The 72,089-nt window shown below is 32.2% G+C and overlaps 6 protein-coding genes and 2 long non-coding RNA genes across 11 annotated transcripts in view; 4 read left to right on the forward strand and 4 right to left on the reverse strand.

Annotated features, from left to right (window-relative positions):
- Window positions 1–6,060: 6,060 nt before the first annotated feature.
- Window positions 6,061–7,442, reverse strand: LOC125196918 (uncharacterized). The gene is made up of 3 exons (XR_007171961.2): window positions 7,167–7,442; window positions 6,913–7,073; window positions 6,061–6,240 (listed from the first exon to the last, which is right to left on the reverse strand). It is a non-coding gene; the product is annotated as an uncharacterized LOC125196918 (long non-coding RNA).
- Window positions 6,564–8,722, forward strand: LOC148929378 (uncharacterized). The gene is made up of 2 exons (XR_016128782.1): window positions 6,564–6,667; window positions 8,500–8,722. It is a non-coding gene; the product is annotated as an uncharacterized LOC148929378 (long non-coding RNA).
- A 2,576-nt stretch (window positions 8,723–11,298) lies between these two features.
- LOC125196288 (protein ZINC INDUCED FACILITATOR 1-like) lies at window positions 11,299–15,371 on the forward strand. Of its 2 annotated transcripts, none has more exons than XR_016128812.1 (17): window positions 11,299–11,489; window positions 11,768–11,808; window positions 11,929–11,989; window positions 12,066–12,168; window positions 12,252–12,354; window positions 12,448–12,501; window positions 12,654–12,716; window positions 13,067–13,116; window positions 13,209–13,284; window positions 13,392–13,592; window positions 13,662–13,749; window positions 14,032–14,117; window positions 14,203–14,310; window positions 14,572–14,616; window positions 14,713–14,855; window positions 14,953–14,996; window positions 15,087–15,171. XR_016128812.1 is itself a non-coding variant. In XM_048094741.2 (17 exons), the coding sequence occupies exons 1-17, from the start codon at window positions 11,348–11,350 to the stop codon at window positions 15,179–15,181; spliced, it is 1,449 nt and encodes a 482-aa protein (XP_047950698.1). In that variant the 5' UTR covers window positions 11,299–11,347; the 3' UTR covers window positions 15,182–15,371. The 2 variants fall into 2 exon arrangements, 1 of the variants encoding a protein (XP_047950698.1); XM_048094741.2 differs by having other exon boundaries at window positions 14,713–14,801; window positions 15,087–15,371.
- Window positions 15,372–34,325: 18,954 nt separating this feature from the next.
- Window positions 34,326–38,599, forward strand: LOC125196137 (protein ZINC INDUCED FACILITATOR-LIKE 1-like). Of its 2 annotated transcripts, none has more exons than XM_048094521.2 (16): window positions 34,326–34,512; window positions 34,810–34,850; window positions 35,062–35,122; window positions 35,191–35,293; window positions 35,379–35,481; window positions 35,578–35,631; window positions 35,759–35,821; window positions 36,252–36,301; window positions 36,401–36,476; window positions 36,752–36,952; window positions 37,034–37,121; window positions 37,392–37,477; window positions 37,565–37,672; window positions 37,883–37,930; window positions 38,022–38,110; window positions 38,262–38,599. In XM_048094521.2, the coding sequence occupies exons 1-16, from the start codon at window positions 34,362–34,364 to the stop codon at window positions 38,398–38,400; spliced, it is 1,461 nt and encodes a 486-aa protein (XP_047950478.1). In that variant the 5' UTR covers window positions 34,326–34,361; the 3' UTR covers window positions 38,401–38,599. The 2 variants fall into 2 exon arrangements, with proteins under 2 accessions (XP_047950478.1, XP_047950479.1); XM_048094522.2 differs by having other exon boundaries at window positions 34,327–34,512; window positions 37,886–37,930.
- Window positions 38,600–41,077: 2,478 nt separating this feature from the next.
- On the forward strand, window positions 41,078–47,614 carry LOC125196720 (Ankyrin repeat family protein with DHHC zinc finger domain-containing protein). The gene is made up of 13 exons (XM_048095332.2): window positions 41,078–41,467; window positions 41,551–41,691; window positions 42,240–42,352; window positions 42,489–42,568; window positions 43,580–43,743; window positions 44,281–44,419; window positions 44,504–44,603; window positions 45,195–45,246; window positions 45,360–45,431; window positions 45,563–45,661; window positions 45,930–46,008; window positions 46,620–46,768; window positions 47,271–47,614. The coding sequence occupies exons 1-13, from the start codon at window positions 41,222–41,224 to the stop codon at window positions 47,457–47,459; spliced, it is 1,623 nt and encodes a 540-aa protein (XP_047951289.1). The 5' UTR covers window positions 41,078–41,221; the 3' UTR covers window positions 47,460–47,614.
- Window positions 47,615–48,180: 566 nt separating this feature from the next.
- Window positions 48,181–53,910, reverse strand: LOC125192899 (inositol-pentakisphosphate 2-kinase-like). 2 transcript variants are annotated; one of them, XM_048090573.2, is made up of 9 exons: window positions 53,590–53,910; window positions 53,106–53,252; window positions 52,163–52,366; window positions 51,574–51,721; window positions 51,076–51,122; window positions 50,841–50,951; window positions 50,082–50,681; window positions 49,463–49,634; window positions 48,181–48,573 (listed from the first exon to the last, which is right to left on the reverse strand). In XM_048090573.2, the coding sequence occupies exons 2-9, from the start codon at window positions 53,205–53,207 to the stop codon at window positions 48,560–48,562; spliced, it is 1,398 nt and encodes a 465-aa protein (XP_047946530.1). In that variant the 5' UTR covers window positions 53,208–53,252; window positions 53,590–53,910; the 3' UTR covers window positions 48,181–48,559. The 2 variants fall into 2 exon arrangements, with proteins under 2 accessions (XP_047946530.1, XP_047946531.1); XM_048090574.2 differs by having other exon boundaries at window positions 53,106–53,265.
- A 1,050-nt stretch (window positions 53,911–54,960) lies between these two features.
- On the reverse strand, window positions 54,961–55,731 carry LOC125195344 (uncharacterized). The gene has a single exon (XM_048093505.1). The coding sequence runs from the start codon at window positions 55,729–55,731 to the stop codon at window positions 54,961–54,963; it is 771 nt and encodes a 256-aa protein (XP_047949462.1).
- A 15,422-nt stretch (window positions 55,732–71,153) lies between these two features.
- LOC125194318 (cytochrome P450 98A2-like) overlaps window positions 71,154–72,089 on the reverse strand; it is a 2,418-nt gene continuing 1,482 nt past the window's right edge. The window contains exon 3 of the mRNA XM_048092478.2: window positions 71,154–72,064. Within this exon, the coding sequence (XP_047948435.1) occupies window positions 71,420–72,064 (645 nt within the window). The 3' untranslated portion in view covers window positions 71,154–71,419. The remainder of the gene's footprint in view (window positions 72,065–72,089) is intronic.

Below are 72,089 nucleotides of genomic sequence, written 5' to 3' on the forward strand. Positions count from 1 at the left end.
ATATTCTATATGAAATATAAAATATTAACTATATATATTTAAAATATTAAATAGAAGAGTTAAGAACATGTGCTTCTCGCATTTTCAAAAATTATATTTTCTTTTTACCATCCATCATAATAAAATACTAATTTTTAATAATTATTCAATATATCATACTATTAGTTCAATAGATTATTTTAAATATCAATAACTATACCTACAATTAATTACCTAAAATTCATTGTATAGTTGTAACATCTTCTAAAAAGCTTCTCTATTGGTCATTGATTTACAAACAATCAAATATAATAAAAAATCCAAAAGTTAGAATGACCCCACCACCTTCCAAGCTTTGACCAATAGTTAAAAATTATCTATTGGTGGGATCATTAACTATTGGTAATTAAAAATGATGCTATTATCTAATTTTTTATTATATTTGATTGTTTGTAAATCAATCACCCAATCAAGATTTTATTTTAGGTTATTATTCAATATAACTATTGGTCATTTTAACTATTGGTCAAAGCTTTGAAATCGAGTTTTCCCTAAAAAAAGGGTGGGTTTTCCCCCCCAAAAAAAGAGAGGGTTTTCCCCCCAATGAAAAGGGCGGTTTTCCCACCTTCATAATAGAAACTTCTCTATAAATAACAGTTGTCATTGCAAACAATACTCTTGCTGCAGATTCTTATTTCTCTCTCTATTCCCTTATTGTTGCTTTTATATGTCTTTTATTCTTCTTATTTTCTTTTAATCCGAATAACGCTGTTTGTTTAACTATTTCTTATGTTGCAGATAGTAAAGGTAATATCTGTGTGTTTTCACGTTTTTGTTTTAGTGTTTTCTTATTTCGTTTTAATGCTTCCTTAAATGCTGATGATTTTTTGTTTTGCAGATTATAGAGGTGGAATCTTTCTTGTTTCATTGTTTCTGTTTTAGTATTGTTTCGTTTTTATTTTTTTTCATTAGTTCATTAATTTCTGATGGTTTCTTATTTTGCAGATTGTAAAGGTGAAATATTTGTTGTTTCATCGTTTGGGTTTTAGTGTTTTGATTAGTTCATTTTACGCTGATGATATTTTGTTTTGCAGATTATAAAGTTGAGATCTTTGTTGTTCCATTGTCTGTATTTTATTATTGTCTCCTCTTCGTTTTTTTCAAGAATTTTATTTTATTGTTTTAACAATATCTTCACTTCTTTTGCAGTAATCGTCTTCAAGTTTTAGGCAGTTGTTCGCTATTTTTTCAGTGTGGTTTTTGTATGAAGAGCTGAGAACGATTTTGATGGAGAGACAATTTGAAGAGTGAAGGTGGAGATGGTTGGAGATGGAGATGGAGATGGTTGATGGAAATGGTTTAACATTCCGAAAACGTAGTTTGAGTTTGGAAGATGTCTCTGACAGTTGATTAACTGTGTAAAGTCGTTACATTGTGTATATAGGGCAGATAGATAGTGAAATATTGAGTAACAGTTGTACAGTTTTTCGAATGTTAAATAATTATTTGAAGTTAAGATAATAAAATAACATTGTTTTTGTCATGCATATTATTTTATTTTATTATTGAGTGATTAGTATCTGTGTCTTTGTGTAATAAAGCATTTGTATAATATGTGAAATGTTGAATAATCAGTGGATGTTCAAATAATAATATTCGAGTAACATAGAAATTGTTATGCATATTTGTGTTTGTTAATACACACAAAACTCTGCGGTTTAGTAGTCCTTGATTGTAGTGTGTAGCATCTACTTATTGGTATGAGTTATAATCTTAGGATAGTGTTCACTAATTGATCCGAGTTAAATCCTTCCCCTAAGGGTTTAGTAATCCATTGGGCTAGGGTCTATCACCTAATTAGCGAATTTTGTTTACAGTTTTATACATTATTTTTTTGTATGTAATTTTATGCGTAAAATACTACATTAACTAATACTTATAATTCAAATGTTATCAAACTTTATTTTGATTGTAGTTATTAGGTTTTTGCGTCGATTTTTTTATAGTGTTTAATGTTGATTGTTTAGAGGTATTTGTATGTATTAAATTTAAATTTCCACAAAACTGTATGGTTTTTTGAGATTATTTATGTAGTGAAATTAGTCATCAAGTTATTTATTTTGGATTTTTGTAATTTTTTATGTTTTACCTTATTGGTATGAGTTATAACCTTATGATAGTGTTCACTAATTGATCGAAGTTAAATCCTTCCCCTAAGGGTTTAGTAATCCATAGGGCTAGGGTCTAGCACCTAATTAGCTAATGTTGTTTGACGTGGTTTCATTTGTTGTTGATTGACGTGTTTTTCAAGATTTTTGCTTAATTTAAAATTTATGATAAAATGTTTAGATGTGTATATGCATCCATTAGTTTATATGCATTGGTTAAACTTGTAATAATTATATTTGCTCAGAAAGTTGATATTGTCAAGATTTTGCATAGATTATCTAAATCACTGTTTTTGAGGTGGATTCATTTATTGTTGATTGACATGTTGTTCGAGATTTGCTTAATTTAAAATATATGATAGAATGTTTATATGTGTGTATGTATACATTAGTTTATATGTGTATGTTAAATTTGTAATAATTATCTTTGCGCAGAAATGTTGATAATTGCCAATTAATGCAAAACTGATATTATTTGCAGTAATTGGTACTGCATTTATTGCTGATTGACATAAATTAAAAATTTTACTGATTGTGAGTATTGGATAGATTTTGTTATTTAGATTATGAGTATTAATTTTCGTTGTTTGTTTTAATAGATTCAGAAGTCATGTTTTTAAGTAGATAGTATTAGTATGTTGTTGAACTGTTGATAGTTTATTTGTGTGTATCTATTGAGTTGGTTGTTGATAGTGTGTTTGTATATATTTATTGATTTAGTTGTTGATAGTGTATGCAAAATTTTGATTTAGTTGTTGATAGTGTATTTTCCTTTTTGCATTGATTTAGTTGTTGATAGTGGATTTTTATATATTTTAGGTTCTATTTTTAAACAAATTGTGTTATTATTTTTTTATAGTTATATGTATTTATGAGTGAGGTGTTTATACTGTATTTCTTCCTTTTTCTATTGAGTCAGTTGTGTTGTTTGAATAATTTCTTATAATGTAACGTATTTCATGATATCATGTTGATGTTAGACATTTAATTCCAGTATTTATTGTAGTTTAAATTCCATGATATATTGATTACATAATGTATTGAACATTATGGTCTATTATGTATATTTTGGATTTTGGTAGTTTCGATGTAAAAATTGGAATTGTCAATCGTTAGTTGTCTAATAATGATTCGAATATTTGTCATTAATATTTGTTGATTCGTTTTATATTTTGTTATGTTTTCAATGTGGTGCAGTTGTTTTATTTTATATATGTATATTTTTGTACGCATTGGTTGTTATGAAAAAAAGTTTATTCTTGCCTACCAAATATCAATTGTTGCTTGATTCTTGAAACAATTGATTTTAGATATGAAAAAAACTGATTTTCTGAAACGGTGAGGTGCAGATGGATTGGATGTGAATGTCAATAGTGTTATTTGTTGATCTGATGGTTCCGTCATCTTCTGTTCAAGGTTTTTTAATAGAATACATAATTATTTTTTATAGTATACATAATTATTCTTTAAGATATTTTTATAGTTTTCTTTATCATTTTGAACAGTAGTTGTTATTATTATTTTTGTTGTTCGTTTTAGATTATCAATACAGTACATACAACCATACGTTATAAACGGTGAAAGCTTAAACAAAAAAAAACTGAGAAAAACGGTGAAAAATAAATAAATAAAAACTGAGATAACCTGATTAAAATATTCCAATGCAGAAAGCTTAACACCTATATATCAACAGCATTGAAATATAGATATCATCGCATCATATAAAAATAAACAAATAAAATTCAGCCCTAGATAACAAAAAAAAAAAGAAAAAGGATTACCATTAACCACAATAGCATCATTAGACGCCATTGTAAAATTCAATGTTGAAGAATGTGAAACAGTAGAATGTGAAGTTGAAGTGTCGTCCATTTCTTGGCCTATTGAATTTATAAATGAGTAATTAAAGCATGGTGTGTTAAAAATTTTGTTGACAAAGTTAAAAATTTAATGTTATTGTTGGTATACTTTAGCACGTCCTGATTCATCAAATATTCTCACAAAGAAGAAATTGCTTGTGATCAAATGAAAAGTCAAGAAATCTGCATAATTTAACCTCTGATCGTTCAGGAATTGTTTCCATCATTCATCCAAGCACATTCTTCCATTTGGATGTAATCCTATCTTTCTTGAATTCTAATGTAGTAAAAAAATATTTATAATAATAATGTTTAATGAATAACTAACTTTTGTGGAGAAAATTATAAATTAAATTTACACATTCATAATGATGGCACTTCATATGCTGAGGAATATTTTCAGCTTTTTCAGTTTGAATTATGGTGAGGAATCTTGTCAGGTCTGTTCATGGTTTTTCAAAAGCCTAAATAATGAGATGACTCACATTCTTTGGAATACATAAATTAAATGAAAAATTGTTATATTTTTTGAGAAGGTTGCTTATTTAATGAGCCATGCGTATGTGGTGAGGAGTGAGGACACCCAAAAATACAATTTCTTTAGTGTTGTCTCTCTTCTTCTATTGTAATAAATATTGAATCGACTCACAGTAACAATATTTTTTATTTGCTTCAAAGTTTTTATGGTTCAATGTTAGATGGAGATGATACGCACGTATCGTTAGGTATCAGAAGGATGAAATTTCAGATGAGAATCATTCACTTTTCGGAATGTGCGGCATTGGAAATTTTAGGTATTTTTAAAATTAATTTAGTCTTCATTTTAGTTTTGGAAGTGGAGTTGGAGGCGGTGTCTTAGCCTTATTATGTAGGTGGTGTGTATTTTCATGAGGATGATGAAAAGTGGATTTATTTTGTAGGTAGAAGTTGGTAGACAAGCTCAAATAATATTGCGGTGTTGTTTAATGTAATAGTGCGTGGGACTACATCTCGCATTATTAAGATTTTTACTCCCTATTAAAACGCGTGACGAAATGTGTTGGGAATCCTATTTGCGGACGGGGGGAGTATTAATCTAGCATCATGTTCATGTAAATCCAAACATGGATTTACAAAATCTTGCCACCCATTGATGTAAATCCAAACATCGGATTATAACACCTTATTTTTTTTGATACTCTTGGTATCTTTGTATTTATATAGATTGAAATTGGAATTATTGTATCATGTATTAGCACGGATGATGTAAGAAAATATAGTTTGAACTTTGTTATTATTTGTTTGAGAGAATATGTCAATCGGTGACAGAGTCATGATTGATTTTAAAATAATGTATATGTATGTAGAATAGTTTGTAAGCTATGATTTAAATTGTTATAAATATTTTTTATATGAAATATTTTTTGTATATGATTTAAATTAAGTATATATTTTTTATATGAAATATTTTGTAATATAGTTTGTAAGCTATTATTTAAATGTAGTATATATTTTTTATATGAAAGATTTTTTTTATATGAAATGGAATTTATAGTTTGTAAAGTAAACTTTTTATAATATTATTTTTGCATATTTGGAGGTGTTGAACACTTTATGGAAAGTTTGTCTTTATTCGCATAAATATTACTATTGTTTTAGATGAAATTTTGTTTTGCTGTTATATTCTGAATAACAAATATTAAGTTTTATATGTTTATAGAAAATTTTCAATTTATGTAAACAGATGTTGTTAAAGATAAAGTAATATAGTGAAAATAATTAGTTAAAAATTGAAACTCTTACCGTGTTATCTCATTATAGTGTTTATCTTCATATTGAATATACTGAAATTTTTAGTAGTGAACTTTTCAGCATTGTATATTGGTCCACTTTCAATCCAACTATACGATGGATAATCAAATCTCTGAGTGTTTGGCTGTGTAGAGTAAGTGTAACACCCCGACTTTTTATTACCCTAAGACTTAGAAAATCGATCTACATATATATAGGTTTCGCGTCTAACTTTATTATTACTTCTTATTATGATTAATCGTTGTGAAGTATATTTTGAGTAGTGAACAAAAATAGTAATATTCAATATAAATGTTTGCTCTAATAAAAGTCCGTTTGTGAAGACCAAGTTTCAAATAAAAGTCCGTACACGAGTTCAACGTTTAAGTAAAGATTAATTAAAAATAAAATACTCTCCATGCCCTTCGGATCTTGCTCAATAGTCACGCCTTGAATCCCGATACCTACACGAATGGATAAGAAGCGTGTTAAATCAAGACGAGACGATCGACGAAATGAAATCACATCAAACACGCAAATCAAACGGCGGCTCACGTTTTCCAATTGACGGCTCACGTCTTTTTAAGTGACGAGACATAATATTCTTGCCATTTTAGGAAAAAGAGATGTTTGACAAGACAACTTGCCTCATTTGGCAAAAAGTCTCTACCCTTTGGACAATACATTTCCTCCTTGAATCAAGTTTATGACCAAGCATTTCCATGCACCCATTTTCTCTATAAATACCACTCCATCTCCCCTCTTGATCCTTTTGTTCAACCATAAACATTCTCTAAACAAAATTCTATCAAAATGAGGATGCACATAAGTGTTTGAAGAAGAGGAGTCCATCTTCCTACTCACTATCATTCTTCTCTTCCCTTTCTCAAGGTAATTCTACTAATAACTATTCTTGCTAAATAGCCATTTTCATAATCATCCAAAGCATGAACACCATATTATTATTTTTTCCTCTATGCCTTTTCCCTTAATAGTTTTCATATCAATCATGCATATGACTTTTTAAAATAGCTTTTGCCTTACCTAAAGAAAACTTAGACAAGAAAATCAAATAAGTAATGCCTAAGCCCTTAGACAACTTCATCGCACATTAATAACGATCTTGGAAAGCTTACCTCGTGAGTGAGGGAGCTGCCGGACCCCGGAGATGCTGCCCGGCAGTGGCCCACCGGCGGCGACGGCAGTCCGGCAACTTTCCGGCAGCATTCCGGCGGATGCCCGATTTTCCACAACGAAATTAATCTCTTTTGACCCCGTTTTCACGATCTATCCAAATCTTCACATTTCAAGACTTAATTGTTAGTCCTAAGCCTTCAATTTAAGAAAATAAAGAAGAAGAGAAAGAAAGAGAAATGGGGGAAATCCCTACCTCTCGGTCAACGGCGGTGAGACCGCCGTGTACCCAGCGGCGGCAGCGGCCCGGCGGCGACGGCGGAGGTGGTGGTTCGTGGCCGGCAGAGAGAAGACCGAGAGAGAGAGGCCGAGAGAGAGAGACCGAGGGAGAGAGAGACCGAGTGAGAGAGGAGGGACGAGACCGGCGGCCGGCGTCGCTCACCGGCGACGCCAAGACCGCCGGCAGAGAGAAGACCGAGAGAGAGAGGTTGGGAGAAGGAGGCGCCCCTTTTCTTTTTTTTTCTTTTCCTCTGGATTGGTGGAGTGTATAGGGTTTTTTCTAATTTATTTGGGTATTGGGCCTCTCCTTTGGGCCAAGTAATTAATTTAGTAAGATGGTCTCTTATTTATTCTATTATGGGCCGAGAATTTAGAGGGAATGAGAATTTTGGGCTTTGAAGCTTAAGTGATAAAATGAACCTTATCTCTTAATTTTGGATTAATATTTCTTGAAATGTTTGAAGCTTTTAAATAATTAATTTTATGATTAATTAATATCTTACCCTCCTTACTTAAATAAATTCCTTGAAGTTAAGAATGTAGGAGCTAAATGAACCATCTCCCAAGTAATAAATTTTAAGGTCTCTTATGAAATAGAGATCCACTTTTTAAGTGGAATGAAGTTATCTTGATCGAACCCCGAACGTAGGATGCATACTACATGTAGGATCATTTCATGTCATGCACCTTATGTATGTTCATAAAAACTAATTTAAATCATTATACTCTTTCAAGAAGGGCGTGTTCGTGGAGTTTGATTACCCAAGGTCGAGCTTTTGTAGAGTTTTACTTGGAAGCTTTGAGGTGGGCTTTATATCCAACATATTAAGTGTGGATAAAATTATTAAATATATGAAATAATTTTTGTTTGATAAAATCGCACTTACTTTTTTTAAAATGTTATCGTGCCATAAATTATTTGTTTTATGATGCCTATCTGCTTGGCGATGCCAAATGAATGAATGAATGAAACGAATTCGGCTCCAATAGGACCAAGATCCTATTCGAGTTAGTGTACACAAAGGAATGGACCGTGAGTCATCGTAAGGGTTGGCCGGTCAATGTGATCATGGAAGGTGGCCACCTTCCCGACACACAATGAACTATCAGATATGGAGGATTGATGAAATGAACTTAGCTTGATCAAGCGAACTTTATGAAAATGAACTTAGTAAGCTCGGGCCTTTAAGAAAACCCCGTGTGTTACTGTGATGGCATGATAATGACTTTTTCTTATATATGTGTAACTTTTGGCAATGTGTTCAATGAGTACCTCGTACTCAGCCCTGCATGTATTTCTAAATGTGCAGGTTGAGCAGTGATGAAATGGTGGCTGAGTGGAGTTGGTGGTCGTCTCATCTCTTTTGTAGGGTTCTTGTGGCATATGTCTTCACACATATGGCCATGTGTTTACAACTCCTTCCGCTGTGCCCTATTGTAGTATTATTTACTAGATGGATCGTAAGAATAATGATTAGTAACAAGTGACTGTGTCGAACACTCTTTTAAATTTCATCATCTTTCGTTGTCTTATCGTTATTTCTTTTATCCCCTTTCTATCCCCTCTTCTTATTTCTCTCCCCTAGTCATGATTCACCGAGCAATGCTATCCTTAGCAAGGTGGGGTCGTGACAGTAAGACATCGTTTGCTGAACAAATAATATTTTGGTAGCAATATAAGATATTAGTAGTATATTATTGATGATAAATAGTAAAATTTTTATATTTATAGATATAATAATTGATTGTATTGCTTTTGTAGTACTTTTTGATACATAAACATTTACCCAACTTGGTTCATTATTTGGTTGTTGTTTTCAAGAGGTTTTTTCTTTTATCATTGGTGTTATAAAAAATTTAAATAGTAAAATTTTTAGATTTATAGATTTAATAAAAAGTATTTATAAAAAGTTATAACAAATTTAAATAGTAAAATTTAAATAGTAAAGTATTTATAAAAAGTTATAACAAATTTCATGATATTCTATATTGATGTTATACATTTATAGTCAAGTATTTATTGTAATAACACATTTTATGATATATTGAATATATATTATATTTATTGTAATAACACATTTTATGATATATTGAATATATATTATATTTAATCGGATGATGTACTTATGAGATATATTTTGTATTTTAGCATTTTGAATATGAAAGCAGAATTGTCAGTCGGTGGTAATGTAATGATTAGTTTGATTAGAAGTGTTTGTCATTAATGTTTTGTCGATTCATCTTACGTCGGTCATAGTAATTTTGAATTATATACTATATTTTACCGGAGTTATTATTTTAGTAGCTTTCATAGTGTAAATACAACAACATATTTATTTTTAATTATACAAATATAGTAACTAACAAAAGAGAGTAATATCGTAATAGTGAAATAAGGTATGTTGTTTCATAATACTACTTATTAAAAATAATGAAAACAATAATGTTTTCGTAGTAGTGAATATAAAAGGATAGATCTACTTGGAATATAAATTTAACAATTTCATACACACATACATCTGAATATTTTTATTTTTATATCATAAATTTTAGAGTAATAAAATCTAAACAAGTACTACTATGAATCAATTCATACAAATAGTACGATATGAGCAAGTAAAATACAATATTAATCTATACATGTAAATTATTACATACATACATGAATCTCAACATTCTATCATAAATTTTTAATTAATCAAAATTTAATTTAATATATGTTAATATTTGTAATGAATATCATGTTTTCTATAATAGTGTCATAAGCATAATACAAAACAGATATTAATTCATATGTACGTGCAAGTTAATCTTTTTGTATTATTATGAGATAATTCAAAAATTGATTTTAATTGATGAGTACATATTTGATATACATATTCATAAATATAATGTAATCGATAATTGCATCATAAATATAATTCAAAATAGATGTGAATTAACAAAGTCCATATTTGATTCTGTCACTGCGGATAGAGTATTTAAATCATAATCAATTAAAAATACATATTGTTTGTTCCACAAATCATAGTTTCTAAGATTCACTTACCTGATCAGCAATTCTTCAAAAGATTCCATTTGTCATAAGATTTTATTATTTATTTATCTAGCAATGTAATAATGTGTATTGAATTGAATTAATGCATTAATTATGTACTTAATTACTATTCATAAATATTGTTTGTCTTATTGATTTATTAAAAAATATCTATTCATAAATATTGTATTCTCAAATATTGTACTCCCTTTGTTTCGAATAATTTAGTAGTACCAAATTATGAATACATATTTGCATGTTGTATACAAAAGTTTTGGCACGAAATATCGTCAGCAACGCAACGCGCTGGGGATTCACTAGTACATATAAAAAGTAGAAACCCAAATGACGTGTTGAATTACAACTCACCTAACAATTCTAACTACAGTTGGGATATTGCTTTATTTTTTAAAACTTAATTAATTTAAAATAGGGCTTGAAGATGTTCAAATAAATAAGAAAACATAGGTATGACATAGGAGTATATAAATCTACGAATTTACTACTAGACCAATATGTTTTTTTATCTCATACATCAATAATATTGTTTGACAATGACTGAAATGAGATTTTTGTAATTTGTACCAAAAGTATTATACTAGTACTATACTCTACCGCTCTACTACTCCTTGTGTCCACAAGTAATAGTCTCATCAATAGATCACATGTATTTTAAAACAAAATTGAGTAATTAAGAAAATATTATTAAAGCATTATTAGTAAATAGAATAAAATAAATAATTTAATAACTAAGTTTTTAAAAAAATACTCTCTCCATCCCATAATAAAAGTTCAATTTTGCTATTTCGGTCAGTCCGACAATAAAAGTCTCATTTCACTTTGATCATAAATATCACTTATTTCACTCACATTTTATTATAAAATTAATATATGTAAGTAAGACCAAATAGGAGTACTATTGCGGGACGGAAGAGATATTTAATGTAAAAAAAAGTAGTTGGGGTGATACGAGCCATAACAAAGGGAGTATTAATAACAAATAGACATACATTGGAATTCGGCAGTTGAGAGTATTAATAACTTATTATTCATGTGTGTATTAACTTTTTATAGTATAGGTGGTGTGGCTCTCATTTTGAGCAGAGACATATATATAGAGAATGGCTGATTATGAGAGCTTACTGCAAAAGGATGTGTTCGTGGAGGGTTGCCCAGGCTGCGCGGTTGATCGCACCAAACGATTGCAGAGAGGCCTTCCTCTCAAGCAAATTCTCACCGTCTGGATCATTGTGCTCGCCTCTGGTAACTAAACCCTCACTCTCTCTGTTTATCGTATGCCTAATTGCTCGCGAGTAATGTTGTTTTTCTTAATTATCTACTGCATGTGAAACTCTCCATATAAGAAGCACATTTTTTGTGGTGATTCATCGTCATGTGTATTGTGTAGTACTTGTAAGGAGAGTGCGTGTGAGTGCACAAACTCAAATAATGTATTCTTTCCTCTTAAAGTGTTGAATTTAGGTTTATTTTAATTGCCTCCACCACTTCCTTGGTACTGAACCTTCTTTTCTCTGTTCCAGGTCTTATAATAGCATCTCTCTACCCATTCCTTTATTTCATGGTAAGCATTGCACTCTTTGGGATAATATAAGTTGTGTTCTAAGTTGAACAGTCGAATCGAGACCAATATAGGTAGTCCAGAAACTCGAGGGCATTTTAATTTGTGTCTCATCTCTCGCAGATAAGGGATTTTCACATTGCAGATACAGAAGAGGATATTGGGTACTATGCTGGTTTTGTGGGTAGGCCTGGCCAACCTCTTTTCTTCTTAATACTATTGTTAATTACCTTCCACTACTTATTCCTAACTTTATGAAGGTGCCTCCTACATGTTTGGAAGAGCTGTAAGTTCTACCTTGTGGGGAGTAATTGCTGATAGATATGGTCGGAAACCGGTCATAATTATAGGCTGTGCCTCAGTGTCAGTGATTGATTTCTTTACTTTAAGCTTCTTATCATTATGGGCATTCCAAATAATCAGGGGTTCATCTGTTTTGTTTTCAGGGTTGTATTCAATGGTCTGTTTGGCCTTAGTGTGAACTATTGGATGGCAATCATCACCAGGTTTCTTCTTGGTAGTATGAATGGCTTACTTGGACCAATAAGGGTATTTGCTGGCAATTTATATACATGCTAGTTGCTGTTCTTACTCATTTTTCCCTGTTGGATTCCTCATTTTATGGCGCCACTCTATGACCAGGCATATGCATGTGAAACAGTTCGTGATGAATACCATTCTTATGCATTGTCAGCGGTAAGCTGCTGTTGTATGCTTCATAGTAATTCATTGTGTGTACAATATAATATCTTAGTAGCTCTTCAGAAAGAGGGTCTGACATAATTACCTACTTTTGTTACTCATTTTCACATAGCCATTCCTGAGAACTCAAATTCAATTTTGCATAGGTTAGCACAGCATGGGGCGCCGGATTAGTTATTGGACCAGCGTTAGGAGGCTTTCTTGCTCAGGTACTAATATATACTATGTGGTTGAGTGTGAGTAGGAGAATTTCATCCTAAGTATGTTTCAGATAGTGCAATGGCCAAAGGTTGGATATGATTTTACCATTCTGTAACCATGAATTTGTAAACTGTATATAAGGCCAAGGGGAAAGTTCTACCAAGTCCCCTATAGATCATAAAATATAATCAAAGTTACCTAAGGGCCTATAAACTGTAGTTTGTTTTGTATTTATCTTTCGGCAGTCATATCTATAATTCTTCAATATTTTGTGAATGATTATATGTCTGTGTATATGTATGCGCGTGTCATCACCAACTTAACAGTTTTTTTTCCTTTGATTAAATATTGGAATTAGCCTGCTGACAAATTTCCTGGAATATTCACGTCAGATTCTTTTTGGGCGAGGTGCATATATTTTATTCCATCTCGTGTCTCTCTTAACCATTTCACCTTTAGATTCTGGTTTTATGAACTCTAATTCAATAACATTTTGATAGATTCCCATATTTCCTGCCCTGTCTGATGACCTCAATATTTGCGGCATTTGTAACTATCGCTTGTTTCTGGATCCCGGTATGTTTCTCCATATCTCTTGTTCATATATAGTCATAATTATTTTCATCAAGAATGTTTTGGTTTTCCAATGTCAATTTGATCTAATTAAGTTTTAAGAGATGCAGGAATCATTACACACACACATTTTAGAGAGTACATCTTCTGAAGGTTCTTGTCATACTTTGGAGGCTGCAACTCAACAGTCTGACATTAACAAAATGGAGGAAAATAAGGCTTCTAAGAAAAGCCTCTTTAAGAACTGGCCACTTATGTCATCCATAATAGTATATTGCATTTTCTCACTCAATGATATAGCTTACTCCGAGGTAAGTAACAATAAGTTCCTAACTTGCTTATAATCTTGGCAAGGTTAATTTTTTTTTTTACGAACACAGATATTCTCATTATGGGCCGAGAGCCCCCGAAGACTCGGAGGGCTTGGTTACTCAACCGAGGATGTTGGATCAGTTCTTTCAGTCTCAGGTATGGTTGAACAGTTCCTGCTAGAGTATCATATATGCCATCCTTTGTGTAGTTTTACACAGAACTAGGTCAAAGTATATTCTTTCGAAAAATTTCACTATGTCACTTTTTCATAAGCCTATGGACGAGATACTGATCCACACGATTACTTAGCTTTTGTGCAATAATATGTCATGCCTTAATATGTTTAGGGCCTTGGTAATGGTAGTTTTTCTCACTCACTCATGTCTGCTGGTAATATACTGCTCTCTCTAATTCAATTCTCACATGTACAAATTTCAGGTTTAGGCCTTCTGGTCTTCCAATCTTCTTTGTATCCTATCGTGGAGAAAATCTTGGGCCCCATCATGGTTTCTCGAGTTCTAGGAGTATGGCCTTGGAACTAGACATATACTATATGATTTGAATATGATCTCCAAACATTATTTTGATGAGGTTTCTTTTCGAATGCAGATTGTTACAATTCCTCTCTTAACAAGTTATCACTACATAGCCATGCTTTCAGGGATCATACTATCCATAGTGTTAAATATTGCATCTCTGTTGAAGAATGTCCTATCGGTAAGTGATTAAATGCCTTCTTTTCCTTTTTACACCACAATTAGGGAGTGTAAGTTTAATGTTTTGAAGGCATATAATATTACTATAACTTATCTAGTTTTGTGATATAGTCATATATGCCATGTTCCTGTTTGCTACATGAGTTTGTTGATTCTTTACTGGCAGAGTAAATGTACATTGTGCATGCAAGTAGATCTAGTTGAAGCATATTCATCAATACAATGCTGCACCTAATAGATGCTTTTTTTTTTGTTTGAGCAGATCTCCATTGTGACAGGGCTCTTCATATTACAAAATAGAGCTGTGGTAATTCTCCAATCATTTTATAACTACTTGATATTTATAGAACTTTCATGATAATGCCTCTGATGTATGAGGTTATTCACCAAATAATGATCATAGGATCAAGACCAAAGAGGTGCAGCAAATGGTTTGGCCATGACCTTTATGTCACTTGCCAAAACTGTTGGTCCTTTAGGAGGAGGAGCACTGTGAGTTTCTATTCGGAGTCATGTTCATTTACCCTTTGAACTACATTAGATCGGGTTTGCACCCACAACTTCATAGTGCACCGATTGCCTTATACCTCATAAATACATATACATCTTGATAACTCTTCCTTGTTAATCTCAATGTGTGTAGGTTTTCTTGGACCGAAAAACGCCTAAGTGCTGATTTCCTTCCAGGTATGTGTGAATGAGTTTATTTGGAAAATGGCCAACCTGTAAGGTATTAATTTGGTGTACAAGTTATATGGCTGTGTTGTGATGATGCAGGAGACCAAATGGTGTTCTTCATCCTCAACATTATTGAGGCAATTGCAGTTTTGATGACATTCAAACCATTTCTGGTCGGACGACGAAATACTTGATTCAATGTTTCACTGTTTTCCTTTGCAACCAAAGCATATATTTGCATGAAGATTATCATGTTGTTGTAAGTTGTAACTAAAACTCTGATTCTTTTGTAATAGAAATGTCATGGAAAGTCTACGTATCTATGTAAAAATTGTACGTTACATTCATATTTTATGTTGCGAATGTTGATTTATTTAGCTTATTCATAGTTTGTAGTAGTATCTATCTTCATCGTTAATACTCCTATTTACTATATGTCTATTATAAAAACCATTGACAATACATCTCTTAGCCGGGTCCAAACATTCCAATTTTATAAAATTGGATATATAGTCTATGAATTAGTTATTGCGAAATTATGATTTTACACATCACAAGAGGACTATACTTGTAAATTATTATCCTATTCATTTAAAAGTGAGTAATAGTACTAGAAAACTTATAGACATCTTTGCCTGTTTTATTAATTTGATTATATGGAATACTAGTGAATAAATTATAAATAGACAACTACAATGTGAAATAAATAAGAAATGGATTCATCGATTTCAACTCTGAGTCTTGCTAGTTTTTAACCCTTCTCAAACAAAATGATACCGTTATTTTCTGGCCTCTCAAACAACAAATAAATTATTTTCCTCTCTAAGTCCAAATATTTGAAAATGATCCAACCCGAATTTCCATCCCACCGGCCGATATAACAGTTTGATTATGTCGTAATCTCGATATCTTGGTGCACGTCTCTTCAATATTAGTAGTATTATCTTTAATCGGAGATGATGAATATTTGGAGGAATGAACAAGATTGAAGAACCCTTTCTTGAATTGAATTTCAGAGAGAGAATTACACAAATCGGGAGAATCGGAGAAAAATGAGCTAAGAGTAACTAATCCCCCTTTTAAACAACGTTCAAAGCTAACGGCTACTAACAACAAATCCTACGGCTAGGATTAACCTCCACAAATATTAAATTGTTTTAATTAAATAAATTAAATACTCCACGTTGAAGTTGGAGTTTGATTGACAATGATTGCAGGTTGAGTCAAAATTGAATTTGAGATTCATATATTAAATCACTTTGATTAATCGCACCATATTATCAAATAGTAACACAAAACAGCCACTGAAGCAAGATGTCGGACTAAATTGCATAATTATTATTCTTGCCTGAAGAATAAATTCTGAATTTAAAATAAAGGGAACAGGATGAGGCATATAAATGTACTATAGTATTTTGTTTTATTCCGATCAAAAATAGTTCCCCGATCTATCGAATGGAGGGGAAGTGAACGATCAAAATGGTGAGAGAGAAGCAATAATTCTTAAGCTATGTTCTTTTGAATATCATCAAAAGACCATCATATTTTAAATGTATGAATCATAGGACAAAAATTGAAAATTTATAAATTAATATTCTAATTGACAAAAAATTATGATTAAATGTATAGGTTTGTGTTAAAATGACAATCCCTCTTAAAATGACACCGTGACACCGCTTATACAGCAATATTATAAACGCTACACAACAATATTACAAACACTATAGATTGCTGTATAGTGTGTCGGATATTGTTGGACAAGAAATATTGCTGGTTAAAGACCAGCGAATTGCTGACCGTCTTTTTTCAGATTTTTTTTTGCCACGTGGCAGCTTATTATTCGTCCACGTGTACAAATGATTGGCTAGGAATGATGGTATGGTGTTATTTTAAGGGGTGGTGGCACCCTAACATGCTCCTAAATGTATATTATCCATATATTTAAATATATTAGATTGTTATTCAATATTATTTTCTCTGTTCGCTATTTGATGTCTTATATTGTCAATTTGGGATATTTATCGTTGTATTTGTCATTTATAAGAAATTTACATTGCCATCGAAAATTGGTATACTATTAATAGTCCACGAGGAGAGGACCACGAAACAAAAAGAGTAAATCAAAATAGAAATGATTTGGAAATTTGGGGTAAGGGTAGTGGCACATCGTATTTGTCATTTATAAGAAATTTACATTGCCATTGAAAATTGATATACTATTAATAGTCCACGAGGACCACTAAACATAAGGTGTAAACGTCGATTTGTGTATATAGTTCCATTTTCATTACGTATACATCAACTCCATATCCAAACAAATTATACATATAAAAATACAACTCAAATGACGAGTTGAATTACAAATCACACAACAATTTTAAACACAGAGAGTATATTGTTTTATTTTTTAAAAGTTAATTAATTTGAAAGAGGAATGAAGATGTTCGAATAAGAAAACTTAGGTACTCCACGAGATATAAATCGGCAAATTAACTCTAACAGCATTAACTGAGAGATAAAAAAAGAAATACTTATATTTTTTTTATAAAAACTATATTTCTCTAGTGAAAAGAGAGTACTATTTAAGAAGATATTATAATTTCTTTAATTTTAATAAAGTACTACTCTTATTTACACAAAAGCTAAATATAAGATAAGTAGTTATTTTTTAGAGTAAAAATCAATTTTGGTCCTAAACATATGGCCGAAATACGAATTTGGTCAAAAACATTCACTTTTTGAAAAACGAGTCCTTAACAAATTAAATTCGTGTCAATTGGGTGCATTTTGACGGCTCGGTCAATTTTTGACGGTCAACCGTCGATTAGCGAAATTTTGACCCAATTAAGCCTAATCTCATATTATTAGTCATCTAATTACTTGCTAATTAAATTGTTTTTTAAGAGTTTTTTTAATTCCTTTTCCATTTCTAATTTAAAAATATTCCTTCACACTACACTCTAAATACTTGAAAATGAATCGACTCCCTCCCAACTCTCAAACTCTCTCTTCTATCTCTCTTTCTTCTTTCTCTCCACACAATCCACAAAAACCCTAAGTCCGATTCCGACCCAGAACGCCGTCGAAGCTGCCGATTTTATCTTGTTGGCCATGAGTTTTGTTCTACTAACGGACTTGTGAACGTCAAAGCAACGTGAGCCAAAAATAATAAAACAAGAGAAAAAAAATGAATTTGAAAAGCAGTGTCATTGCCAGATTTGCGATTAAATTATGTGGGCCAAAAATAATAAAGTAAGACAAATTTATAAAAGTGAAGAGAGATCAAAATATGTGAGGAAGTGAAGTAAGAGACAATAAATGTGTTGTTTTTGCTAAAAAAATGAAATAACTCATTTATAATGTAAGGAAATGAGTATAATTACTTTTATTTTATTTTTCATTTGTATATACCCCTACTTAAAACTGATATATTTTTTTAATTACTAGTATATGAATTTCTTGATTTATTCATAAATCTTAATTAGTCTGTTCATGTCCACAATCTTGAATGACACGTGATTTTAGGTGATGTAGTTGAGTATGATAAAGTATAGTAAAAAAAGTGATTGAATATTTTAATGAGAAAAGAGGAGAGAGGAATTTGTTTTCAAATATGAAAAGTAGACAATTCAAGTAGGACAAACTAAAAAGGAAATGTGGACATGTTTAGTGGAACGGAGGAAGTACTAGGAAGTTCAGATTAAAAGAAAGCCTGTTGTTGGCCTGTCTTGTTATTATATTTATTTTTCGAGATGGTCTGAGGTTAATCGTTTATGCAATTGCTTGGTGAGATTGTTTTATTCTTTGTCTGTTTGTTTTGTTTTTTTTGGATGTATGTAGTCTTTTTATATTAGTATGATTTGCATTTTTTTTTTGCTTGCTTATTGCATTATTGCATTATTGAGGATATTATTTGTAAAGTCTTGTGTTCACTTCTCCTAGGAATTGTATTTATGTGTTTTCTAGAGATACAAGTGATGCAGCGTCTAAAGGTGAATATTTGTTAGTTGTATTTTCTTTTTAAGGAATAAGTAGAGGTGCATACATGTTATGTGGCTAAACCATCGTATGATAATTCAAATACATCAGGCTCCGCAACCTATGGTTTCGTGTGAGTGTTGAATTTATATTTTTTTTGTCCCTTTGGTAGTGTCACCATCTCCCACGTGTCATTCTTTTCTATGGCTTTGATCTCTTCATCTATCGCGACTCGCCAATTTTCACTTGTTGTAGCTGCTTCAAAGCTAACTGGTTCACAATCAGCAAATAGGCAAAATAAGGTGAGATCTTCTAACCTTTCGGTGTCTTCATACACTCCATCTAAACTTCGTGTGCGTTCTGTGGCTCTTTCATTCAAGAAAGACGGTGGTGAGCCTCTGACAGCTAATGTAGGAGATGTAGGTGGAGTTGTTTGTTCTTGTTGCTCCTCTCCCGCTATTCGCTTGTTCTTTGATCTCCAAACGGAGGTATGAAGGTGAAGTCATATCCAAGCTGAAATATCATACTCCTTCTTCATCAAACTCCACGTCTCGGCTAATCATGGTTTTCTGCGAAGTTGGATCATATAACTTATAACCTTTAGTGTTAGAGTCGTACCCGATGAAGATGAATGACTTGCTTTTGTCATCGAGTTTACCTCGTCTGGTCTGGTACATGTGCATAGGCTTTGCTCCCGAACACTCTTAAGTGGACGATCCCTGAATTTCTTCCACTCCAAGCTTCTTGAGGAGTCATTCCCCACACACTTTTTTGTTGGGGACCTGTTAGACAGGTACACGGTGCATGCCACTGCTTCTGCCCAAAGCTCTTTTGGCAAATTCTTCGTCTTTAGCATGCTTCGAGTCATCTCAATGATGGCCTTGTTCTTTCGTTCAGCCACTCCATTCTTCTGGGGGGGGGATCTTGGAACTGTTACCAGCCGTCGAATTCCGCTTTCTTTGCAAAATTCTAGAAACTCCCTGGATATGAATTCTCCACCTCGGTCGGTCCTCATTGCTTTGATTTCTAGACCACTTTCTTTCTCGACGGCAACCTTGAACTTCTTGAAGGCGTCAAATGCTTCTGATTTCTGCTTCAAGAAGTATGCCCGCGTTTTTCTTGAAAAATCATCAATGAAAAGTAGGAAATAATTATTTTTACCGGGGAGGTTGGCTTGATTGGTCCACATATGTCTGCATAGATTAACTCCAATGGCTTCTTGAGCTCTCGAACTTGACTCCTTATGGGAACGGCTTTCTAAAGTGCTTTCCAACCATGCATCCTTCACATAGTTGATCGGGTGCTTGATGGGCGGTAATTCTCGTACCATTTCTTTATTTGTTAGCAATTTTAAGCTACAAAAATTCAGTTGCCTAAATCGAAGATGTCATAGCCAAAACTTATCTTTATAACATGCTTGAAGACACTTTACCACATCATTTTGAATATTTAATAAAATATTTTATTCTTGGACATTGGCACCTTGGCGATTAAATCATTTTTGCCATCTCTTATTGAAAGGGTATAATCTTTTATGTGAATGTTATAACATTTCTCTAAGAATTCTCCAACACTCAATATATTGTTTCTTATATTGGGCACGTAATATACGTTAGAAATAAAATCACGAGCTCCATTCTTCAAACAAATTGGAATCTTGCATTTTCCTTTAACTGGAATTTTAGATTCATCACCAAAGGAGACATTACCACTTACTGATTCATCAAGCTCCACGAACATGCTCTTGTTCTCGCATATATGATTGCTCGCTCATGTGTCGAGGTACCATATATCATTTTTTCTTCCAGCTTCTACTTTATAAGCTAGAATAACACATCCATTTTCTTCATTTGTATTCTCCACGTAATTGGCTTTCTCTTCAACTTTTGATTTTGTGTCTCTGCACTCGGAAGCATAGTGCCCCATATCTATGACAATTATAACACTTTATTGAAGATTTATCGTACCTCGACTGTGGGGAGCTCCTTCCTCGTCCCATATTTGGAACTCCTTTCTTTCTTCATCATTTGCAAAATATCCTCGTCCACGCCCATGAGCATATCTCCGACCACGACCGCGATCTTGTCTTTGTCCGCGACCTCTTCCTTGTCGACCATCACCATTGCTCGAACTTTCTTCTTTCTCATTTGGACTTACTTGCAACTTTAAAAGTTGCTCCACAATTTCTTGTTTCTTCTTTTGTTTCTCCTCATATGCTTGTAAAGATCCCAACAAGTGCTTGATAGTAATTTCCTCCAAATCTTTTGTTTCTTCTATTGTAACTACCATGTGCTCAAAATTAGGGGTTAGAGAATGCAATATTTTCTTCGTGATTCTAATATCCTCCAATTTTTCACCATTTCTTTTCATTTGATTTGAAACCGCCAAGACTCTTGAAAAATAATCCGAAATTGATTCGGACTCTTTCATATGCAAAGACTCAAAAATTCCTCTTAAAGTTTGGAGACGTACATTCCTTACTCGCTCTGCACCAACACACGATATTTGGAGCTTCTTCCATGCTTCTTTAGCGGTGCTTGCACTCTAGATCTTCTCGAAATTGTCGGTCTCGTCTTGCGGCTCCTCGTAGCCACTCTCCACGATCTTCCAAACGTCGTGGGCTCCCAATAATACTTTCATCTAAATACTCCGATTATCGAAACTGCTCTTATTGAGCATGAGGACATGGAACGACGACAAGTTAATCATATTACATGTAGGAACTTATGGCTCTGGTACCACTTTGCTAGAATATAAAAGATATATGTTGAAGGAGTACTTTAGTTTGGAGAAAATATTTGAGAGGAGAATGGGTGGAATAGGTGGTAAATGATTTAAGAGAGGTTGGTTATGTGGGAAAGCAAAGGAACACTTTTATTCTCAAACTTTCTCATTCTCAACTTATACAAAATGTTACTCCCTCCGTCCCTCTGTAGTAGAGACGTTTCTTTTCGGCACGAGATATTGATGAAATTGTGTAAAAGTGAGTTAAGTTAAGGAAGGATAAAGTAGGAAAGGAAAAAGGTAGAGAGATGGAGAGAGAATAAAATAAGAGAGAGTAGAGTAATAGAGAAGAAAAGTTGGTGTTTTTTTACCAAAAATAGGAAATGACTCGGCTACAGTGGGACAACCAAAAAATGAATACGACTCAGCTATAGAGGAACGGTAGGAGTACAACTTACCCATATTTATAGGCATTCACTTCCTATTCTAGATACATCTACTTAATACTTTTATATTCTAAATATCTAGATTTTTATCTATAAAAGTCTAGATAAAAATCTAGATATTTCTTAAATAATATCTATAATGTAGACTATATTTCTACTAAAATATCTAGATATTCTACTACTTAATTCTAGAGAATTCTAAATAATATCTAGATATTTATCAAATCTAGATAATTCTACTAAAAAAATCAAGTTTATTTATTTTTTATTCCAACAGTACTGTCTTCCGTCGGATTAACATCAACAAATATATGAGTATTGCAACCTCCAGATTATCAGGATAGCAAACTACTGATCGGTATCATCACGGGGAGTACTGGTGTCAGCAGAATGAGGAGTAATCTCACCTTTACCCCTCTCATAATCACGATCTGCATTTATTAGCAGATAAAGTCTTAAACAAGGCAGAAGATAAAACATACTCCTTCCGTCCTCGATTAAGAGTCACACTTTGACCGGGCATGAGTTTTAAGAAACGTAAAGAAAAGTTAGTTGAAAAAGTTAGTGGAATGTGTGATTCATTTTTTTATATTGATTTTATAATAAAATGTGAGTGAATTGAGTTAGTGGAATGTGAGACCTACTTACTATTTATGGTAAAAATTAAGTATGACTCTTAATTGGGGACGGGCCGAAATGAAAAAATGTGACTCTTAATCGGGGACGGAGGGAGTAAATAACAAACAATCCAGCTAGCGACGGATCTACGTGGGAACAAGGGGGTACGAGTGTACCCCCAAATTTTTTTCGGATAACCTTCTGTTGGGAGCTCTCGGTGCTTTAAGTGGAAGGAAATGGCCGCCAATTTGTTTTTTCCAGAGAAGTGGGAGTGGAGAGAGAGTTAATTGGAATGTAGATTTTACATTTGGCATATATGTGTGGGGACCACTTTTATATCTACTTTTACTTTTCGTATTTAAAATGACAATCTGTTTTTTTTTTTTCTCATTTTAAGTGTGTTAGTTTATTATACTATTAGTTTCTTGTATAATTGTTTGTATTTATGATTTATTTCAGTATTTATATTTCATTAATATCTTAGCAGCTTTTATTTATGTTTTTATAATGGTATTAATATTTTAATAGCTCTATTCGGATATGACAATATATTTGCATCGGTAATAATATAAATATGCAATACTAATATTAATTTCAAAATTCATTTGATTTTTGTATTTTCATTATTACTTGCCATGAAAATTTGGCTCAAATGGATTTAGTCGTTGCCTATGAGCCTACGATTGCTCGGACTTCGATGCTTCAATTCATTATAATTGTTTATCGCACCCCCGAACTCAAAATCCTGGATCCGCCACTGAATCCAGCATTATCTATCTATTACAAAGTAGAATCTATCCAAATAAATAAGGCAGAAGATAAAACATAAATAACGAGCACACGACTGAGATCCAGCATTATCTATCTAATACAGAGTAGAATCTATCCAAACATAAATAATCGAGTACACTAAAATTACTCAAATAGGTTTCGATCAGTGCTAGCATTATCACATGGACGACGATAATGTTGTGCGAATGCGTTATAAGTAAGTTCAATAGGATTTGGCATCGCATGAACAGAAGCTATGCAAGGATGATCACGAACAAAGGTGATTAAAGGATGATAGGAATCCATGATATTTTTCCATTTATCAGGAGTAGTTTGCAAAATCAAGCTTATTAGCCAAGCAATTTTTACAAATGGTGAAAAGTAGGTTGCAATGTGATACGAGCCTTCATTAAGTTTAGATATATTAAGGATTTACATATCTTTTTATATATTTATTTATGGTTTATTAAGTAGGTATTCTAGTATTATAAATAGAATAGATGGAACTCCCTCCGTCCACGAATAGGAGTTCCGTTTTTTCATTTTAATCCTTCCATGAATAGGAGTCCCGGTTCATAATTACTATAAATGGTGAAAAGGCCCCACATTCTATTAACTCATTCCACTCACATATCATTTAAAACTAATATGTACAAGTGGAACTCCTATTCCACTAACTTTCTTCCACCCACTTTTCTTAACATTTCTTGAAACCAGTGCCGGGAAGAAATGAGATTTATATTTATGGACGGAGGGAGTATCATTTTATTCATTCGATCAATTAATGAAATCATTATCGTTTACCCTCCTGTGGTGTATCAGGAAATCCTAATTATTCATCGCTGCTGACGAGATTGAATCTCGCGCTCAGCTCTATCTCCGATGAATATCTCCAGAGATTCACCGGCGACCCAAGTTCTTGGGGCGTCGGATTAATCGACGGATTGTTATCTGTTAGCTAGTTAAGGGAAGGATGCCCTTAACACAATAGCACTTAGCTCTAGATCATTTGTTGAAGGAGGATTAGGTGTTGCCTTTGGCACTCCTTGGGAAAGAGTAGCTGCTACCAGAAATGTTGCATAACCGATATAGAAAGAGACAATGAAAATCGCCACACAATTCAAAAATCTCCTCGGAAGAACGAACACGATCCATATAGCCGCTAGGAGCAAATGGAGCGTATACACAGAGTCCTCGGTGAGCACACGATGGTAGTGATAAGAAAAACCTTAAAGAGGCAGGGTAAGAGGATGATCTGTTGAAATAGATGCAAGAAGAGAGCGAAAGATGATTTGCAAATGAAATAGAAGGGGAGAGAGCAATATAGGACAATCTCGACTTGTAAACAAGCGACATTTTGAGCTTATATAGTGTTCGCCGAAGACGAGCCAGGAGATTTTCACATAGCTGGGGAGATTTAACGGTGGTATTGAGAGGAGAGGTGTCGAGAAAGGGGAAAATAGAGAGAGGGTAGATATTAAATAGAGAATGTTGAGATATGTTGAGATTTAAAAAAATATATTCAGTTATAATAAATAAAATAAAAAAGATATGAAGATAAAAAATTGAAGATTATACTAAATTATAAGATACATGAATAATAGCAACTATAATAAGATACATTAAACCATTTTTGGTTGAACAACGAAATAGTTGATTCAAAGTTTCATAGTAATTCTTTATAATCCATTAATTACTTCCAAGCAACGGTGGATCCATGAATTGATAATCGTGGAGTCGGATCGGACAAGACAACAAAAAAAGATTTCCAAATCGAACAAAATTTAATACATTTATAATTTGTGAAAAGAAACAATAATTACTCAAACAGAACTTAGAAGCAAAACTATGAACAAAAAATTCATAAGTCGTGAAACACTTTTTTGTACACAACATTAACAGTAAACAACAGTTAAATTCATTAGTATTACATGCTTCGGACAAAAAATTCATAAGTTCTTAAACACTTGTTTGCAAACAAAATTAATAGTGGAAACGACTATCAATTTCATTTTTACAAACTAAAATCTTTAAATCTTCACTATCATTTTTACAAACTAAAATCTTTAAATCTTCACTACTTATAACTCTTGATACAACAACATAAAGTTGTCCATGACTAAAGACATGTTTTCTAAAAAACAATCCAACACGAGAAAGTGATTGAATTATGTTCATCAAGAACAACCCCACTTATAATTATGAGTGTCTCAACAGATCCACTCAAAGTAGCTGCATTGAAAAAAATTATAATTATGGCCCAAAAAATTCTACAACTATTTAAGCCCAAACATATTATCCCAATTATACTTCAATCAGATTATGGATTGCATGTTCAAAAAGTGGTCATTAATTGTATTCAATAGGTAATGAATTGCATGTTCAAAAGTGGTCATTAATTGTTTAAAAAATAGACTAAGAAAATTCTATTGTCATGTTTGTCGAAAATTATGGCTTTCAAAGAACAATTAACTATAGAGGAAGAGATCTGTGAAAATCATAGTGAATTAGATGATATACAAACTATACTAAACTATTTGATTTTGGTTTTAAGCATTGACAATGCTGGCATTGTTTGACATTTTCTCTTGACGTTATCTGTCACCTGTTGACGGTCCAAATAATAGTTTGGAGTTTGTATAATATATAGAGTTTGCATTTGATTACATCCCACAATTAATTTTTTTTTTAATTGAATTTCTCTCGGTCTTTTTTTACGAGAAAATGATTTGGGAAACTTTTTTTAAAGAAATCTACTCTTGTTGAAGGTGGGAGTGCGAGTTTAATGTTTTGAAGGTATAGAACATATAACACCATTCCTTCTCTAGTTTTGTGACATAGTCGTGTATGCCCTGTTCCTGTTTGCTACATGAGTTCATATTGTAAGTTGTAACCAAAATTCTGATTCTTTTGTAATAGAAATATCATGGAAAGTCTATGTATCTATGCAAAAGTTGTACGTTAAATTCATATTTTATGTTGCGAATGTTGATATATTTAGCTTATTCATTGTTTGTTTATTTTCATCAATAACAAATAATACTGCTACTAACTAGTATTATAAAACCATCCACAACACCATTCCAGTTTTATGAAATTGGATATATAGTATCATTAGTTATTGCGAAATTATGATTTTACACATCACAAGAGGACTATACTTGTAAGTTATTATCCTATTTATTTAATTTGAGTCCAAAATTGAGTCATTCTCAAATAAATGGTCACAGTCCTCGTAAAATTTGAGACTACAAAAATTCAAGCGGCTAGGTTAGTAACTAGAAAACTCACAAGACATCTTTGCCTATTTTAATAATTTGATTTTATGGAATACTAGTGCATAAAATATAAATAAAAAACTTAAATCTGCAATAAATAAGAAATGGTTTCAGCGATTTCAATTTTCAACTCAATTCCTATATTTCTTAACCTGCTTCATATCTCACAAACGATAAATAGTATTCCATATGTCTCAAGGTAATAGATATTTCTTTTGGGCTAGTGATTTAAGAAATTAATATATTAAAGTAAAGAGATTAAAGTAAAAGATAAATAAATTATAAAAGAGAAAGAGAGAGTAAAATATTAGAGTGAAAAAAACTTTTGCCAAATAAAGACAACCCAAAAAGCAATACTACAATTCAACTACTTTGGGACAGAAAGAGTATGAAATATACATCATTTTCTCCTCTTAGTCCCAATTAAGTTCGAATATTTAAAAATCATTATATTAAAAATAGGGAAAAGATATTCGTACATAATTTCTACGTACATAATGCCCTTAATTAATTAATTGGACCGAATCGGTTTTATTATTATTTATATTATTTACGTACTAAATTATCCCTATTATATTTTAATAGTAAAAGTATTAATCTTGATATAAATCTCCAAGATCTCCATATCTAAATACTCCTATTCATACTCATCGATTATATGAATTTTCATCAAATTAAATTACATATTACAACCTTGATATTTCTAGGTGAATTAGTAATTATATTTCTGATTAAATTTCTTATTCCTACTCCATCAAATTAAATCAATCCAATTCTAAATCCTTTATTCATACTCTATCGATTAAAACTTGAAATATGCATATTTAGTCCTAAAACAAACATAAATCTTGATATATAAATATCTCTACATCTAATACTCCTACTTTTATCAGAGTGCCGCTGATTTTTGTGATAAAATGAATAATCCTACTCCATAATTAGAGATAGCAAAAACTTGAACAACATCCATGGCTAAATAAGTATATTGTTTGAATTTTAAGAATTTTATAATTTTAATTTCTTATTTTCTAAAATTTAATTTCTTTAAATTCTAATATCTTGAACGTTACAGTCAAACCTCGATAAAAAAAATTACATGTTCTTATCTTATCTATTTCATATTTTAAATATATTCAAATAATATTTTCTCTTTTTCTTTATACAATACTACCTTTATCCAATAGAAATAAGCCGCATTTCCTTTTTCGTCTGCTCCACTAAAACATGCAATGAATTAAAATTTGATATATGGTGTAATATTACTAATTGAGTTTAATGTTTACAGATTTGAAAGTCTTTAAAGATTTGTAACTGATATTTTCTATTTATCTTTATAGAATATTAGATTTATTAGCTCAAATAATTATAACATGCAACAATTAAAATTGAATATATGATATATGAAATACTCATTAAGTTTACAGTTTTGATATTAAGAATTTCATAATTTCAATATTATCCTTTACTTTCTAAAATTTTTGTAGTTTCTTTCAATTCTTAATTTTTGGAATGTTAATTTTTGGAATATTTTCTTAACTCATCTATTTAATATTTTAAAGATATATAATTAATATTTTTTTAGAAAATATTATAGTCCTTGTTAGCTCAATTCTTTACTTTATTAAATTTTAATTTCTATAAATTCATAATTTCAGGAACATTACAATTGAACATTGATAAAAAAAAAAACATCTTGATGCATATCTAGAAGACAAGACTTGGAAGCCAAGAAAATTATATTTTAGGTTTTATTTATTTCATAGTTAATAGAATTAGTAGATGGAAAAATATTGGGCGTAACTGTTTTTCCTTCGACCAAATTAGGTTTTCTTATTTTGTTTATTTTCCTTTTAGTTTTGTTTTTCATAAATTTAGGTTTTCCCTTTGCCTATATAAAGGCCTCTCATTATAGAACTCAAAAGACAGACTTTGATATTAATTTTACATTGAGTTTTTATACTCTAAAGTTTTCAATTGATTTGAGTTCTTTATCTACCAGTTCAGTTATTCTCATGCGTTTCTGCATCAGTCTGTATCATTTCATATGCATCACATCTTCTTAATTGATCTGTTTAATATTTTGTAGCTATATGGCTAATGTTTTTTTGCTTTATAAAATAGAGTGAATTACATAAATGGTACTTGATCTTTCACTTTCGCACGCAAATGGTACCTGATATTTATTTTATATTGTTTTTGGTACCCAGTGACAAAAATAACCCTAGGTACCAAACATGTGAATTTTTTTGTTATAGAAGATATTTTTGGAAATTTCCATCAAATAGTACCAAACATGTGATTATTTTTTTCTTCCTTTCTTATTTCCTTTTTTCTTCTTTAGTTTCTTCTTCTTTCTTTTTTCTTCATTTTCTTCTTCACTTTTAGTATTTTATCTGCCGTTCTTCTTTCCTTTTCTCTTTAGTTTATGTTTCCTCTTTTTTCTTTTCTCTTATTTTTCTTCTTTCTTTTTAGTGTTTTATATATACATCTAATTGCATTCATAATATAAATAAAAAACAAAACACCTAACTAATTAATTATTTAAAATAATTAAATCAATTAAACGTTTTTTATTGAATTATTTGATACTCGTTTTAGGGTTGAAGCACCTAATTAAAAATATTCCACTCTTAATATCAGTATGAATACAATTCACAATTTTAAATTTTTATTAAGATTATATTGATTAGTTATTAATTTAATGTAAATAATAATATTATATAATATTGTGTAATTCATAATTTAATTATACTATAATTATTTATTAATTATAACTAGTTTTTAGTATCTTACTAATAATATTATTACAATAATTAAATATAATTATAACTATAATTATAATTAGGTATATTTGAATGATATTAAAAAATAAATTAATTATTAATTTATAACATCAAAATAATAATATTAATATTGATTAATAATAATAGTATAAAGAGTGAGAAGAATGAGAGAAGATATTATAATATCACTTTTGGTACTTAGTCTTGGTTTATTCACTATATCATGCAACAAATTAAAATCTTATACTTATATTCCGTATGATATATTAATATAGATTGAGTTTGCAATTTTCTTTTTAATTATTCAGATTCCAAAATTATAATTTATTTAATTTCGTAAATTTTAGAACATTACATCAAGCTCGATGAAAAAATAATCACATTTATTAACCCACTTATTTAATATTTTAAAGCTATATAGTTAAAAAAAAATTTATAAAATATTAAAATTTATTTCTCAATTTACTGTATAATACAAGAAATTTTAATTTGATCTACAATGTATTAATACTAATTAAGTATGCAGTTTTTATTTACGATTTTTCTTATTTTTTATATTCATATATACGTTCCAACATTTTAATTATTTTTAGAACATTACTACTCGATCAAAAAATAATCACATGTTCTTATTTAACATAATAAAGTTATATAATTATTATTTTTTCATTTTTACAAATATTATAATTGCTAACTTTAAAAAAATGTCTGATAGATTTTATGATTCTCTATACTCTTAATTAATTCGTTGATATATGATATATTAAAATAATCCCAAATGATAAAAGTGAATTCATCCAATTATTTTTCTATTAAAAATAATGTATTGTTTTTAAAATTTTTGAAAAGTTATACTCGAATCTCGATCAAAAAAGTAACTGTATGCTCCAAACTTATTTATTTTTAATATTTTAAAGCTATATAATTATATTTTATTTAAAAATATTAGAGATCCTAAATAAAAAATAATACATGTAATAAAAGCGAAGAAAGAAAACACAAAAATAAAGAGTATAATTTTAAAATTTAATTTACTTATATTTTATGACTTCTTAACACAATTAACTTTATTAATACCCCAAATATTTATTGATTAATCACGCATATATTCGTTATTGGGATAATAAAAAGTTTGAAAGTGAGCTATAATATTAAAATTAAAATTAAATTTAGTGGTGTGTGAGTGAAAAAATCAATTTACATAAATATAATAGTGATCATAATTGTATGCATACAAAACATTAATTTATTAATAAAGAATTATGAACAATAATTTATACCACACCAAAAAGTTTTTATGCGTCCAACTCAAAATATATTTCCATATTTTAAGATATTATTCGAAATTATACTTTTGAATTGCTAAGCATATTATATTGTTGAATGAATATATATATATATATATATATATATAGGGATGGGGGAGTGTTATATTGCTAACTCATAATTTAATTGCTAACTAAATAATAGCCATTAGATATTCAAATTAAGGGCTTAGATCATTAATTCCTAAATGTCAATACGATCAACGAAAAACGTCAATAAGGCCATAGAATTAATTCCAAAAAATATCAATAAGGGTATTAATGTCAATTAACTACGTGTTTAGTTATAACTAACTTTTAAAAGAAATCCAAAAACTTTAAATTCATATAACATATATCAAATTAAAGATAGTTTCATAAGGATTCCAACGATATCCTACATGTATATGTTCCGACGTCAAAATTTGAAAAAAAATTCGAAAATTTTTGATTTTTTCGTACAAGCAGTAATGTCAACATACTATATAAAATATGTCAACATAATACATGTAGAATGTCAATATAAGCAATGGGTTAACATTCTTAAAGCACTGTGTTGACATTCTCAAAGCATTGTGTTGATATTTTCGAAATACTATATTGACATTTTCATCCAAAACCGTAATTTGGAGGGTTTTTTTAATCTTTTTTTATTTTATTAATAAAAACGAAAATTACACGTGGCAAATTGTAGACCACGCGTTTTCTAAAATCCTATGACCTAAAATTAGTTGTAGTTAGCAATTAAATGATGAGTTAGCAATTGATCACTCCCCTATATGTATTCACATTAATGTACTATAAAATAAAATTTTATCAATATCAATATAAGGGGAGTGTTATATTGCTAACTCAATACTTAATTGCTAACTACAACTCAATAATAGCCATTAGATATTCAAATTAAAGGCCTAGATCACTAACCACAAAATGTCAATACGATAAAAAAAAACGTCAATAAGGCTATATGATTAGTTTCAATTAAAATCAATAGGGGTATTAATGTCAAGTTAGTTATAACTAACTTTTAAAAGAAATCCCAAAACTTTAAATTCATATAACATATATCAAATTAAAGATAATTTTATAAGGATTCCAACATAAACTACATGCATATGTTCCGACGTCAAAATTGAAAAAAAATTGATTTTTTTTTTTGAATTTTCGTATTTTTGACGAACAGATTTATGTCAATACACCTTACATAATATGTCAATATTATACTTGTAATATGTAAATATGAAATTGTGTTGACATTATTATGTCTTCGTGTTGATGTATTTCATACACTGTATTGACATTGTATTTCTAAACCCTAAATTTGATAGTTGTTATTATCTTTTTAGTATTAAAAAATAAAAACGAAATTACACCTGGCAAATTGTAGACCACAAGATTTCTAAAATCTTATGGTCTTAAATTAGATGTAGTTAGCAACTAAGGGATGAGTTAGCAATTGATCACTCCCATCAATATAATATCTAGTTGAGTATCTTCAAAACTTGCGGCAAAACTTCAAAATTTAAAAAATTGCGGCAATAATAAAGGGTCAAATTCAATATATGAAGATAGGAAAAAAGTTTTATGCGCCAAACTAGTTTATGGTGATTACAAGTGATAATGAATTTTAGAATAAAGAAAAAAGAGAAATTAAATATGGAAGAGAGGGGAGAAAAAATTCATACACGTAAATATCTTCAAATAGAAGAGAGTGGGCGAGTTGAAAAGAAATTGATATAACTGTGAACTCTAAAAATGTGGAGGAGAGAGAGGAGAGAGGAGGAGGAAGAGGAGAAAAATACACGATTTCTTAGCATATATATTTTCTGTGAGGATAAATGTGTAATACATTAATTTATTTTAAAGGTCCTGCAAAATCATGAACCGGGTGCAGGGTATAAGGTGAAATACCTAAAATAACCAATTATGTACGTAGAATCTATGTACATTTATCATTTTCTCTTAAAAATATTATAATCCGGTCCAACCGGCCTTGATTATGTTATGTCGCGTTATGACGATATTTCGGTTACCTCTCTTCAATATTAAATTGTTTTAATTAAATAAAGCATACCGGGTTGGAATTATGTTCATTTAAAATAGACTTGTAGATTGACAATGATTGCAGGTAGAATCAAAATTGAATTTGAGATTCATATAAAAAATCAACGGCTAGTTTAGTTTGTCAAATATTGCACGCCTCAATGTTTATTAAATCAGTTTAATTAATTAGCAAATACTAGTACAAAATCAGGCACCGTAGCAAGATGTCTGACTAAAATGCATAATTATCCATTATATTTACTCCGTCTGCCATTTAATATCTTATATTATCAACTTAAAATATTTATCATTATATATCTTATTTCAATTTTACTATTATTAATAAACATCATATTTCATTAACTCACTACTCACTCTTACTTATACTACTACTATTCAAACTCACTACTCACTCTTACTTATACTACTACTATTCAAACTCACTACTCACTCTTACTTATACTACTACTATTCAAACTTTATGGTTCGAAGGAGTGTAGGAGTATTTTATAAAAATAGAAATGATTTGGAATTTTGGGGCAAGGGAGTACAATCGTATTTGTCATTTATCAAGTACTCCATATCCAAACAAATTTTACACGTCGAGTTGTAAGTATATTTCCATTTTCATTACGTATACATCAACTCCATATCCAAACAAATTTTACATATTAACTCAAATGACGAGTTGAATTACAAATCACATAACACTTTTACAATCAGTAAGTACATTTTTTTTTTTAAAGTTAATTAATTTGAAAGAGGGCATGGAGATGTTCGATTAAGAAAACTTAGGTATGAGATATAAATCTGCAAATTAACTCCAACAGCATTAACTGAAGATATCAATAGAAAATATACATTTTCAGTTTATCTATTTTCCTTGGAGAATTCTGTTAATAATGTTATCAGGATATCAACATCGAGGTGAATGATCAACATTAAAATTATTTGCTTAAGAGAGATTTTTGTAATTCGTATATTCCATGTGTCCACGATCAATAGTCTTTATTAATGCATAATGTGAATTTCAAAACCAAATTGGAAATTGTAATAGTACATTAATAAGAAAAAGTTATTGAAGGTGAAAAGTGAGACTTATGGAGTATAAGATTAATTTTTATAGAAGCTTAAAAATGAAAAAAAAAATATGAGAATTAGAATAAAATAAATAATTAAAATAAAAATAAAAATTAAAGTACTCAGTATGTAGATGTTTGGTTATTGATTCAATTATAATAAAACGACAAAGAGGAGTTATGATTGATAGTACTTGATAGTCTCACGACAAATGGAGTAGTAAATATAGGTGCTCAGCAATGCAATGGGGGTATTATTCACGTGCTTCGCATGTGTATGTATTAAGCGTGTATATATAGCTGCTGTGGCTCTCATTTTGAGCAGAGTGAGAGTGAGAGAGAGATAGGGAATGGCTGCGGTTGAAAATTCGGAGAGCTTACTGCAAAAGGATGACTTCGTGGAGGGTTGCCCAGGCTGCGCGGTTGATCGCACCAAACAATTGCAGAGAGGCCTTCCTCTCAAGCAAATTCTCACTGTCTGGATCATCGTGCTCGCCACTGGTAACTAAACCCTTGCTTAATCGCACAGACCTTCGCGATTCTTGTTTTTCTTAATTATCTATTTCATTTTTTGTTATTTAATTTATTTGACGCATCTACTTGTGTTAATTCATCGTCATGAGTACTAGTTTGAATCAAGGAGAGTGCAGAAACTCAAACATTTGCTGTGGAATGATGGAAACTTTCCTTTTCAAGTGTTGTTTTCGAATAACGAATTTAGCTTCATTTAATTGCTTTAGCTGCATATCATATGCCACCTCCATCACTTAGTACTGAACCTTCTATTTTCTGTTCCAGCTCTAACAATATCATCTCTCTACCCCTTCCTTTACTTCATGGTAAGCATTTAACTCCGTTTTCATCATCTGTTTATTTTGGGATAATATTCGTTGTTGTCCAAGTTGGACAGTTGAAAGTATATTAAAGTTTTTTGGTAAGTCGAGACAGTCATTAACTGAAGAAAGTTACCAATATGGCATTACATAAGGATTCTAGAAAACTTGAGGGCATTTTAAATTGTGAATCGTTTCTCCTTTGTGTCTGTTGCAGATAAGGGATTTTCACATTGCAGATAGAGAAGAGGATATTGGTTATTATGCTGGTTTTGTGGGTAGGCCAACCTCTTTTCTTCTTAATATTCTTTGTAACCTTCCTCTACTTATTCCTCACTTTATGAAGGGTCCTCATACATGTTTGGAAGAGCTTTAAGTTCTACCTTATGGGGAGCAATTGCTGATAGATATGGTCGGAAACCGGTCATAATCATAGGCTGTATCGCAGTGTCAGTGATTGATTTCTTTACTTTAACTCTTTAAGCTTTGTATCAATCTGGGCATCCAAATAATAAGGAGGTTATCTGTTTTCAGGGTGGTGTTCAATGGTCTGTTTGGCCTTAGTGTGAACTATTGGATGGCCATCATCACGAGGTCTCTTCTTGGAATTATGAATGGCTTACTTGGACCAATAAAGGTATTTAGTAGCAATTTATACATGCTAGTTTTTGTTGTTGTTCTTACTCATTTTCCCCGTTGGATTCCTCATTTTATGGCTCCACTCTATGACCAGGCATATGCATGTGAAACAGTTCGTGATGAATACCAGTCTTATGCATTGTCAGCGGTAAGCTTTTGTTGTATGTTTCTTTAGAAAGATCTTAAGAGGGTCTGAAGTAATGACCTAATTGTGTTTCTCAATTTATTCGTTTTCGCATAGCCATTCCTGAGAACTCAAATTCAATCTTCTATAGGTTAGCACAGCATGGGGTACTGGATTAGTTGTTGGACCAGCATTAGGAGGCTTTCTTGCTCAGGTACTAATATATCCGTCTGTGTTTGTGTGTGAGTAAATGAATTTCATCCTAAGTATGACTTATAGTGCAACGGCCAAAGGTTGGATATTATTTTACCATTCTGTAGCCATCTTGAATTTGTAAACTGTATATAAGGCCAAGGGGGAAGTTCTACCTACTCCACTACAGATCATAAAATATAATCAAAATTACCTAAGGGCCTATAAACTGTAGTCTGTTTTGTGTATTTTCTTTTGGCACTCATTGGGGACATATCTATAATTCTTCAATTTTTTTCTGAATGACTATATGTCTAAGTGTGTATATGTATGTGTATGTGTATGTGTATGTGTATGTGTATGTGTATGTGTATGTGTATGTGTGCGTGTGCGTGTGCGTGTCATCACCAATTTAACAGTTTTTTTCCCTTTTGATTAAATATTGGTCTTAGCCTGCTGACAAATTCCCTGGAATATTCACGTCCAATTCTTTTTGGGCGAGGTGTGTTAGCTATACTCCATCTCATGTCTCTCTTAACCATTTCACTTTTAGATTCTGGTTTTATGAACTCTAACTCAATAACCTTTTGAATTTTGATAGATTCCCATATTTCCTGCCCTGTCTGATGACCTCGATATTTGCGGCATTTGTAACCATCGTTTGTTTCTGGATCCCGGTACGTTTCTCCATCTCTTGTTCTATTTACTTCCTGAAGCTTAATCCAAGTTTTAAAGTGAGTATATTCTGAAAATCCACAAAAGATTAAATGAATGGAGACAAGAGAGTCGTGTGAAGAGAAATCAATAGACACATTAGGCTGTTGGACTATGTGCATGTGATTCCAAAGAGCAATTGATATGTTGCATATCTCTTGCTACTATATAATTATTTTAAAAAATTGTATTGATTTTCCAATGTCAATTTGATCTAATGAAGTTTTAAGAGATGCAGGAATCACTACACACGCACATTTTAGAGAGTCCATCGTCTGAAGGTTCTTATGATACTTTGGAGGCCGCAACTCAACAGTCTGACATTAACAAGATGGAGGAAAAGAAGACTTCAAAGAAAAGCCTCTTTAAGAACTGGCCACTCATGTCATCCATAATAGTATATTGCACTTTCTCACTCCATGATATGGCTTACTCCGAGGTAAGTAATAATAGATGGTTTTAACTTCTTAAGTTCCTAACTTGCTTACAATCACAATGGTTCACTTCTATTCGCACGCAGATATTCTCATTATGGGCTGAGAGCCCCCGAAGACTTGGAGGGCTTGGTTACTCAACCGAGGATGTTGGAACAGTTCTTTCAATCTCAGGTATGGTTAAATGGTTCCTGCTAATAATATAACATATATACATAGAAGTAGGTTAAAGTATATTCTTTCATGACATATTTCACTGTCACTTTTTCATAAGCCTATGGACGAGACGAGATACTGTTCCACATGATTACTTAGCTTTTGTGCAATAATATGTCATGTCTTATTATGTTTACCGCCTTGGTAATGGTAGTTTTCCTCACTCACTCATGTCTTCTGGTAATATACTTCTCTTTCTAATACAATTCTCACTTTTACAAATTTCAGGTTTAGGCCTTCTGGTCTTCCAATCTTCTTTGTATCCTATCGTGGAGAAAATCTTGGGCCCCATCATGGTTTCTCGAGTTCTAGGAGTATGGCCTTGGAACTAGACATATACTATATGATGCGAATATGAACTCCAGACATTCTTTTGTTGAGGTTTCTTTTTTTGAATGCAGATTGTTTCAATTCCTCTCTTAACAAGTTATCACTACATAGCCATGCTATCAGGGATCACACTATCTATAGTGTTAAATATTGCATCTCTGTTGAAGAATGTCCTATCGGTAAGTGATTACACGGCTTCTTTTCCTTTTTACACCACAATGAGGGAGTGTAAGTTTAATGTTTTGAAGGTATAGAATATGGGACGTGTCTCTATAACATTATACATTCTCTAGTTTTGCGACAATCGTATATGTCTTATCGTTAATAGAATCTAGTGGAAGCATATTCATCAATACAATGCTGCACCTAATAGAATCTTTTTTTTTTAGCAGATCTCCATTGTGACAGGGCTCTTCATATTACAAAATAGAGCTGTGGTAATTCTCCAATCGTTTCATACATAACAATTATAGAGCTTTCGTGATTATGACTCTGATAAATAGTGTGTTGACCAAATAATGATCACAGGGCCAAGACCAAAGAGGTGCAGCAAATGGTCTGGCCATGACCTTTATGTCACTTTTCAAAGCTGTTGGTCCTTTAGGAGGAGGAGCACTGTGAGTTTCTAGTCAGACTCTTATTCATATACCCTTTTAAACTACGTTTTACGGGTTTGCAGTGATGTTTTCATATTGCACAGATTGTCTTAGACCTCATATATACATAGGCATCCTGCTAACTTGCCTCTGTGTAACACAATTTGTGCAGGTTTTCATGGGCAGAAACACGCCTAGGTGCCGATTTCCTTCCAGGAGATCAAATGGTGTTCTTCATCCTCAATATTATTGAGGCAATTGCAGTTTTGATGACATTCAAGCCATTTTTGGTTGAACGACAAAATACTTGATTCAGCGTTTCACTGTAATTTTTGTAAGCCATTCAAACTTTGCAACCAAAGCAAATATTAGCATGAAGATTATCATGTTGTTGTAACCAAAACTTTAATTCTTTTTGTCATAGAACTCCCATGGATGGGTATGTAACAATGTAAAAGATGTACGTTAAAATTCATATTTTAGTGTTGCGATTGCTTATTTATAAGCTTATTCGTAGTATGTATCATCAATTTTCATCAAAAATATTATATCTAAGCTCTTCTAGTAGAGTTTCATATCACTGTTTTAAATCGGTTCAAACATTCTAATATGAATTTGGAATGGAGATTAATATTGCTAGATTAATGTTGTACACACCACAAGAGGATTACTCATTATTTTCTTTCAAGAACCACCTAACCACTGACAATGTGCATGCATTTTAACGCATTTTGTAGACTGATATTGGATTGGAAAGTGCGACAAATCACATTATTTTTTCATTGGCACAAATCACATTATTTTATTCCAAAAAAACAGAAAAAAAAAGTTTTTCGGCGGCCGCCGGAGCCCTACAATAGTGAGCTGCGGGCTGGGCCGCGGTGCCCCTCCATCCAGGCTGACTATCGTGGACGCTCTTAAGATGACAATATACCGCCAATGAGAACTCTTAGATTTAAGAGCAGATTCAACCTTAGTCTGCCACATGACAAACTTGTTTGCCTATGTATCGCATATTGCTTTATTATCTTTGATTTCGTATCACAGATCACTTGGAACCATATGCCAAGTTGCTTGCCTATATATCATAGATTGTTTGTCTATGTATCGCATATTGTTTCCCTAGATTGTCATTAACTATGATGTCACCATAGTGCTTCGCAGACTCTTTGTCTATATATCACAAATTGCTTGTCTATATATCAAAGATTGTCTGTCTTAGTTGTCATTTTAACTATGGTGACACCATGTATAGACAAACAACGAAACAGTTGACAATACTTGGATTGAATTAATGGATAAATTTGGCAGTGCCTATTGCCTAAATATAGAATACTATCACACAAGCACTAATGTTGCCAATAACTCAATTTGGTATTACTACCGTTTACAAAATGCATTTGATGGTATGCATCCATTATTTGTAAGGATGAATAATTGTAGCATTTAATAATGAATAACCGAATTTAAAATTCAACTCATACATATTAATAATACTACATGCACTATAAATAGCAGTGCATTCCCATAGATTGAAACACGGCAAATCAAAACAGAAACATAAAGATTTGCTCATAGCAAAGAAACAAGTAGCAATGGGTTACAAGCAATCCCCGGCCTTGATTGTGGTGGCTCTCCTCCTCTTGGCCACCGCGACTCCTCTTGCCTACGGCCAATTACTGCAGAATATTGGCTCCGTCACTGGTAGAATCTGTTGCACATCCAGCGGAAACTGCCCCCCTGGTTCGGTAGGGATCCCGGGAGTGGCGGTGAGGCTTAACTGCACCACTCTCTTGGGCAACGTGGTGACGCTCGCCCAAGGCGTCACCAACTCCACCGGTGTTTTTAACCTCACTTTGCCAAATTTACTTGGCTCGTTAGGCCCTGTCATCAGCACAGTACTACCATGCAACGTCGTCGCTAACCTTCCTCTCAATTCCACAGTCTGCCCCATCCTCAGCACTGTCAACGGCACCCTTACTGGCGTTCCCATTCTTGCGAAAACCCTCCTTAGCTCGTTGCTCCGTCCGATTTTTTGTTTTGTTGTGGCTGTGTTTAACATCGCGAGGATCAGTTAAGGGGTGGTATATAACATATCATCCTTTATAGTCTTCTCCATTTATACACCAACTAATAAAATAAAATGTACGTAGATTTAAACAAGCACTAAGCATGCTTATATGCATGCATATATAATTAAGCTTGTTTTCATGCCTCATTTTGTATCCGTTAAGTTCTATATATGATAAATAAATCACGGAGAAGATTATTTGTGCATTTTGATTTACGAACAACTAAAATGATTGCATGCAACACTTATTATTTGGATGCGAGTAAAACACGAAAGCATTGAAGACCATAATTCAAGAATCGAAATATAAGTTGAAAGCTTAGGATTCAACGATTTTGTACAGTAATTTTTATCGGATTATAAACAATATTACGAATAACAAAAGATGAATATCATCATATTAGTATCATTTTCACACACACTATATAATCACAACGATGAATGAAAATGATGTTTTATAACATTGGGGTAAGAGCATATCATCGGTGCAGAGGCACGGGCAAGGACCGACTCCTATTTTAGAAGCAGGGAGGATATGAATGAACCGAACCACGTCTGAAAATGAGGAATATCGAAAATATGCGAATGCATATTCGAGGAGGGATTACCAAGTTTATAGGTGCTATTGTATCACCTAATTACGTGGATCTAATTTTCCAGCATCGATCTCATAGGATCTCCAAGGTTAAGCATTCATAGCCTGAGGAGATTTTGAGATGTGTGAGCCCAAGTAATGAAATAGCCTTAGATCGATTTTAAAAAGGTCTTAATTGTAATTAATTATAAATGTTCTATTCATATACCAGTAACAACAACAACCACAATAATAATAATAATAATAATAAAATAAAAATAATCTTTAGATATTTTACTACTACTAAAAGTCAAAATAAGATAGTAAAAAAATTATAGCTGAAGCTCGTCAACTACAGTGGAATCAGATGCAGTTAAACTCTCAAACCTCAAACCCTAAACCTCCATAAAAAAATTTCGATCACAATTTACATTCATTTTGATGTGAAGAGAACACAGAAATTGAAGTAGAATTCGTTGATTCTCCAATGGCGTCTGAAATTGAAATCGAAATTGTTTCGGATTCAAGCCAACAGAAGCCTGCCAATGGGAACCCTAACGAAGTCCATATCGTCGACGTTTACTCGGCCGCAGCCTATGGAGACTTCGAGAAGCTGCGGAACTTCGTCGAAAACGATGGCGTTTCTGTCTCCCATCCTGACGGCAACGGCTACTACCCTCTCCAGTGGGCCGCTCTCAACAACTTCGCCGACATTTGCCAATACATTATTGAAGTATTTTCTCAACTAATTGAGCTGTTTCCGGTTGAAATTGAGCTGTTTCCGGTTGAATTTATGCGAAATTTTCGGTTTGCCAGAGAGGTGGAGATGTGAATGCGAAGGATAATGCGGGACAGACGGCATTGCATTGGGCTGCAGTTCGTGGATCGATAGCAGCTGCAGATGTCCTGTTGCAGAATGGGGCTCGTGTTGAGGCTGATGATTTGAATGGTTATCGGGTAATGCAAGAATTTTGTTTGAAAGTAAAAATAAAAATTGGGGAATTATTTTGCTGATGCTCTAGAATCGATGGTTTTGTAGTTTTGTATTGTCTTATTATTATGTTAGAACTTAGAACAGAAAGTGTATAACGATGCTGAAATGTAGGAGAGATTTCAATTGATGTCAATAGTAGTGATTTCTCTAGGTCGTGTATGTTAATCATGTGATAAAATTGAGTATATCATGTGATAACATTGAGTATAACAAAAGTAGAAACTTGCCTTATATGCATGATGAGACCAGTTTTTAATTGTGGTTATGGATGGAGGTATGAGCATAAATAAAGGGTTATTCATGTTATTTACCTGCTTTGCTCAAGTCTCTTTCTCTCCGAAAGTTATGTTTTGATGTTAGTTTATGACTTTTTTTGGAATTTCTGTTTCTATGCAATTCTCTTGGTCTATTTACTTGCATTCCAGAATGTATAGTTAAAAAATGGAAACATTTTATTAATTGAGTCATTCCTGTTCGTTGCTTTATGTTAATAATAAATCTTTTAGAACAGGCAGTTCATGTTGCTGCTCAGTATGGCCAAACAGCATTCCTCAATTACATTGTAGCTAAGTATCAAGCTGATTATGATGCACCGGACAGTCATGGAAGGAGCGCATTACACTGGTGTGTAAATAATCCTATGTCATTTATATAGTTACATTGTTTGTTTCCCAAAATTCTCTTTTCAACCACTTTTGTTGCTTATTGGCTCTCCTCTTCGTGTAAAAGAGTGATATTATCTTCTCTTGATTTTAAACAGGGCTGCCGTTAAAGGGTTTGCCGATACTATTAGATTGCTTTTGTTTAGAGATGCTTCTCAAGGAAGACAGGATAAAGAAGGTAGGATGTAATGTATTCTAAGGTTCTCTGAGCTACATATGACGAAAACAGATTATATCATAAAGTGATAACTAATAATTTCAGTTGACAAAATTGAATGATTCTTGGATAAAATTCACTGTTAATTTTGCCAATTATGCATTCTGTTGTTTATTCTTTATGATATGCACATGCAATCTGTTTTTTACCTTCATGTGTTTGTTTTAGCCTTGTAGTTAAAGATTTTAGGATTCCAGACACACTTACAGTAGATAATTCATTTTCTCCATGCAACTTGGAATTGGGAGAAGGCTGCATTTGTCTTTATATTTTCTAGTTTATGCGGCTGGGAATTTTTTTAATGGGGAAACTCAAGGAGGGTATTTTATAGATGCCCCAAAGAGCTTTTTCTTGGAAAGTACAAGCTAATTGGTTCGAGGCATAGGAAAACATTTTGATTATGAAAAATATATTGATGTTCTGTTGGAAAACATCCTTCATGGACCTTAGATGTCTAGTCATTATTGCTTTGTTGTATTCAGTGGAAAACTATTGGTGTCTAGTAATTTTTTTGGCTATTTAATTAGGGGAACCAGGAACAAATGCTTGCTTGTTTTTTAATCTATGGAGAAAGAAAAAGACTAAAAGAGTAGATGACAAAACCATACAGACAAGAAGTTTTTCCTCCATTTGATTTTCGAGGAAAATGTACATATAGTATACATTTTCTTATAAAACTCTACTTTGTTTTGTTTCAAAATATTAAGTAAAATGTATGATTTTCAGATAGATATATTTCTCGTTTCTCCTTTTTCTGTCTTCCATCATTGCCAACCAGTGGTAAAGTGTCTAAAATTTGTATCTAGTTTTGTGAGTAAGGGATCTATAGTATATTAGTAGAAAGTCACTATTTAATTTTCCCTCCTTTAAATTTTAATCGCCTTATTTTGTGGCATTGGTAAATGGTCAATTGAGCAACTGAAACCATTTACCTCCTTCCTTTTAACTTATGCTTATTACTTTTTTGTCTAGGCTGTACGCCTTTGCACTGGGCTGCATTGAGAGGAAATGTTGAGGCCTGCAGTGTGCTTGCACATGCAGGTTCGAAGGAGGAATTATTGGTGAAAGATAAGGCGGGGAAAACTCCCCTGGAGCTTGCTTCTGATAAAGGTCATCGGCATATCGCTCTTTTCCTTGTATGTAACTCCATTGGTACTTGTAGTTGCAGTAATTTCGTATCACATTACTTGTGGAGAAAAATGAGTTGTCATATGGTATATTTTTCAGAGATAGCATTTGAAATGTGTTTAACTTTCTGTATCGTTGCTGTTCTGAGAGCTGTGCTATGTAGAGCAATGAGCTTAAGTGCTGTTCTGGTAGTGGCTACTGTGTTGACTTGGTCAAGCATATTCATATAGATCATTGAGTTTAAAGATCAAGAAGTCATCAATCTATTGATATTTCTGTTTAGACTAGGCATGACAATAGTTGTGGAAATTAGTTCAGGTGGGGTGTGTAACTATGGCTTGCTTTATTTCAATAATCCTATTCAACTGAACGTTAAGTGAGTTTGTATAGATCTCTGGAGAGGAAACTGTATCCTCATCAGTAACGACAAATACTGTTAACTAATGACAATCTCTTTTTGTAAAACATCGTGATGTTTCATCGTAATTTGTAGAACTTTTTCACACCATCATCAGGATAACAATATATAATTTGGTCTGATGCAGTCAAATGCATTGAGGGCAAGAAGCAAGGATTGGAAACACAGGATATGCTCTAGACATGATGGAACAGTTGGTTATGCCCCAGTTCTTTTCTCATTAGTGGTTGTTAATGTGATACTGTTCATTAGCTGTGTCCTTTTTGGTAAGCCGACATGTGTTTTAATTTTTCCGAGAGCCATGTTAGCATACCAGTTACCTAACTGATCATTATTCTTTATTGTGTCAGCTCCTAATCTAACAAAAGTTACTGCAATTGTTGGACTTTGGGGATGGACGGGCGTATCTTTTGCTGTTGGCTCTTTAATCATGTTCGCCCGGTGCAGTAGGTTAGGCTTCTACTTTCATAGTATAATATAACTGATCTTGGAGAGTCCAAATGTATGTTATTGTTTGAAGTGAGGCAATGTACTATACTCGTATGCCGTGAATAGAAGAGCCTATACTGCATAGGAAGAGAAGTATTACTTCTACCCGTGTCATGAATAGATTGAAAAAATGGGGTTTTAGGAAAATTTTAGTGGATGATGGGATGTTTCTGTTATACAGAATTGATATCTATTATCTATGAACACGGAAATAAGGGCTGAGTTCAAGTCAAATAAAGGGAAAAAATATTTTCTGAGCTGTATTGTTTGGAAAAGTACATACTCTGAGTCTTGAAGTTTTTCTATAACTTTGAAACCTTGCATATTCTGAGTGCTGGACCCAACACTTTTTAGTGTAAATAAGAATACAAGGAAATTGCATTTTTGAATGAGAGTAAATGGACCCTGTCTAGTGTAACAAAATTACAAGGAAAGTTCTTTCTTTCTTTTTATCCTCATCTTGTATGTTGATTGTTGAAACAATCTAACCTTGTTCCTATTGCTAAAGCTTTTGATTGGACGTTAGTGATGATGTCTTACATTTTACTACAGTGCAGATCCAGGTTATATAAAAATTGGAACTGCTAACCATTCTGATGCTGAGGTACTGATCTCCTTTTGACAAGTCGGTTACAGCATGATTTTTTAAGCTAAACCGCCCTTGTCATAGTGTTTGTTACTTTATTTGGAGCTGATTTGACTCTATATATCACCCAGGATCCTTTATTGAATATTGATTTGAATAGCAACTGGAATGGAAATTGGTCTCAACTCTGCCCTACCTGCAAGGTTCCTCTATAATACCATACTTTGAAATCTGAATGTACTGTTAATTGCCGATCTCTTGGAATGATCTCTTGATGAATAGTGGCTTATATGTTCTGATAATTGGGTTATGTCTGATTGCACATTCCTTCCAGATTATAAGACCAGTTCGCTCCAAGCATTGTGCCATATGTAGACGCTGTGTGGAGCAGTTTGACCACCACTGTCCCTGGATCTCAAATTGTGTGGGAAAGGTACATGATTTTAAATTTCTGAATAATGGGCTATTCGGCATCTTTGTTCTGTTTTGGTTTACTTATTTAACAGGATGTTGGATCTGATTTAACTAGTTTTCATTCTATCAATGTAGCAATTAAGACTTTCTGCCAACACATATGCTCAAACCAAGATATCCCCATTCCCAAACCTCTGTAGATGCATGAATTTCTATTGACTTGTTTTCTCTTTATTATTTGGCGTCTGTGTGTTTTCATTCTTAGCACTTCATGTTTGGATTTGCAGAGGAACAAGCGGGATTTTGTTGTTTTTCTCTGCTTCGGAACTATAACAGCATTGATTGGCGGGGCAGTTGCTTTACAGAGTATGTTCTACTAAATGCATATCTTCTAACTGTGAATTGTAGAGATAGAGTTGATATTAAAATGTTCTGATATTTGTTGTTTGAAATTTGAATTCAGCATTGGAGCATGAATAAGCCTTTCTTGATTTGGTTTTCTTATAAAATCTAAAAAATGTCAATTCTGGATGGTAGGATCACTCAGGACTTGTTTAAATAGGTTAGCTTCAATGAATATCAGATGTTTTAGCAGCCACTTTGAGTTACCTACCCCATGATTGCATTGGACCTCAAGTATGCTTAACACTAAAGTTCTGTGAAACCCTATTTCTGTGGTTGCTTACCTCCAACACTCTCCATCCTCATGCACACTTATTGCATTGGTCAAAGTGCTTATTTGTAGCCATTTGATGTTCGTTTCCAGAACTTGTTTTAGCAAATACAAAGATGTTCGTCAAGTTAATGTCCAAAATCTTTTGCTTACACCTTGGGCTATGAGTATTTTCATGGTGATATACCCTGACCATATTACAAATCGCAGAATTCTGATCCTGCTTCTTTCCGGAAATTAATTTTCTAAAGCTAGGGATTATTTCTGATTTTCAATTAAAATGATCTATTATTTTTTGCAATAGGAATTTGGACATCTGTACTACCCGTGCCAACTGGTGAAAGCTGGAGCCATTTCATAATATTTAACCATCCCGGTCTAATCGCGTTCCTGGTTATGGACACTGCTATCTTTATTGCTTCAGCAACTTTATTGTCAATGCAGGCTACCCAGGTGAAGGTTTTTTTATTGTCTCAGATTTTCATAAATCATAATGCATTTTATTTTTAGGAATTGCTTGCCGAATTTTCCAGTATAGCTGATTGTTCTACGATTCTATCTTGACTAAATAACTTGCATTGGTCAACAAGAATTGCAAAAATCACAAAATTCTTTTTCCCGATACGGTTATCCTATTCATTCATCATGTATACACTTTCAATAATTTGGATGCATCTACACTGCTACCAATCTGCTCAAACAGAAGGATGCCCCCTTGAACTAAGCCTTCAAATTCTCTTCCACATTACATATCTCTTTGAATTCTTTTTAGTGTGTGATTAATAGCATGATTGCCTACAAAAGTTGAATTTTGTTCCACCTAGATTTGTAATTTGCCTGCAAATTCCTTAAAAAAGTAAATCATCTTTAGGTGTTGTTGCCGAAGTACATGAATTTATAATTTATCAGCATTTGTTGCATTTGCTCTGTGGCTCTCAACCTTTCCTCTATGTAGATTGCTCGGAATATCACCACAAACGAATTGTCAAACGCAATACGCTATGGCTATCTTCGGGGGCCAGATGGGCGCTTCCGGAACCCATATAATCATGGCTGTTGGAAGAATTGCTCGGATTTTGTAATACACGGCTACACAGACGACAACGAGATTTCTTGGCCTCCCCTGCAGCAGGTGGCCAGATAGCATATGCGAATTATAGAGAAGCCCCATGTTGTCACATAATACACTAATGTATTTGATTGTTAATATCCTCTTGTATAATGCAACATTACTGATTAAAAAAACAAGTTGATGTGAATAAAAATATGTTTCAAATAATTATAATGATGAATTTATTATTTTTTTTTCTATTTGAATTACATCAAAATCTAAATCAAAACCACTCATTCCGTCCCATACTCCCATCAAATACTTTTGAAGAATTTGCTTTTTGGCACATGATTTTATGTAGTGTTGATTTTATGTAGTGTTGTTTTATAAGTTAATGAAGAGAGTGGGGAAAGTAGAAATAAAGTTGTTTTCATTTTAGGAAATATTTCATTTTAAATGGGACAACCTAAAAATGAGAAAACAACGGCAGATTTTGGTAATTAATCAGGCTGATTTGCATAAATAATGAAGTTGACTTGAGCTAAAAAAGACTAAGTGAAAGAATATATGTAATATGCCCAAATGTTTATACTATTATTTTCCTTCTATTGAGTAAATGAAACAAAGGCAAAAATCGACTTAAATATTTGACATTCTTTTGGGAACAACTACAAAGGATTCCAAGAACTAACTTCTTATATTTCTTCCTTGTGGCTGTGGTCACAAAATTGTTAAAGTATTCCAAGAAGGCTGCAAAATATCTTGAAAAGATAATGCTTCCGACAAAGCAGCCAACTAAGGAAACAACAGAGAATACAGAAGATAACGAATTGCTGCAAACCACATGCTGATTGCTGGCTGTTTACACAATTTAAGTTAGGCCTGAAAACTATGAGTATAGCTTAGAAGTTAGAACTGAATTACAACAACAAAAATTGGTACACTTAATGTTGATGAGAATACTAAACTTTCATGTAGAATTACATTCTAGATTCAGTTAGAAGGTTAACTTGTAGCCTAGAGAGCGCACGAGGAGTGGTCATCTTCCAGCGAGCCATATTCCAATTAACTTCTTGGTCCAAACCGAGCTGCATAAATTCATGGCTGATGTTGACTGGAAGATACTGAAGTAGTTGACACCTTTTCTTCGTAGAAAAGAAAGCCGATCTATATCTCTCTTCTGAGCTCCTCAATCAATTTGCCATTTCTGCAGAACCATGATACACCACACGTTCACGTGCACCCAGAGATAAGAAAGATAAAGCAAATGACAAATATGCAAAGCGAAAGCAGAAGTGTGATATGGCCCAAAATTGTTTTTTAATAACCTGATGATCGGTCTCAAGTACATGCACCGTCACATTTTTCCAAAGTGTAAAGGTAGAGTAACCTAAGTGCAGTATACCAACCTTACTCTTATGTTTTGTGACACTGGAGTCACCTCTCAAATATGAACAGTGAGACAGCACTGGAGGAGATTGATTATTTACTGAATGATATGGAGGACTGATCCTTTCCTATTATTTCATTTCCCACATACATAACTTGGACAACCAATTATGCCAAAAGAGTGGCATTTGCAATGTTGAGGCACTGAGATTTGGAAATGGTAATGATGCTTTTTAAATATGTTGAATTTGATTCAGTTGGAGACTTCTATTCACTGATATTCCAATATGGTGATGGATTTATATACTAACAAGTATGCATACTAACATAAATTTGGAGCTCTAGTCAAGGAGCAAATATGGGGCAGAATTCACCTTTCTTTATTGAGGGGGTGCTGTATTTCACCCATGAATATCCACAAGCCAAAATCAGTTGCGCACTTACATGGACATGGGTAGGTGTTAAGAGAGGGGGGAGGGAGAAGTATAAGCATGTTCAGCAATGGTATAAAAGTTAAAAATTGGGTGCATAATTTAAATTTTGAGTTTTGTAAATCATTCAGTCTCTGTGCTTTTACTGTTTGTTTTAATAAGTTCTTGTACTAATTTTTCTGTTTTACTAGGGTCCTTGTTCTACTAAGAAAATGTTAATAGTATAAGGACCTCAAGATGTGTTTTTTCTTAGAAAAAGAAGAAGAAAGGACTTACCACCATTATCAATACCGGTACTTGTATTCAGTGACTCTTGGGTTGGCTCACCACAATCAAGCACATCTGTATCTTTCAACATTTGGACATAGTAGTTGACAATTTGTTGATCCAACTCGTAGTAATATTCCATTTTCTTCAACGGTTTCATGTCCAGGTCAATGAAAGATGCCTATGAGAATGTGGTCAGATTGCAAAAAACAAATAGATAAGTTATAAGAACTATATCCTGAAGACAAAATATAATTCTCCTTGAAAATTTAACACAGTCATGGATTTCCAGACAAGGTAGCAAAAGATAGAAGTATTAATAAGTGAACACTACAATGGACATGGAGATTTAATGCCAAAATGTTATTTACATGCATCTGTGACTAACTTCACAAAGTGCAAGTGATAAACAAGTAACAGGAACTTCATACATAAATCCAGATCGGGAAGCGAAGTCCATGCTTGTAAATCACATAGCATGAAAGGCATCATGTTAGTAAATTTTGTAGCCAGAATTTAACAAGTTCATGCTTCTATATCACAAACAAACCTTTTCAGAAACTCCATACTGAAGACTATTGATTCCCAAAAATAATAATGCTAAAAGTAAGGATAAATTGGTGTCCACCTTGTAATAAAAGGTCTGCTTGCTTGATTCCAGAAAGACAGCATGATGTAGAGATTCCTCCTCCATATTTATTTTGGACTTGAAACTAATCATCATACTTAAGTCCTTTGCAGTGGCTGATATCAAGTAATCCCTCACAATTCTCACTTTATCATCCCTTTGCATTGAATGAATTGATGAATACCTTGCTGGGGATTTTTTCCCACCTATTTGCCGACATACCACACAAGGCTGAGAAATAATATCATAGTAGGAATGAATTGCACCTTCTATATCAATAGCATCAAGCTTCTGTACTTCAAGAAGCCGATTTAATAAGCCAGACTTAAAAATAGTTTCAGTGAGCAGATCTACAAAACCCTTGATGTGCATCCCATCTTTTGCTGAAATGACATGTTTAAGTCCGTCATGGAATGATTGAGCAGCCGTAGAACTAGTGCTGTCTGCGGTGCCACCCATGCCTCCAAAAATAATCGAACCATTTAAGAAAACACGAAAATTATTCTGCGGTGTTATAAAGAGGGTTTCAATTGCTTTTCGTATTCCATCCTTGGATCCAGAAAACAAATCTAGAGGATGATATTGACTTATTTGAGATATCTGCATATGAAGAATCCCATCAGTTATGCTCGAAGAAACACTTCTATAAGTAAAAATAGTCCATGAAATAGAAGGGTCTAATGTCATTTACAGAGTTTAAAAGCTACAATGAGCATCAATCATAAAATTTTATTTCCAGGTTACATATCTAGGCATTACCTTTCCTCGATGCAATTTTAGAGCTTGGTGCATCTTAAATCGAGTAATTCTCTTTTTGACTGCATTTCCCTCAGCTATAAATTCTGAAGTGGGAAGAAATCCGCCTTTGGGCTGTTTTGCAGAGTAAGAGAAAAAGAGAAAAATGTAATGAACTCCTATAAAAATTGTTAAGGAAGTGGGCATCTGTAGACGAGATATAGTGCACATAAGTAGGACTAAAGCACTAGGGAAGCACCTTTATCTCAACAGACACACAGAAATCCTCTTTGAGAGAATCTGAAACTGAAAGAAAAACCATGATCATCAATTCATCATGTTTTCGTCCAACAATTAGGGACTCGCATGAAAGTACAACACCATTAATCTATGCATCAATTAATGAACAGTGATCCTTGATAGATAGTCTATGATGGCTACTGAGTTACAATTGAGTATAAATTACAGATAAAATTAATGTGTCAAACTTAAAATTTTGTATTTCAAACAATTTATCCACGTCTGCCCTAATTTGACCCACTACCCTCTTACCATCAGAAATTCATAGCTCGACACCCAAATAACAATTCATTATGAAGAAAACTTTTAGCAACTGCCAGTCTGCCACAGTACAAAGAAAATATGCTCCGAATAGCTCAAGCAAGCATAAACTGAAACATATGTTCAATAATTCATCTTTAATCAGAGAACCAATAGGAAAATATATATCCAAACAAACTTGAGATGCATCTCATACAATGAGGAAACACTGAATGATCAGAAATTAGAAGAACCGAGTCATGAAGGGAATTGATTCTGGCAGCATCAACACGCCATGATGGACGCTGACAAAGAACCTTATTGTCAACTGCCTCCAAAAATTCTCTTGACACAAGAACATGGATCTGCAGCAATTTGCATATAAATCCATTGTCTCAGTTACACCAGAAACAAATATATGAGTCCTTAAAATGAAAATAAAATGCTTCACTTTTTCATGTGAAGCCAAGTCACCAACCCACTATTCTTCATTGTGTGCTGTGTTGAATGTACTAAATATTGCATTTTAATAGTGTACATCCATTTAAAACGTCCAACTAAAAGAAATACACATCAACTAACCATTTATTTTGTTACAACATACAAAAATAGAATTGTAAACTAAGTACATGTACTCTGACATACAAGTGTTGGACATTGGGACGAACAAGCATAACGTGCATGAAGATGTTATTAATAAAAACACTACTAGGATTCTAAGTAAGTAGAATCATATATCATGATCTTATAAACAAAGGGGGGAAATGATAATGCTCGCTCCAAACTTTTCTAGAAAAATATCTTACCCCTGCGTCAACATGCTCTGATCCCAAGAGTGGACACATTACTTTCTGTACATATATGTGCTCCGCAATTTCCCTTGTAGGTGCTGAAACTATGCATTCAAATTTTCCCCACAAGGAGGATTCATGGTTGACAAGGGCTGAATGGCCATTCTCACATTCAGGTCTATCATTTGGAACTTTTTGTATCCTTAAAACTTTTCCAACCTAGATGCATGAGAGAAAAGTGAACGCATTTAGACATTTTTACAAAATGTAGCATATACTAGTGCCATGGTACCATCTATGGATGTATTAAAAGTCTCTCTTTATAACTTAAGTGATAGAATTGTGTATCCCCTTCATGAGATTATTCTTTTAAGGTCTTCTACTTTTATCAAACAAGAGATTTACCCTTTTGATTCATAAAATAAGCCGTTGCCTCTTCATGCACATAAGTCCAATATCAATACTTCGATCACTCCAAACATGAATGTGTATACATTAGTTATTTCATCCATTACAATTAATGATGATCCACCATAATATTTATGAAGGTAACTTACAGCAAGTCTAAGTTGAGGACCAACTTTCAAGAAATGTAAAATCTAGGAAGGCATCTATAATGACTTTATCATTTTTTTAAATAGTAAACCTAGAAGATCTTAATTCTTTGCACAAAAAAAATCTACTTACAAGGGTGCAAAATTGAGTTTATTCCATCCATCCCCCCCCCCCCCCCCAGCTAGTTTAAAAGGTTTAAAATAAAAAACACCAAAATCACACCAGGAGATGAGTTTTAATATCAATAAGTTGAATCTAAGAAAAACAAGATAACAGCAAAAAATAAGCAATTGTCCTTATACTTGCCTACAATTTTCTAGTTTCCAAAAAGAAAAAAAAAATGTCAACTCTAGCAATCAACTTCAGAAGATCTAGCATAGTTGCAAGAGAGAGAAAATTGTACAAAATGAGGAGAGCTTCCACAATAAGCAAGAACTAGGTTCACAGCTCCTTCTCCTCTGTAAGTCCATTCCTCCGCATCTTTGCCTTGCAAAATTGCACCCATCCACTTCTTTCCGGTCCCAATTTCGCACACAAGGAGGTCTAGAATCTGCAATAAAGCACTAATGAACAGCATGCATAACTGTAATCAAATTGCCAAAAAGAAAATGAACAGCATGCATAACTGTAATCCAAGTCAAGGTTCCTTCAATATGAAATGAATTACACAAACTAAATACTGGACTCAGTGAGTCTAAGCAAAAAAAAAATGAAAACTCAATACACAATTCAGTTGAACAATCATGATTCCACACATTGGCACATGCATTCATTCAACGCATCAAAACATATCAGCAGTAAATCAGAAATTATATCACACCATTCATTATTGGCATTTTTATAAGAGAACATCAAGGGAAAGGAGTGCAAATGCTATCGATACCAACCTCACTTATAAGGAACAATGTAGCCCTTGAGTTGCCTCACATATGTGCATGGTAGAAAAATGGTGAGGACACGCTGCTCGCTGGAGGATGGAGAGGAATTAGGGGTTTTATTCTCTGATTTCAATGAAATTCGGGGAAAAGAGTTTGAGAGCGGAATTGATGACCGAAGGGGAATGCGCGAAGAAGACGCGAAGCTGCTTTTCGGCAGTGAGGGAAAGCAGCGGCGGCTGTGGGAGAAGACGGACGGCGATGACATTCGCCGGAGGAGACAGTCGCCGAAATAGAGAGAGGATAGTTTAGAGAGAGAGAGAGAGAGAGAGAAAGTGCTGTTAATTTTGGGCCAAATTAATAAATCTTTGGGCTTTAACTAATTTAAAAGTTGGGCTAAATTCATAAATCTTGTTGGAAGAGGATTATTTGTATATGAAAATAACTACTATTTCAAAATTCACAACATTATTTACATACAATATTTCAAATATATGAATTATAGTAATTAGTGAAAAATGTTTGGCTTGATCCTAAAAAATCAATGATTGCAAGAGATAATCGACACAAGATTGTTTTTTTTTTCAAGACAACCGATATACTTTAGAATCATGTACATTAGTGAAGTATTATATTTCGACGTATTTCAGCATAAAAGTCGATATTTAATCGTGAATATACATATTTTCATTAACTACCCATCTACTATAGGTAATTTTGGTTCATTCGAACAATCCATTTTTCCTTATTTTCACTCCAATCCATTTTTCTCTTTTTTTCAATTCTAACTTTACTGAGATAAAAAGATATGGGGAAAAATTAAATGTGATAAATGTTTTCCATATTTTCTTATCCCTTTTAATGATAAATTTGTACTAGAAAAAGACCACATTCTTAATATTTTAAAAACGTAAACATGCATATGATATCTAATTAAGTTCAAAAATCAATACTTATGAATTCAAACCTCAATATATATACTTTTTTTAGGGCCAATCAATTTGCTACATTGAATTTGCGTCCGTATTTAAGATATTATCCAAATTTAATTATTTCCAACTGAGAAGAGATTTTCATTGGTGACAAAATATACAAGCAATAAAAACTTGATCATGTCCATTAATAACGATATATTCGAATATGCAAAGTAATTTATACATGTTCGAATTTCAAACTATGTACACTAAAATCATATTCTAATCATACGGCATAACAGCCACAACTCATCTCCTTCAATTTATTTATGGAATTACAATAGTAAAAGTAAGTAGAAGAAGATGAAATTAAAAGTGCATAGACATATACCAACAATTGATACTTAAATCATGGAATTATAACTAATAGAGTACTTAACAAATCAGATCGAAATAAAAGACTCACTAATTAAAGCTTAAGATCCAAATCAAGTCCTAAATCATCCTTCCCATCATCAACATTTCCCAATCTGAGCCTATTATCATCACCTTCATTGGTCCTAGTAGAAGAATTAGGGTTAATAACTCCAAAATTAAACTTATAATCACGTGACGGAAAATTTTCCAACTTCAAAGCAAAATCTGGTGTTGATGGTGATGGGTCAATTAGGTAGGGCCGGGGCATCTTCTCCCGAGGTACGGAATAGGCGTACTGCGACGGCAACAGCGGCGGCGTGTGATGGTAGGGGTAGGGTTTAGGGTGAATCATATTAGATTGTGCCCTAAACCCATGTGACCTAAAGATAGGCATGTGTGTTGAGAAGGGGTAGTAGGAGTAGCCTTGCATCGGCGGGTGAGCGTCGGGGCCCGCATCAACCATGTTGTGGCGGTGTTTGGCCAGTGCCCTCTCTTGTTTGTGCGCGTTTTGGTGGCCTCCCAGTGCTTGAGAAGTCGAAAACTCCCTCCAGCAAAAACTGCAGGTGAAAGTTTTCGACTTTGATGGTTTAGGGCCGTCGCTAGGGTTGAAAAGATTAAGCTCGTGGAGCTTTGAATTTTTAGGGTTTCCTTTATCCCTCGCCTCGTTGTTGGCCGGCCCGAGATCTAGCACGACACGCGACATGGTCTCGTGTTTCATGCTGGATTCATCCTCCTCGTCCTCTTCTTCCTTGATCGTGCGATTATTTTTTGATGTCACGGAAATGTTGGAGGCCTCCGAGTGACATGGCTCGAGGGATGCCATAGTGAATTAATATTCTTTTGTTTGGTGTTTGAAAGTTTGATTCAAGAGGGGTTATATATAGTGTTTGTTTGGATGATTAGAGAAATTAATTATTTATGGATCCTATGATTATGAAAAAATATCCCAATCTACCTTCAATGCGTGGCGTTACCTTTTGACGAATTTGGAAAATAAAACTTTGTTATTTGCTAACTTCTTAATTAACAAAGCAATAAGTAGACATTATGACTAAGTTTTGAAATTGAAAATTTAATTATGACAGCTACCTACTTAAACATGCAAGTTTAGGCTTTGATAGTCACACGGTTGAATCCTTTTATATTTATCCAGATTTTGTACAATTTCACTTAATATTTTTATCTTAATTAGATTGCAAAACCTCTTTGATTGTTATTTATGAAAATTATCTTTCTCCATATAACATTAATTTGGGTTAATTCCTCGAGGAGATATCAAACTTTGAAATTTCAAATTCGTGAAATTTTCCAAAAATGCTATAGTGGAAAATAGACACAATATAAGAGAGAAGTTGATATAATAAGTAAGAGTACAAGCTTTGTTTGAACAATATACTAAACTAAAATGAACTAATTAATCTAGTTTGATCTAATCAAAACATCTTCATTTTAATTGAAGTTCATGTATTTATCGACCAATATATTGTCTATGTTCATTTCATAATCTTTTTTAAGTTTTATACTACAATCAAAACAAGTTTTTAATTGCCATGTACAAAATCAGAAGAATCTTATATTAATATTTTTTGTGGCTGCAAAAAAATGTGCAATCCCTCATAAGTTGACAAGTTATTAAGTCCGGATATTTACACGCAATAATTTCTAATTTAGAAATATATTATTCAAAATCATCATTAATCTTAAAGGTTCAAATGTTCGAAAGAATGGATGCATCATCCATATATACATTTCCTCCTTAATATCTTCATAAATTAAAGTACATATATAATATATTTACTATATAGGATATACTCCACTTTTTGGATAGTTAAAGCAAAATAAAAATAAAAATAGAATTTTCTAATGTTGGGAGTAAAAGTCTTTCTAATTTTGTGAAGGCTCATCCTCTCCAAGCCAATTAATCATGATATCCTTTATCAAAATATAGAGATAAATGTATGTACACATAAATGCATGAGCTACATTTTTCGATTATGAAGCATCTAAACAAATTAAGACTTGTTTAACATGTTGCTCGGTATTTGGCTTCTTAAATGAAATAATTCAAAAATATAAATTGATTTGATAGTTCCGAGTGAGGGAGACAAGATTAGGGATAGATGATCATTTGGTTTTATTAATTTTAATTTCCACTTTATTTGATTATATATTCATTAAGGATATTTATTATGTGAATAATCATGTTGTGGCTATAATTTGTATGTTTTAGTTTGTGTGAATGTACGTTCTCTTTTAGTTTTCAAAGTGGATAGAAGCTACTGTTTCTATAGTACTGTAGTATATATATATATTGGGTAGCGATAAGATGCAAACTTATATACTGTACAAATTCAAAACTCTTCAACACAGTTTCAATACAATATCAATACAGTGTAAAATTTCAAGATTTTAATGTCAACACAGTATCAACACAATATCAACACAACATTAATCATTAACTACCGTTGAAATTCTGTTGACATTTTCCTGTTGATGTTTTTTTGTGATCTGTTGACATTTTTCAATGATCCAGATCATAGTTTTGAGTTTGTACAATATTTAGAGTTTCATTTGATCACATTCCTACATTAGTAAATAGTAATAAGGGGTGTGTTATATTGCCAACTCACCTAAATTGATAACTACAACTAAATGATAGACATTAGATCTTCAAATAAAGAGCCAAAACTATTTAGCCCTAAGTGTTAGTATCATGCACAAAAAATGTCAATTAACAATAAATTAGTTATAACTAGTTTTTAAAAAATATCTCAAAACTTTAAAAGCTTATAACTGTCTTGATTTAAATTATCATTTCGCACAACATATATCAAATTAAAGATAATTTTATAAGGAATCCAACGAGATCTTATATACATATGTTTTTCGATTTCAAAATTTAATAAAATTTTCGTAAATATTCATAAATTTTGTAAAGCAGCTTTATATGATTACATCTTACATGATATGTCAATACAATGTTGGTACAATATGAAATTGTGTTGACATTGTCATGTCTTCGTGTTAATATATTGTAATGCACTATATTGACATTGTGTTTTAAAACCCTAAATTAATAGTTATTACTCCTATTATCCTTTAATAATAAAAAAAAATAAAAAAAAATTACGCATGGCAATTTATAAATCATTAGATCTCTAAAATGATATGGTCTTAAATTAGTTATAGCTAATGATTAAAAAATGAATTAGCAATTAATCACATTCTATAGTTACATATTTGTAAGTCTCTGACCAAGTGTCTAACTAACCTTTTTTGTAATAGAAAACTAGCCCACTTCTAGAACAAAATAGTAAACATTTTAAAACTTAAATTAAACTTAAAAGGTTTGTTTGAATTCAACTAAATTTGAATAAGCTCGTGAGATTTGAAGTATTGAGTAATTCAAGTTCGAAGCCCTAGCTTAATAATAGTTGAATAAGTTTGAATACAATAATATTCGATTTGGATTGGTTCCTCCATAACAAGTGCATCATAAAAAGCAAAAGGAATATACTTTCTGGATAATAACTAATAACCAACAAAAATACAGTCATTGCAGCTGGAAAATAATGTCATATTCAGGAAAGGAAATTTTTTAATCAAGGTCCATATTTATATGGAGAATTAAGAGATTGTATAGGTCTTTTAAGTATAGTGTGTATGTGTTACCTAATCGGCTAATCTTATTCATTGAATCCAGTATTTTTTTTTTCTGACTAGTCTCGTGATAAAGAATATCCAAATCTAGCATCTAATTAATACATAGTAGTAGGATAAAATTAGTGTTTATCCCTTGCATTCTAATTACTTTTAAGTAAAATGTTTTGGAGACATAATGGCAATGCCATAATGAAGTTAAAATAGTCATTTTAGATTATTATATATTTTTATTTAATTAAATGTTTTGTACATATACCATGCTACCCTTATGCATATAAAACCATTTATTTAAATTTAAGAATTACTTGCTTAGAAAACTTGTGTGCATTTATATGGATGACATGATTTAAGCAAATATATACTCTAATCATCTCACCACAATCTACAATCTCTCTACCTAATCATCGGTTGCATCATATACTGGCTTTAATTTTATACTCCACTATTTTGTTTAGGAAGTGTACATAAATTTCAAAATTTTAAATTCTCCAATGATACTAAATTTTTGAATTATTCTTTCTAATTTCAATCATGATTTTAAAAAAAAAAATTAATCTAATATAATGAATTTAAACTTTATTTTAAATAACACATTATACAATAAATTGTTTTAAATTTTAAACTTATATGTACTTAATAGATTTAATACTCAATCTTAATTTTATTATTAAAAAAATTATTGAATCTAGAATTTATATTTATAAAATTAATAAATCAATTTAATTGCTTGAGTTCTTATAGCATCAAATAAAGATTCGAAATTTATACATGCTTTATTTTATTAATGGACAAAATGTTAGGGAACAACAATTTAAATTTGTATACTAAAATTAAATTTTTATATGATGTCAAAATAATGTGTTTTAGCTATAGAAATTTAATAGTCATGCTTCAAAATAATTTGATTGATGTATATTTAAATAAAAGATAATAATTTAATATAATTGTCTTTTCTTTTATGATTAATTTATATATATTTATTTATTTATTCAATTATTATTTAATTCAATAAAGATATATTAGTCCACGTTATAATTTAACTTATGATAAAGTGATATAGGGATATTATGACTTGAAGACAATCATTATCTTAATTTAATTCTCCCACATTTCTCATATCCTAACATCAAGACCCAATAGCAGATTTGGGCCACAAAGGGTGCGATACAAAGCCCAAATGAAGTTTATAAGAAAAACTAAGGTTTTGTACTTTTCAACTTGTCGCCCGTATCCTAATTAAAGTCCTTTCGTCAATTTAAAGCGCGAATTCCTTTAAGTTTCAGTCTTGCTTTCGTACATCTCCCGGAACTCAAATAATTCGATTTTTTCTTAGGTATTGGCATAGTCTTAAAAGCAACATTAGTAAATCACGGTTTGATACAATACAAAAAAAACTCGCCATTTAGAACGGATTTTGTCCGACGTCACTAAACAAGGTTAGTGACCGATTAGTGTCGATATAACCGTAATTAAAAAGCTAGTAACTAAAAAATTTTAGTGACGGACATAAAGATTTAATGAACTACAACAACTTAAATTTCCCCGCCCCACAAGAATATGCACTATTTCCTTTTTAGTCTGTCCCACAAAAATATGCACTTTCTAATTTTGAAAACTCTTTTTTTTTCTCTAATGAGGTGGGACCTATTCTCCACTAACGACGCTTTAATTATATTTTCTTTCTACACTCTTACTTTACCAATTCCAATTGTACATTAAAACTTGTACCCGACACATAGTGCATATTCTTATTGGACGTAGGGAGTATATGTTATTCAAGCAAGAATAATCGCGGCTACTGGCACCATATTTGTCCTCCTATATACCCTTTAAGGGATTTTAATTGTACTCATTCCCAATTATCAAACGTTCGATATTGTTATTTATTGTTACTAATGTCAAGATTGAGTCGTTTGTGTGTCTACCTCCTTTGATATTGTGGCAGTCAGTCGAATTTCTCAGGCTATAATTCTCTGAAATCGAACTGTAATTCTCCGGAATTGAACTCTAATTAGTTAATTATAATTCATAGACATTGTTACGATGTGATATAAATCTAAATATTTACTTCCTCCACCCCAAAATAGATGTCACACTTTTCTTTTAAGTTTGTCTCACAAAAAATGTCATTTTCCTTTTTTAGAAAAAAGATATCTCTCACATTAATAAAAATATCTACTATTTTATCTCTACACATAACACACAAAACAACATTTCTTAAATTTTTGTGCCATTCCCCAAATATATTGTCTATTATGAAACGGAGGAAGTACTCTTTATCAAAATATTAATAAATTAAAGTATTAAAATACCATAATTTAACCATGTTTTAAATTATGTATTCTAAAAAGATAATATAAATTAATTGAACAAATTACTGTAAATATTAATACATTAAAGTACCATACATTAGCAAATAATCTAGTAGTATAACCAAACAAAGTAATAATATTTTACATAATAATAGACATAAATTAAACATATTATACCTTATCTTATATAGATATTATAATATACTATGGTGGTGTTCGATTTTCTAGATAAAATAATATTAATATATAGTATAAGATTGAGTTGTGAGATTAATTATCTTAATCATAGGGAGTTAGCTATGACTAAATTTCTCATGATTATCCATCTAGGATTGAGTTTTATTATGAACCAAACACATTATTTAATTCCGGGATACAATCTTGCAAACCGAATACCCTTGAGATAAGGTATAATATGTTAGAATATACTATGAGATAAGGTATAATATGTTTAATTTATATGTCTATTATTATGTAAGATATTAATCTTTTGTTCAATGCATCATTTCCACATCATAGTTTTTAAACATCGATTTCAAATAAGTTCAAAATCTCCGCCAAGAATTAAATAAAATAAACGAATAATGATATTCTTCGTAAAAAAGAAAAGAGCAGTTGTTTCAATTAAATAAAAATATTAAGTCAGTACTATTATAAAGAAGGAAACTGAATATGTGTACTAGGGCTGACAATTTTTGACACGACAAGATAACACGATACAAATCGGTACAAAATTAATGGGTTTGGGTTAAAGCTTATTGGGTTCGTGTCTTTATCGGGTCACCCGTTAAGAACACGAAAATTGTGTCATGTTCGTGTCGGGTTCGTGTTATCCATTAACAAATAATATTTTAATATTATTAGTTCTTATTATTTTCATTTTTCAACTTATTAAATCATTTTAAATATTTAATCACTTTCCAATACGTGTGGTTATCGTGTCGTGTTAACCCGAAGTGGTTTGTGTTATATTCGTGTCTGAGGGTAGCGGGTCGTGTTCTTGTTCGTGTTTGGAGTTTTTATAACGAGTCGTGTTCGTGTTTTTTTGTTATCGTGTTCGTGTCGTTATTGTGTCGACACGATAACGACCCGACACGTACGATTTGTCAACCCTAATGCGTACATATATACTCCATAATCCATATGAAATCATTAATTAAAATAAGAATATACTCCCTCCGTCCCGGCTAAGATGACACATTGCTTAGCCGGCACGGGAATTTAGGAGTTATTGGTTAAAGTGTTTAATTGGAGAGAGAAAATGTGGGTGTAAGTATTAAAGTAGATAGATAAAGAAAGATGAATATTTTAATGAGAGTGAGAAAAAGTGATTGAGTGTATTAATTGGAGAGAGAAAATTTCCAAAAAAGGAAATGTGTCATCTTAGTTGGGACAAACTAAAAAGGAAAATGTGTCATCTTAAGCAGTACGGAGGAAGTAATTATATATCCAAAACTGCGTTTGTTAATTAAAAACTTTCCTTTTAAAAATCCTTCTTGTCCAACTTAAAACTTTCCTTTCAAACTGAGACACTCTCTTTCTCGCATCTCGTAATCTATCTATCCCTTTGTTGTTGGGATAGATCGGTCTCATCTTGCGGCTCCCCGTAGCCACTCTCCACGATCTCCCAAACATCGTGGGCTCCCAATTATCAAAACTGCTCATCTTATTAAGCATAGGGACTTGGAACGACGACAAGTTAGCCATACCACAAGTAGGAACTTATGGCTCTGGTACCACTTTGTTGGAATATATAAGATATATGTTGGAGGAGTAATTTAGTTTGGAGAAAATATTTGAGAGGAGAATGAGTAGAATATATGAGAAATGGTTTAGGAGAGGTGATGTGGGAAAACTAAGAACACTTTATTTCTCCAACTTTCTCTAGTTCTCAACTTGTTCAACTTGTTCCACTTATTCAAAATAGTACAACTCTTACATATTTATAGGCATAAATCTCATATTCTAGAATTCTCTACTACATTCTTTAATATTTTATATCTAAATTTTTTTTCATAAAAATCTAGATATTTTCCTAACATTCTAGGGAATTCTACTTAAATATCTAGATATTTCTGTCGAAATATCTAGATACTCTCCTACTTAATTTCTAGAGAATTCTATAATATCTAGATATTTGTATCATATCTAGATAATTCTACTACAAAAATCAAGCTTATTAATTTTAATTCCAACATGATACAATACAAAAAAAAAAAAAAAAAAAAAACTCGTCATTTAGAACGGATTTTATCCAACGTCACTAAACAAGGTTAGTGACCTTTTAGTGTCGATATAACTGTAATTATAAAGTTAGTCACTAAAAGTTAGCCAAAAACTTGACTCAACTTAGTTTTAACACAAGTATACCCGCAAGTGTACGGGGCTAATGTAGCAAATAGTAAGCAAAGAGTATCGTATTACAGAGACAATCAGTGTCAACCTAATTACCACGAACCAACCTCAACTACTATCTAGATGAAACGGAAAGTTTTGGTTTTCTAAATCTACATAAAAACAAGGTAAAAACAAGTAAAAACAACTAGAGAACTAAAAGCAAATAAGGAAAAACGGATGTAGATCAAGGATGAGAAGGGTAGAATCCTACGGGATCGATAGCAACTATCCTATGCTCAATTAACTTCCAAACTATGCCAACAAAGGGTCTCAAGGGTTATTAAGCTATCACTATGGTAAAACCATATCTTCTCCCGAAGCATACAATTTGTAGATTGCTACCTAGAACCGAAGTGTCATTCCTAGAACTAAGATAACAACTCCTAAAAGCTCCTAAGATACTTAGCTTCATTCAAAGGCTCAAATCTGTCGATTATATTGGCAAAGACGTCAACTTCTCTTCTTTCAAATTAAACTACTCATCTCCCGAGTATTGTAGTAAAATCCACATGCATTTATAAGGTGATCTCAAATAAATGTATAAGCACAAGAGAAGTCAAAATAACCACATGAGCCAAGACATAGAAAAAGGAAATCAATTAAACATAAGAATCATTGTATCTCCTCCGTAGAACTCTACGGAGAATTTAGCTACTCAAGTTCAACACAAAAGTCAAAGAAATATTCAAAGGAATAATCAAAAACATTGTTTGAACAAGAATCAAACTAAAAGGTGAACTCCTAGAATTGGATTGGGCGGATTGGAGGCCTTGTCTTCAATCTTGCGATGAATACTCGTCCTCTGCTCGTTCTTCTCTTCTTCCTAGGTGAAAAAGTGATATTTTTGGGGTAGGAGGCGTGTAAGTTGTGTTTGGAGGCGTTTCCTAGGCATATATATACCTAGGGTTGACTTTGGGCGTGAAATAAACTGTCGGACGAAGCTAGCGCGTCGCCAGGTTGGGTGTGCGTCGAATCTGGCGAGTTGTTAGCTGCCTACGGCGTTTTTCTCGTGTTTTGCTGGCGGGTCGCCAGGTTCGTTTGCATGCGAACCTGGCGGGTCGCCAGCTATGTCACTGTTATGCGCAGTCTTGGTAAAACGGCCATAACTTTTTCTACCGAACTCCGATTGAGACATTTAAGATATCTACGCGAAGCTCTTTCGAAAACGAAGAGAATGGTATGCATTATGTGCGAATTGGACTTCAAAATATCCAGAAAAACTGTCTCGAACCAAAACTTCTGCACATCCACATAGTTTATACATTTTTCTACACATTCTTCACAAAATGGTCAAAATACCAATATCATAGAGAAGTAGCTATAACCATATCTCAATGTACACAATTTATGATCAAAACCAAGTAAAACTTCCGTATAAAACCATGTAAAATCCAAGTGAATCAGTGACGAACATAAACATTTAATGAACGTACAACAACTTAAACTTTCCTCGTCCCACAAGAATACGCACTATTTCCTTTTTAGTCCGTCCCACAAGAATATGCACTTTCTAATTTTGAATTTTTTTTTCTCTAATGAGGTGGGACCCATTCTCCGTTAACGACACTTTAATTATATTTTATTTCTACTCTCTTACTTTACCAATTCCAATTGTACATTAAAACTTGTGCCCGACACAAAGTGCATATTCTTATTGGACGTAGGGAGTATATGTTATTCAAGCAAGAATAATCGCGGCTACTGGCACCATATTTGTCCTCCTATATACCCTTTAAGGGATTTTAATTGTACTCATTCCCAATTATCAAACGTTCGATATTGTTATTTATTGTTACTAATGTCAAGATTGAGTCGTTTGTGTGTCTACCTTCCTTGGATATTGTGACAGACAGTTGAATTTCTCAGGCTATAATTCTTCGAAATAGAACTATATTCTCCGGAATTGAACTCTAATTAGCTAATTATAATTCTTAGACTTTGTTACGATGTGATATAAATCTAAATATTTACTTCATCCGCCCCAAAATTGATGTCACACTTTCCTTTTAAGTTTGTCTCACAAAAAATGTCACATTCCTTTTTTAGAAAAAATATCTCTCTCACATTAATAAAAATATCTATTCCCTCCGTCCCGGATAATTCGTCCCACTTTGATCGGGCACGGGTTTTAAGAAATGTAATGAAAAGTGAGTTGAAAAAATTAGTGGAATGTGGGTCCTACTTTTGTATATTAGTTTTATAATAAAATGTGAGTAGGAATGAGTTAGTGGATTTTGGGTTCCACTACCAAAAATGATAAAAAGTGAAATGTGACAAATTATGTGGGACGGACCGAAATGAAATATGAGACAAATTATCCGGGACGGAGGGAGTACTATTTTATCTCTACACCTAACACACAAAACAACATCTCCATTTATGTGTCATTCCCCGAATACATTATCTATTAATAGAGGAAGTACTCTTTATCGAAATATTAATAAATTAAAGTATTAAAATACCATAATTTAACAATGTTTTAAATTATGTATTCTAAAAAAATAATAAGTATAAATTAATTGAACAAAGTACTGTAAATATTAATACATTAAACTACCATATAATAGCAAATAATCTAGTAGTATAACCAAACAAAGTAATAATATATTACATAATAATAGACATATAAATTAAGCATATTATACCTTATCTTATACAGTATATTATAATATACTATGGTGGTGTTCAGTTTCCTAGATAAAATAATACTAAGATATAATATAGGATTGAGTTGTGAGATTAATTATCTTAGTCATAGGTTATCCATCTAGGATTGAGTTATGTCATGAACCAAACACATTACATATTTAATCCCGGGATACAATCTTGCAAACTGAATAGCCCTATGAGATAAGATATAATATGTTAGAATATACTATGAGATAAGGTATAATATGCTTAATTTATATGTGTATTATTACGTAAGATATTAATCTTTTGTTCAATATTCATTTCGACATAGTTTTTTAAACATCGATTTCAAATTAGTTCAAAATCTTCGACAAGATTAACTAAAATAAACGAATCGAATAATGATATTCTTCGTAAAAAAGAAAAGAGCAGTTATTTCAATTAAATAAAAATATTAAGTCAGTCGTACTATTATAAAGAAGGAAACTGAATATATGTACATATATACTGCATATAAAATCATTAATTACAATAAGAACATCCCTATAATGATATATCCAAAACTGCAGCTATTTAGTTTGTTAATTAAATTCTTTCCATTTAAAATTCCTTCTTGTCAACTTAAACTTTCCTTTCAAATCACCTTAATTTTACAAATCCGTTGTCGTGTAATAATATGGGAAGTTGTATCCTTTCCATAATTACGATAATGTAACCACTATATATATATATATATATATAACATCTGCTTCCTCTTCAAATCATTCTTTGAATTACAAACCAATCACACAATACTCTCTACCTTTGAAACTACTTTGCTCCTATTTTTCACAATGGAAGCCCTCGACATCAAGCCATATGATGTACTGCAAGCCCTCTGCATCGAGCCATGCCACTCGGATGGCTCGGTCACCTCGGAAGAATCTTCTACGCGAACTAGAAGTTATTTGACCGAAGAAGAAGAAGAAGAAGAAGGCACAGGACACGAGGCTCTCAACACTCGTGTCTTTCTAGATCTGAAACATGAAGAGCCGGAAACCCCTACTTCAAAGGTAGAATGCACAAGATACGAGACTGCCACGTCTCGTGTCTTTCTAGATCTGAAACATGAAGAGCCGGAAACCCCTACTTCAGAGGTAGAATGCACAAGATACGAGACTGACACGTCTCATGTCTCGCTAGATCTCAAGCTAGCCAGTGATCAGGGCGAGGCGAGAGATCAATCCAACGACCTAGAGCCGTTGGCTAAAAAAACTTTCCCCTGCAAATTCTGCACGAGGGAGTTTTCGACCTCCCAGGCGCTGGGAGGCCACCAAAACGCGCACAAGGAAGAGAGGGCGATGGTCAAGCAACGCCGCAAAATGGTGGATGCGGCCGTGGCGGGTCCCACGCGGCTACAATATGGCCACCCATACTTACCCTACTTAGCATACCCTAACTTCAATAGGCCGATTGGGGTTAGGGCACAATCGATCATACGTAAACCCTACTCTCACTACCATCAAGCGATGGCGCGACGTCTCGCCCAGGAAAAGATGTCTAGAGCTTACTTGGTAAGGCCCTCACCATCAATGAAGGTTGATGGATCTCTGAATTTAAGAGGAAACCCTAATCAACGGCTGAGATCGAGGGATGGTGGATTTCTGAGTTTAGGGGGAAAGCCTAATTCTGCCGCTATTAAGGATGTGGCAACTGATAACGGCCATCAATGGCTTGGATTGAGAGTTGGTGGTGGTGGCGATCAACATGAAGCTGCAGAAGAACTTGATTTGGAGCTTAAGCTATGATTTTCTGTTTTTAAGTGTTATGACTTTTGATTTAGTTTGATAGTACACTGTTCATTCTGGATTTAGTGTATATTATTACTTGATAATATACACATTAACTTTTATGTTTTTTTTATTTACATGTTGAACATTGAAGTTTGCGATATTTACACAGAAGTTATTTGCATATCACTTTATTTGTGTTTTTTTTATTTACATATGGAAGTATGCAATTCATATTCTACAAAGTTATTTACACATCACTTTAACTATTTTAACCAAAATATTTGAATATATACACAAAATTAATCTAAATGAGGATAGACAATAATATACGAAAATAACAATGTTGGGTGATTAATATTTTAATCCAAATATATACAGGTACTTCTATGTGAACAGGCAATTATAATATATTAGAAAAATGTTTTGGAGACATAATGTCTAAGACATAATGAGGTTAAAGTAGTAATTTTATTTTACATTTAATTTTAAATTAAATTTAAATTTTGTATATATACTTTGTTGCCCCTGCATTTATATATGGAAGTAGTATTAATTAAGATCTTGATAAGGTTAATTTGATTATTTGTAAAATATAGAGTTCTTAACTAAATTTACTGTATCAAGAAAAATTAAATTATATTTCAAAATATAAATAACTTTAAATTATTATTTTTTTACATCATTGTTAATGCTAGTATTGACCATAATTAATATTTACTTTTCTTTATTAAATATTGAAATTTTACTATATCATATAGCAACAAATTTGGAGTATGCAATTTTGATTTTAAAATTATTTGAGATGCAGTTTTGATTTTTAATACTAATTGAGTATGTAATTTTGATTTTAAAATTTTTTAAATTGTAATATTAATTATTTACATTTCATTTTTACTATTATTTCTGGAATTACAACTAAAAAAAATAAATCACATGTTCTAAACTAATACTCTTATATTTTAACATTTTAAAGCTATATATTTAAAATCTTCTCATTTTCCTATATTAAAATTACTAACTAAAAAAGGATATTATTAATGGAGCTTATGATTCTTAATTTTCTTAATTCTTAATATAATTAGTTGATGTACGATATATTAAATAATCTAAAATGAGAAAAGTTGATTCATCCAATTATTTTCGCATTAAAAAATAAAATAATTTTTTATTTTTGAAACATTATAAAATTAATTTTCTAAGCACAATTTTATAGAGTCGAAGGCTAACTAGTACTTGTCAATCAAAATATAAAAAGATACATGTGATAAAAGTAAAGAAAATTAATAAAAAAATACAAAAAGATAACGCAAATAAATGATTCATCATAATAACTACTACTATTATTTAATCATACAATTCAAATTTGAATAAGACATTTAACAAAAAAAAAATAATAAAATTAACCGGCTATGAAAGTATAACATAAAAAAAGAAAATAACTCATAATTAAATTATCAACTGATTAGATAAAAATTTATTTGAAAAATAATAATATGAAGTTATCAAATTATTTTATTATTAAATAATAATTTAGTCTGCATTATAGTAACTAATTTATAATTTGAATTTTTATGATTTTTAAATAAATAAAATAGTATAAAATTAACATGAAAAAAATGATATGTAAACATATAAAAAGTTTCGAGCATGATAGTAGCTTATATCCAATCAAATCAATAAATATGCATTTAGATAAAGATATTTAATTTGATTTAATATTCCTTAATTAGATTTGTATCCATTTAATATAATATTGGGTAAAGTACTCATTATAAAAAATATATCTATGTCAAAATGCCACAAAGGTATTATGGCTTGGAGACATTATGTCTCTAAATCACTACTCATGTGGTCAAAAATTATAAGCACATAAACACTTTAACATAGCAATAAAAGCAAGTTGCCCAAACCAATGTTTTAAAAACCGGACCGCTGAGTGAATCGGCGAAGCTACTGGTTCATGGTTCAACCGGGTGAACCACTGGTCGAACCGTTTTACTGTTACGAATTATATATATATATATATATATATATATATATATATATATATATATAATATCATAATATTTTCAATTTAATGGATGATAAAATAAACTCTATGTATAACAAAATACATTAAATATATAAATATTAAAAAATAGTAGATAATAAGATCTAATTAATTTTTATGAATAAATATAACTAAATATACGAATTACTGGTACAAGTTAGTGTGGATAAAAAATTTACTATTTTAGATATAAAAATAGATAAGTTCATATTAATTCAAAAAAAAATGTATATGATATATATATGAAATATATAAGTAAATATGAAATATTAGTTAGTTTTGAAAGAAATATAGGTATATAGTAAATTATTTATTAAACATTAGGTATAACCACTACCTATATTATAGAAATACTAACAATTAAATATAGTAATGAGTAAAATTTAGTAAATGATAAATATATTATCATATTAATAACTACTCATTAGAATATAAATTTAAACATGAATTATTAAAGCATCCGCAGCGGAGGCGTGTCCGTGCCAGCGGCACGCCCCACCGCCGTCCGTCCGTGCCAGCGGCACGACGCTGCTCTTAAATAAGAGCACGTTCGTGCCGCTGAGCAGCCTTACGTGGCGGGCCATTATGCCGTTGGCAAATTTGACTTTTTCTTTTTTTTTAAAAAAAAAATTTGAAATTAATTAAAAAAACCGTGTTAAATAAAAAAAATATTTTCCCACTTCCCAATAAATTATATCCGTTTTCTACACACTTTTAATTTATTTTTCAATTTTCTTTTTCCCAAAATTCACATTTTCATCTATAAATACCCCCACTTCAACACAAAAAAATTCCACAGGGTATTTTTAGTCTTTAATTATGTAATTTTTAATTTGTTGGATTTTAATTATGTATTTTTTTATTTTCTAGAATTTTAGTTGTGTATTTTTATTTTTTAGGATTTTAATTATGTAATTTTTATTTTTTAGGATTTAATTATGTATTTTTTATATTTTAATGTATTTTTATATTGTAGAAATGTTTTTAGTAATTGAAGTATTTAAATTGAATATTAGAATGGTGGGACTCTTGAGCTTGTCCTTGCGGAAGAACATGGATGCGGGTGCTGTGCTCTTGCGGACAAGGAAAAGTAGGTCCGAGCCCACCTCCGTACTCTTATTTAAGAGAACGGATGGGGATGCTCCTAGTTTGAGGGATAAAAAATGTTTTGTTTTAATATAAGAATAACTAATGTTCAAGTTATTACACCACTTGTTCTCTTCAAGAGATCATGGGTTCAATCCCCACCAAAAAAAATTTAGAAGTTAATAAATTTAGCAAATAATCCTTAAGTTAATAAATTTAGCAAATAATCCTTGGAAGAACTACAAAAATATTGTAAATTCCAAAAAAAGACAATTATTCATAAGTTAATAAATTTAGCAAATAATCCTTGGAAGAACTACAAAAATATTGTAAATTCCAAAAAAAGACAAATTTTGTCATATGTTTATTAGAAGTTGAAGAGAGACCTCTATGAACCAACAAATCTATATTTTCCCTTACACAACACACATGGTTTGCCATTAATAATTGCTTTTGAGCTGAAATTTAATCTGAAATATAACAAAATTAAATCTGAAATATAGCAAAATTTAATCTGACACTGATAAAAGCCACTTAACCCGTGCTGGTCTTGCTAACCTCATGCAGACATGAGCTAAACCTTCATTCTCCATTCCAAAATCAAAAGTCCACCGCCACACGTTGGTACAAGTTCGCTGGCAACCTCGGAGTAGCAACCGCCTCCAACGGAGTGCCCATGAAGGTGACCACGCCCGGTCTCTCTGCAATGTTGATGTCTTCTGGGTTCACCCCTCTCGGAGGAGCCCATGTGAACTGGTGCAGAAGGCGGCCTAGCATTCCCGTCACCATATCGAGCCCTAGTTGCGCTCCCGGGCATATTCTCCTTCCAGCACCAAAGGGTAGAAGCCTAAAATCGTGTCCTTTTATGTCAACATCATCCTCAAGGAACCTCTCGGGGCGAAACTCCAAGGGGTTCTTCCACACCTCAGGGTCACGTGCAACTGCCCACACGTTGACGTGCACGGTTGAGCCCTTGGGGATGTCGTACCCTCCGACCTTGACATTGGTGCTGGCACGGTGAGGAAGCATGAGTGGGGTTGGAGGGTGTAATCGGAGTGATTCCTTGGCCACACACCGTAGGTAGGGAAGGTTCGCGAAGTCCAATTCTGTCATCACACGTTCAGTTCCAATGACGCGATCGAGCTCTTCTTGAACCTTCTGTAGGACCCTCGGGTTCTTGATCAACTCTGCCATGGCCCATTCCACAGATATCGCAGTGGTGTCCATTCCAGCATGGATCATGTCCTGTAAGTTTATCAAAACAGAGCAA

This window comes from Salvia hispanica, chromosome 4 (genome assembly GCF_029641045.1).
Source record: "Salvia hispanica isolate PSC_SH4W2 chromosome 4, Shi_PSC_v1, whole genome shotgun sequence".
NCBI lineage: Eukaryota > Viridiplantae > Streptophyta > Magnoliopsida > Lamiales > Lamiaceae > Salvia > Salvia hispanica.

Coding starts and splice junctions, on each gene's coding strand:
- LOC125196288 (XM_048094741.2), top strand. CDS start 11,348: ATGGCTGATTATGAGAGCTTACTGCAAAAGGATGTGTTCGTGGAGGGT. Junction 13,750..14,031: donor ATCAGTTCTTTCAGTCTCAG/GTATGGTTGAAC, acceptor TACAAATTTCAG/GTTTAGGCCTTCTGGTCTTC. Junction 14,311..14,571: donor TGTTGAAGAATGTCCTATCG/GTAAGTGATTAA, acceptor TTGTTTGAGCAG/ATCTCCATTGTGACAGGGCT.
- LOC125196137 (XM_048094521.2), top strand. CDS start 34,362: ATGGCTGCGGTTGAAAATTCGGAGAGCTTACTGCAAAAGGATGACTTC. Junction 36,477..36,751: donor TCGTTTGTTTCTGGATCCCG/GTACGTTTCTCC, acceptor TAAGAGATGCAG/GAATCACTACACACGCACAT. Junction 37,122..37,391: donor AACAGTTCTTTCAATCTCAG/GTATGGTTAAAT, acceptor TACAAATTTCAG/GTTTAGGCCTTCTGGTCTTC.
- LOC125196720 (XM_048095332.2), top strand. CDS start 41,222: ATGGCGTCTGAAATTGAAATCGAAATTGTTTCGGATTCAAGCCAACAG. Junction 45,432..45,562: donor AACTCTGCCCTACCTGCAAG/GTTCCTCTATAA, acceptor CATTCCTTCCAG/ATTATAAGACCAGTTCGCTC. Junction 46,769..47,270: donor TGTCAATGCAGGCTACCCAG/GTGAAGGTTTTT, acceptor TCCTCTATGTAG/ATTGCTCGGAATATCACCAC.
- LOC125192899 (XM_048090573.2), bottom strand. CDS start 53,207: ATGGGTGCAATTTTGCAAGGCAAAGATGCGGAGGAATGGACTTACAGA. Junction 52,367..53,105: donor GTGGAAGCTCTCCTCATTTT/GTACAATTTTCT, acceptor TCATGCATCTAG/GTTGGAAAAGTTTTAAGGAT. Junction 50,682..50,840: donor TAAAATTGCATCGAGGAAAG/GTAATGCCTAGA, acceptor CTTCATATGCAG/ATATCTCAAATAAGTCAATA.
- LOC125195344 (XM_048093505.1), bottom strand. CDS start 55,731: ATGGCATCCCTCGAGCCATGTCACTCGGAGGCCTCCAACATTTCCGTG.